At 37.8% G+C, this 60,948-nt stretch overlaps 7 protein-coding genes and 2 long non-coding RNA genes across 19 annotated transcripts; 4 read left to right on the top strand and 5 right to left on the bottom strand.

The window, feature by feature from the left end:
• Positions 1 to 3,889: 3,889 nt before the first annotated feature.
• LOC109177210 (transcription factor GTE6) lies at positions 3,890 to 10,485 on the bottom strand. Of its 3 annotated transcripts, none has more exons than XM_019326524.1 (9): positions 10,135 to 10,485; positions 9,588 to 9,755; positions 8,487 to 8,702; positions 8,032 to 8,109; positions 5,979 to 6,203; positions 5,717 to 5,809; positions 5,461 to 5,519; positions 4,459 to 4,609; positions 3,890 to 4,358 (listed from the first exon to the last, which is right to left on the bottom strand). In XM_019326524.1, the coding sequence occupies exons 2-9, from the start codon at positions 9,708 to 9,710 to the stop codon at positions 4,149 to 4,151; spliced, it is 1,155 nt and encodes a 384-aa protein (XP_019182069.1). In that variant the 5' UTR covers positions 9,711 to 9,755; positions 10,135 to 10,485; the 3' UTR covers positions 3,890 to 4,148. The 3 variants fall into 3 exon arrangements, with proteins under 3 accessions (XP_019182069.1, XP_019182067.1, XP_019182068.1); XM_019326522.1 differs by having other exon boundaries at positions 5,717 to 5,815; XM_019326523.1 differs by having other exon boundaries at positions 4,149 to 4,358; positions 5,717 to 5,815; positions 9,588 to 9,763.
• A 6,055-nt stretch (positions 10,486 to 16,540) lies between these two features.
• Positions 16,541 to 17,954, bottom strand: LOC109177287. The gene is made up of 2 exons (XM_019326597.1): positions 16,913 to 17,954; positions 16,541 to 16,824 (listed from the first exon to the last, which is right to left on the bottom strand). The coding sequence occupies exons 1-2, from the start codon at positions 17,952 to 17,954 to the stop codon at positions 16,541 to 16,543; spliced, it is 1,326 nt and encodes a 441-aa protein (XP_019182142.1).
• Positions 17,955 to 20,730: 2,776 nt separating this feature from the next.
• LOC109177212 lies at positions 20,731 to 22,217 on the top strand. Its single transcript, XR_002053542.1, has 3 exons — positions 20,731 to 20,930; positions 21,086 to 21,278; positions 22,069 to 22,217. It is a non-coding gene; the product is annotated as an uncharacterized LOC109177212 (long non-coding RNA).
• Positions 22,218 to 22,594: 377 nt separating this feature from the next.
• Positions 22,595 to 26,862, top strand: LOC109177432. Its single transcript, XM_019326815.1, has 3 exons — positions 22,595 to 22,669; positions 24,981 to 25,128; positions 25,618 to 26,862. The coding sequence occupies exons 2-3, from the start codon at positions 25,044 to 25,046 to the stop codon at positions 26,376 to 26,378; spliced, it is 846 nt and encodes a 281-aa protein (XP_019182360.1). The 5' UTR covers positions 22,595 to 22,669; positions 24,981 to 25,043; the 3' UTR covers positions 26,379 to 26,862.
• LOC109177288 (protein NETWORKED 2A-like) lies at positions 26,421 to 30,694 on the bottom strand. Its single transcript, XM_019326599.1, has 4 exons — positions 30,601 to 30,694; positions 28,465 to 30,087; positions 27,182 to 28,389; positions 26,421 to 26,636 (listed from the first exon to the last, which is right to left on the bottom strand). Exons 1-4 carry the CDS (start codon positions 30,692 to 30,694, stop codon positions 26,421 to 26,423), a joined length of 3,141 nt encoding a protein of 1,046 aa, XP_019182144.1.
• Positions 30,695 to 34,015: 3,321 nt separating this feature from the next.
• LOC109177431 (argininosuccinate lyase, chloroplastic-like) lies at positions 34,016 to 37,840 on the top strand. 2 transcript variants are annotated; one of them, XM_019326813.1, is made up of 7 exons: positions 34,016 to 34,389; positions 34,787 to 35,050; positions 35,284 to 35,400; positions 35,862 to 36,010; positions 36,396 to 36,687; positions 36,847 to 37,011; positions 37,324 to 37,840. In XM_019326813.1, the coding sequence occupies exons 1-7, from the start codon at positions 34,075 to 34,077 to the stop codon at positions 37,570 to 37,572; spliced, it is 1,551 nt and encodes a 516-aa protein (XP_019182358.1). In that variant the 5' UTR covers positions 34,016 to 34,074; the 3' UTR covers positions 37,573 to 37,840. The 2 variants fall into 2 exon arrangements, with proteins under 2 accessions (XP_019182358.1, XP_019182359.1); XM_019326814.1 differs by having other exon boundaries at positions 34,017 to 34,389; positions 34,810 to 35,050.
• A 5,004-nt stretch (positions 37,841 to 42,844) lies between these two features.
• LOC109177415 (mechanosensitive ion channel protein 3, chloroplastic-like) lies at positions 42,845 to 48,759 on the top strand. Of its 5 annotated transcripts, none has more exons than XM_019326793.1 (14): positions 42,845 to 43,119; positions 43,395 to 43,549; positions 43,643 to 43,702; positions 44,085 to 44,245; positions 44,501 to 44,624; positions 44,716 to 44,813; positions 44,938 to 45,051; positions 45,212 to 45,272; positions 45,395 to 45,544; positions 45,663 to 45,773; positions 46,337 to 46,504; positions 46,894 to 47,007; positions 47,230 to 47,286; positions 47,799 to 48,759. In XM_019326793.1, exons 2-14 carry the CDS (start codon positions 43,472 to 43,474, stop codon positions 48,576 to 48,578), a joined length of 2,076 nt encoding a protein of 691 aa, XP_019182338.1. In that variant the 5' UTR covers positions 42,845 to 43,119; positions 43,395 to 43,471; the 3' UTR covers positions 48,579 to 48,759. The 5 variants fall into 5 exon arrangements, with proteins under 5 accessions (XP_019182338.1, XP_019182339.1, XP_019182340.1 ...); XM_019326794.1 differs by having other exon boundaries at positions 43,463 to 43,549; XM_019326795.1 differs by having other exon boundaries at positions 42,845 to 43,110; positions 43,463 to 43,549.
• A 1,498-nt stretch (positions 48,760 to 50,257) lies between these two features.
• Positions 50,258 to 53,100, bottom strand: LOC109177416 (uncharacterized protein At5g64816). Of its 4 annotated transcripts, none has more exons than XM_019326800.1 (4): positions 52,947 to 53,100; positions 52,775 to 52,912; positions 52,583 to 52,657; positions 50,258 to 50,821 (listed from the first exon to the last, which is right to left on the bottom strand). In XM_019326800.1, the coding sequence occupies exon 4, from the start codon at positions 50,774 to 50,776 to the stop codon at positions 50,396 to 50,398; it is 381 nt and encodes a 126-aa protein (XP_019182345.1). In that variant the 5' UTR covers positions 50,777 to 50,821; positions 52,583 to 52,657; positions 52,775 to 52,912; positions 52,947 to 53,100; the 3' UTR covers positions 50,258 to 50,395. The 4 variants fall into 4 exon arrangements, with proteins under 4 accessions (XP_019182345.1, XP_019182342.1, XP_019182344.1 ...); XM_019326797.1 differs by adding an exon at positions 51,601 to 51,766 and having other exon boundaries at positions 52,775 to 53,090; XM_019326799.1 differs by lacking the exons at positions 52,775 to 52,912; positions 52,947 to 53,100 and adding an exon at positions 51,601 to 51,766 and having other exon boundaries at positions 50,258 to 50,808; positions 52,583 to 52,637.
• A 5,814-nt stretch (positions 53,101 to 58,914) lies between these two features.
• LOC109177417 lies at positions 58,915 to 60,609 on the bottom strand. The gene is made up of 3 exons (XR_002053579.1): positions 60,528 to 60,609; positions 60,412 to 60,413; positions 58,915 to 58,929 (listed from the first exon to the last, which is right to left on the bottom strand). It is a non-coding gene; the product is annotated as an uncharacterized LOC109177417 (long non-coding RNA).
• Positions 60,610 to 60,948: the final 339 nt, after the last annotated feature.

Consider the following 60,948-nt stretch of genomic DNA (forward strand, 5'->3'; position numbering starts at 1 on the left):
AAAATGAATCTGATATTACTAATTGACTGAAATTATAAAAGGAAATTAATATTAATAATTGACTACAAATAAAAAATGATCCATAATTGAAATGAAAAAATAAATTGACAGTTCATTGCATTTTAATTAAAAAATGGAACAGAAATTAAAAATTGGACGGAAATATTTCAATAATAATATTCTACATCATCAATAGTAAATGCATATTTTAAACAATAGTAAAAGTAAATTAAAAATACAAAGAAAATATTTCATTAAAAATATTCTACATCATCATTTAAAACTGGAACAGAAATTAGGTAAAAATATCAATGCATCTAATATTCTAATTGACTAATTGACTAAAAATAAAAAAGAATAATTGGCTGAAAATGAATTTGATATTACTAATTGACTGAAAATATAAAAGGATTACTAATTGACTGAAATTCTACCATTATATATTTTTACCCGAGTCACCCATCCTTTTGGACTAAAGGTGTTAGCTCTACACGAAGATAGACAAGATTGTGTTGTAACTACCAATGTTGTCTACAAAGAGGTTTCAATAGTATGTAAATACAATTTGTGATATTATGTTTTTTTAAATGGTAAAATTGCTATATATCTAGACAAAAAAAATATATTTTCCATACAAATAAATTAGGATATCAATTCATTTTTATAACTGAGTTGCTAGAGAACAAGCACATTTGACTAATTTATAAAAGTACTGAACAATGATAAATAAAATCTCCAAAGTTACAGCACCGCATGCGTACATCTACATATTAGCTACTAATTTGAGCAATTAATAACATAAAAACACATAAATGATCCAAACCATACTTTCAATTGCATTATATAATATTTGATGTTCTAATTTAAATAATTATATATCGATCCAAATATTCTTAATATATTACAACAAATCCATTCCGTGCATCGCACGGGCGCAAATACTAGTAGTCTAAAAAACAAGTTATTAATATATTGAGTATTTAATTAAGAAATAACAATTAGGCCATTAACCATTTACTATTAACTAATATAGTAAATTAGTAATCTATTAATTTCAATTTCCAAGCAATTGCAAATTAATATTATTATTACGGAGAAGATGACAAGCAAATAAGCAATTAAACATTATTAGATTACAAAATGGATATTTCACATTACTAAACATATTATAGAGAAGAAGACAAAGCACAAATGAACAATCAATAATATATGTTATTAATATTACAAAGTATAAAAACAAATAGTGAATACTAAAAATTATATTTTTTGTATTATGAGTTATGACTTATTACTAAAAAAGATTTGGCAATGTGTCAAGCGTACAACAAAGATACCATCTTCGGCAAACATATATGCATGGGCCAATTACCCAATCATATATGTTGTTAATCATTCTTTAGTTTGTAGTCTCTTGGCCACAGTTCTTGGGGTAAAATAATGAAGACACACAAGCCAATTCAATTTATACTAGCTTAGCTTCAATTCAGCCTCATGCACATGTATGTTCCCCATCTTCAACTCATTGCATCCAAATGCAAATGCAAATTAAACGACATAAACTGACTGAGAGATTGTTTAATTACTTGGGCGACTTTTCATCGACTCTTGAGTAGAAATTCTGGTAACTTAAGATTAGTTTAGCGTAAGCTTGAAACCTAATATTGAAAAAATATATATATAATATTTTTCCAGAGGATTAAAAGTTTCAAACCAAATTCCAATACCTTCAACAAGAAAATCCATTATTTATCATTTCTTGTCTCACAAGCTCTAGACATATGTCACATGTAAAATTTGAAAATCACAATGGGCTGATAAAATCGTTATTGGATCTTATTAGGGATGGCAACGGGGCGGAACAGGGTGGGGAGTATACTTCCCCCATTCTCGGTGGAGAATCAAAAATAGTCCTCATCCCGTCTCTACGGGAAATTAGGTGGGGACGGGGATTCCCTATCCCCGATCAACTCTTAGTCAAAATCTTAAATTAGTGTAATTTTTAATTTTAAAAATTAAAAACCTAAGTCTTAATTTAATATATATATATATATATATATATATATATATATATATATATATATATATATATGTATATATATATATATATATGTATATATATATATGTATATATATATATATATTTATTTATTTATTTATTTATTTATTTTTAATTATAATAACTATATGGGGACGGGACGGGACGGGGAAGAGTATTCCCGTCCTCGACGGGAATTACATACATTTTCCGTCGTCGTCCCCGTTCCTCAAAAAATTTTCCTATCCCCATTCCTGTCAGGGCGGGGATCGGTCGAAGATCTCAATCGGGGATGGAGCAAATTGTCATCTCTAGATTTTATTTTGAGATTGATTATTAGGTCAATCTTTTTAATTGGCCATGATAATTTATTGGATTGAAATAATTGAGTTGGTTTGATTAGTCCAAATAAGCTTGATTTTTTTGTTATTAAATTAATTAGTAAATCAAGGCACAATTGTGATATATGAGGCAATATAATTGTTATACCATGGATCAGGGTTCATATTGCATTGTGAACTCTAGTAAAAAAATTATGTGTCTGCAGTTGACACATTATGTAACTACAATTAACAAATTGTTTTTACATGTAAACAAATTGAAGACACATAATATGGTCATTACAGATATATAACATGATAATTACAACACAAATTGTTAACTGCAAGTATAGAATATGTTAACTGCAAACACATAGGATGTTGGTTAACATGTTGTGTCTGCAGTTAACATATTTTATACATGCAGTTAAAAATTCATGTGTCTGTAGTTATCATGTTATGTGTTTGTAATTACCATGTGGTGTCAGGTGTGCCTTCAATTTGTTTACAAGTATATAATAATATAAACACTTAACTGCAGTTATAGAATGTGTCAACTATAGGTATAGAATCTAAATGTTATTTTTGGACCCTAGTCCAAAATGCAAGGTAGACCCTAGTCCATGTTATAATTTGCCTATATGAAAGGCAAATTATGTTGTGCACGGAATTGAATTAGATTCATAATTTCTATACTATAGATTTATAATTATTAAACTCTATATTCACAATTACAAAACTCTATGTTCATATTCCCAATTGTTGAACTCTGTATTTACAAATCACAGAACTATATGTTCATAATTTGATAATTATACAGTTTAAAAATTATGAATCTATAGTACAGAAATTATGAATTTACATTATAGAAATTATTGAATCCAATTCCGTGTGCACCTTGCATGGTGCACACGGTTGCACAGCATAATACTCCTATATGAGAATGTTTGGCTTTTATTGAGTAGTTAGCTTTGGATTTGGCTAATTATAGTATGGACCATGGTCCATATTATAATGTAGATCACATATAAATGTTCATTTTTAGTATATTTAATGTTCCCTTTTTATTTTTTTGAAAAAAAAAAATGTTCCCTTTTTATAGTATACCTAAAAATAACATTTTAGTACGAGAAAAAAAAAACATTCAATGCACTAAAAATGAACATTTGATACTTTAATAATAAACCTTATATCAATAATTCATCTTGTAAAGTGAACCTTGACCCAAGTATAATAATTGGTAATAATAGAAGTTGAACATTTTATGCATTTCAAATATACTCCGTAATAAATAGTATAATACCAAATATTTATTAAATTAAATTTTAAATTAAATTAAATTAAATTTTTAATAAATTGTTTTACTGGAACACCATCACGTGCACTTAAAATTGAGATCGTAAATGCATTTTCAATTTTACTCTATAAAGCATCTTAAACAGTTAAAGATTTTGCATAGTTTTTTGTCACATCATATATATCATTGATAATATACTCATAATAGTAAGTGATTTTTTACATTTCTTTTTTCTTGTTTTTTCTCTCCCCTTTTATCTAATTGGCACGTGGTGAAATATAACTTCCACTAAGAATACTTGTCATTTTCTCTTAAAATTGCAGTAGAGTCGGTTAAAATTTTTGGCTTCACTAAAACTAGCCACAGGGAATCTGTTCAGAAGTTTATGCTTTGGCACTTCAGAAACATAACAAATTCCCTCCTCACTTAGGTCACCAGCCTGCCTTTTGTTTCCACCCAATAGTCTACATGAAGAGAATCCCTCAATCCAACAACCTTAAGAAGCTGGCTTCTTGTTTCGCCTTTTTGTACACTTGGCAAGAGCATCACAGATCTCCGCTTTACGCTTGGGAGGGGCGATATTGTTAGGGTTGGTGGCGGCATTCATATCAGTTGCATCATTTTTCTCGCCTTTGCTTGGACTCTTGCACTCAACTTCTAACGCATCCTTCACAAAGAACTTTAGCCTCCACAATGTTGATTCACTCTAGAGGCCGAAGAAAAAAATAATAACCCGTCTAAGTTTCCTTCAAGCCCAAGATAATTTACAAAGGAAAGGTGGTTTAGTTCTGAATTCTGATACTGACCTGTGTATCCATGTCAAGGTCTATGTTTAAAGATGAGGTTGAGATGCTCGGATCGTCTTGAGCTACTATCTCAAGTGCCTTGGTAAGGTCTTCAGGGGACAATTTAGAGAGAGCCACGCCAAGTTTCCTCTTGTCCAAATTTGACATTTTTCTACAAAAATTATCTCGGAGTACACATTAGTTGCCATAACGAATAAATGAAGTGATCTTGTCTGCACTATTAGCCACAGTTGTAATACAACATACTACACCCAAAAAAACACTTCCCAAGTAAATTTATTTGATTTGCGAGACCAAAGAACTTCTTTGTAAACATGATGGCACATGCATAATGATCATGGAACCAGGCTAATGTAAAGGGTTGAAGGAATAAATAGACCTAGCAAAAGATAGGTAAACACTAGACACTTGGCATTGTGACAAAACTGAAACCAGTACAAGGTTGCCTATAGCTAACTAACTTCAGGTAGGTGCATATTATTTGTAACCAAGGCCATCCAGTGTCTTGCATCGGCCTATGACTAGAGGCTGAAAGCAGAATAGAAAACATTGAAGTTTTTAACAAAGAGAATTGTGTAATTAAGAATACAAATGCAGGCCGATCATACGATCAAAGAAGAAAAAAGTAAAACAGAAAGTTGTGCATTGATTCTGAAAAAAAAGTCAAGCACATAATAGCTACAAATCTACAAACAGAAGTGCTTAACTTTATATTCATATTCGAGTGCCTACTACTATTTATTCAGTCATTTTTCTAGCTAATTGTTGTGAAAAAAACTAATAGTGTTCAAGTTTTTAGAGAAAACTTGGTGACTGAGTGTTAGGAAAGGTGAACCAAAATTCATTTGCAGCACCAGAAAAATGTCAAGTGAATGCTTAACAGTCTATCATATTAGAGCAACAGAAAAATGTTGGAGGACTGAGGAAGTTCAAGACAATTAAAGATCAAACCAAAGAACAATGGTAAGAAATTTCAAATAGCAATTAAGAGTAAAAACACACCTGCATCTTTTAACAACTATCCCTCTAAGTTCATCCAAGCGCATATCAACTTCGCATAGCTGTAAAGCATGTATCTCAAGTTATTCAAACTCCCAATCATATCTTAAATCACATTCCAAGAATTGCATGGAGGCACTATTAATAACAAATAGTAGTTTAAGAGGAGCAATCCAATGCCCAAAGCTACAATAAACTTGTACATAAATTGCTTTCCCTTCACTAAATCTATCTATGAAACTAAGAGTTTAGCTAATACCTCATTGTGTAAACCCCTAGCCATTTTTGCATGAGAAGCCTCCTGAGCAAGCTGCATTCTTAATTTAGCTTCTTTTTCCTCCTCTTCTCGTCTCTTTTCCTTGAAAGATTATAAGTAATAAGTGCAAAACATTTTGCAGGTTTATTTCCAGATGGAATTCCACATGTAATTCAGCCAAAGCCTAAAGCATTGTGGTTGCTACCAAAAGAGAGAAGGGGCTGGGGGGGGAGCATTGCTTAAGTATCTCTAACACTTCGGTTACCTCCTCAGAAACTTTTGGCAAAAATTGTAACCATTTCTCCTCAAACTTTTCCAGCAATGCTTTGGCCATTGCATGAACATCACTTTTTTCGTCATTGTATTTCATTGCATTTTGGAACACCAGTGTCACATCAGCATAAATTTCGCGGACATGCTTATACCCAGTACCATCCTTGACTTCCATTTGGTTTTTTATTGTACTGAAATCCATTGGCCTCTTAATAATCTGATAGAATCATAAGTAATTGCATTAATTCAAGCAAGCCACATTTGGAATATCATAGAGAATGTTAACGATCCAACCACAAATTTGGCAAAATAGATTATCTCCTACACAGCTCTCATTTTCTTTTCACATACTTCTATTTTTTTTTTTAATATTGGGTTTTGGGGAGCTGTGCAAAGACAGATGCATACATTGGCATCTGGTAATAATCAGATATGTGCACAGAGCCTCATCGTCTGCTTTGCAGAGAGGCACCCTAAACCTTGAAGTCACAGACTCATGGTCGAGCAACCAGAATATACAATCAATATTTTATTGACATAGCACACAATAAAGAGAGAAACTAAGAAGTGAGAACATTGTCTAAGTGAGAAGTGCAAACGAATGCTAGCCATCGATGTATGAGATCAAATAGCTAATAAATAAGGGGAAAGGGGGAAAAACGCAGTGGCATTTTCATAACTATTACAAATTTTTTTATGCGCGCTGAGAAAAGCTTGTGAGTGTATCTGTCAAAATCTGTGAAAGTAGATTTAAGTTGAGTGCACTGTTAGTTATTAGGAGATGCACTCTCAGGTTTTCCCTAGTGCACATACAAAGTTTGTAATAATTACAAAAATGTCATCACATTTTTCCCCTTTTCTCCTTATTTTCCAGCCGTTAGATCTCCCAACATCGATGGAAGCGATTTGTCCGCACTTCTCACCTGAGGCAATGTTCTTACTTGATCTTTAATATATATATATATATATATATATATATATATATATATATATATATATAGTTGCTTTTTTTACAATGTTCTACAATTACATTTAAGATATTTTCCCCTACTGGAAGGAAGTAGTGTCTTGCGAGCTCATTACAATTCAACTTGCCAAGAAAAATGGGGAAATAAATTTAGGAGTAATGAATTAAGCATTTAAGCATATGAGTGAATGAGAAAATACTACCAGTCTACTACAATTTAGAAAAAGAAAAGTTCCAAAACATTTTCTTAAGATAGATGACAAATGTATGAAATAATTTCTAATGCCCAATAAAACAAATTTTACAGGAAAAGTTGTGGAGTTGAATTTCTAAACGAAACCCCATTCCTCAAAGGAACAAGATGTATTTGGTTTCATGATTGTCTTGGTTGTAATTTGAGTTCTATAACATGTACTCCTGTTTTAGATGTATTTGGTTTCTTTATACTCTCTATTATGGATGCATGGCAAGAAAATATATTCCTTGGAGGGATCCTCAGCATTTTCCTTTTAATTCATTACTTTATTACTTTGAGGCTAGGTGAAGACAAACAAGCTATCATGTAACATATAGTATGTGAATATTAGATTTTACATTTTAAGTGCTGCTTTTAAGTATTGTTTTTTATATATCAAAATAATTAAGTCTTATTACGTTGACCGAAACAGATCTTTTTGAAGTTTAGAATAATACTAGATCTAAAAATCACTTAGAAGTGACATATTATTACTATTGTATATTAGAAACATTAGTATTTATATGTAAATACTACTTATCCTCTACAATCTACAAAGTAATCTACAATTTTAGTATGCAGGTTTGTGGATCAAAGAATGATGTGGATTTTAGAATTTCAAAAGATCCAAATATGGCAAATATTACATTTCAAAGCCTCATAGGTTGGAGTTAATCATTACATTTTTGGAATTGTTTCAAAATATTTAGGCTTGACTAGGTTTTAATCTATTTATTGTAAATTTTATTGGGTACAAATCCATGCACCCTGAAAGCATTTCATACCAATATATACATAATGAATACAGAAATATGTAAATGAAGATCAAAGATGTTTTCTTACCTCATAATAGTCATCCAACCCAAGCCCTTCAACATCGACTGGCTGCATAAAGGGCCATGCCCATTTGTGTTGTGTGATCTAAATCATTGAAAAGGACACATTATTTTAACTGAATTGTTGAGATTTGAGAACATCTAAAACATCATTGACACCTAAGAAGCACTTTGATCCAAGGATCTAAGTAAAGGGAAATTCAGAAACTGCAACTTCTAGCTTATTCTAATTTCTGAGCCCATACATTACAAAGGTATTGTCTTGGGTGCATAGTTTGTGACCTGCAACCAACAAACATTTTCCTGCTTCCAATAATTCATTTCATTGTTGAAATATTCTAGATATCCAAAGTAAAGAACACTAATAATTGGAAGGTTAAATCAACAGGCATATCTTTTTCCTTTGGATGCAAACTCCACGACAAAAAAGAAAAGAAGAGAATTGCAAGTATCGGCAACTACCTGGCGAAATATCGTGCCAAATTGGCGCATAAGCTCATGCATTCTCTTCGCTGCAGCAGCCTCCCTACGAGATGCTTCTTGCTGTAGCCTCTTAACACTAGGGATATGTTTATCCATATCTTTGTCCTTCCCAGTTGATGTGCTCTTCGAGGAATTTGGTAGCTTCGTGATTGTGTTCAAGTAAAATTTCTCGACATCCTTAACTCTTTGCTCAAGCTGAAATTTAAGACTTGTAGCAGTTATTCCAGTTAATATAGGATGAGAAGCGTATACAGAAGAGGCAAAATTTAGAAAACTGAAGCAAGCATGAATGGCCTTTGCCCTAACTGGCCAAAATGTGGTCCTAGTGATATTCCCCCATCCTCTTATGATGTTCCAATAGAAAGATATGTATTAAGTGCATAAATAAAAATAGAAAATAGAAAATAAATAAATAAATAAATAAGGACCTATAGTACTACTGTACTAGTATAAACTCATTCCCATTTGTTCTTGTAGTGTTCTTATGCTGTAAAGATAGGACCACCAATTTTGATATTTATTCTAAATTTTCATAATTGCTCTTACTTCAAGTGATTCCTTTATAATTAAATACTGAACCCTTTGGTCACAAAACATAGGTAAAAGTCCTGTTCAACATGCTGTTTGTGCTCCACTTTTAGTTACAAAGCTACATACTGGAAAGCTTATATTAAAAGATTGGTTTCCTTTAGTTCTTTTTATATGCCAGGCAATGGAACTGTTCAAGGACAGAGCTTTAGAATCTGAATTTTAAGCATGACTACTACTATTAGTAAGCAAAATTATTGTCAAGATTCAGAGTACATTCTTGGTATCAACAAGTACTTGTACTAATTCCTGTGATTTTACAAATATCATTTTTTGGCACGAAGATTATACTACATATCATAATTCATAAATAGCAGATTTGATTGCCTTCAATTGGGTTTAAGTTAATGAGCTCACTGCTAAGTTGCTAAGCATTGCAACTTCCCCTTCTCCAACCTCCCCACCTCTTCCCAACATGAAAGCTCATGTGTTCAAGCAAATAAAGAAAGGAAAGGAAGTATGCTTCCAATTGAAGAAAATAATAGCACTCACATTATCAACTTTAGTGGATAGTTCATTAATACTGCATCGAAAATCATCCATCTCAGGATTAGTTTCAACCTTTCTGGGCTCATGCTGCGAACTGTCCAAATTGGATGCATTCATAGCTACCATCTCATATGCAAACAATACGCTACAAAGTAGGGAAGCGAGCAATCACTGCAGCAAAGCCAATGGCAAATTACAAAGTTACAATTCAAGACAAAGGAATGTAGAAAACCAGATTCATAGCTGCAAGTGCATAATACAATATCATGATGGATAAATGCAAATAGGTCTGCTAAACATCAAACACAATCTCAATAAATAAATAACAATTTCCAATAGCAACATAATTCAATTGAGAATCCAAATTACCATGTTCCATTTCTGGATCAATAAGAACACCAAACCATCAATGGTGATCTCCTAAACCTATTTATTCATTTATAAAACGAGGAACTAGGGTTCATCAAATTGCTATGTATACACACATATGTAAGCAGTAAATTAATATTTCTATCAAATGGAAACAGGACAGAGGTGGAGCGGCGCATACCACCGGAATGCTTAGTTGGCAATGGGGTGGGCAAAAAGGTTGACCTGAAAAGTAGAGAGGCGGTGGTAGAGGGAGGCGGCGGGCAAATCACGGTGCAGAAAGCGGTGGAAACTGGAAACCGGGAAGGCCTGCTACTTTTCGCTGCGGCAGAACTCTTTCTCACTCCGCTCTAAAGTGGCTAATCCAATGTCAAAATTAACGGTTTGGGAATCATTGATTCATTGATGCCTTAGATGATGATGATGATGATGATGATGAAGATGATGATACACTGGAGTTTATGTAGCATAGAACCCAGAATCGGGAAAGCAGAGACAGGGAATAGGAAACGGCCCGACCTATGCTGACAAACAATTTGTTCCCAAGATTAAAATTAGGCTAAATGTTATTCATGTCGCATCATGATCTTTAATAAATGTTATTTTGTGTCATAAATCATTTTTTTTTCCGCTTAACATTTTTTGTAGGTTTTCCGATAAAGAGTATGACATGGCGCAAGTTTTAGGTTCTTTTGACTTATTTGTTAGTGACGTGGCTTTAATTAAATGATATGGGGTCCATGTAAGCTTAATTAAATAAATAAATAAATAATAATAATAATAATAATAATAATAATAGGGATGAAGTTGGCGTGGCTGTATTCCAGAGCTCTGAGGACGTCAGAATCGAGGTCGATTCTCCATAGCTTCTCGACGTCGTCGACGACGATGAGGTCGGAATCGAAGTAGATAATGCGGGTGACTGTGGCGAGGAGGAGATCGACGAGGTAGATGCCCGCGTAATTGAGAGTCTGGTCAAGCGCGCAGCGGATGGAGGCGAACGAGGGCAGGTTTAAAGCCGTAGAGCCGGAAATTAAGGTACGGGAAAGTGGTGACAATGGTGGCATTCACGTCCCGGAAGTGTCGGTGGACGGTGAGGAAGTGGAAGAACATGTTTTTCGAGCATCCGGCATGCTGTAGGACGGAGAGAACGCCGGCGATAGAAGTGTGGCTGTTGGAAACTAGTATCTTTAAGAAAGGATCGATCGGAGCTTTTCTGCATTTGGATCATTTTCACTTGGTTCTGGGCAAGAAATAGCAGGGGGTGTTTCTTCTCGGGGAGGTCTTCGGCATCCCCAGCCTAGGCGTCGTTGTCCCCTCATGCTCGGAGGTTCAAATATAATTTCTTGTGTAGAATTCAATTTTCACTTTTCACTTTTCCTTTGCATAGTGGGAGTGGCCTTCACACACACACACACACATATGGCTTTCTTGCATCCTAATCCTAATTATTATATTATAGATTCATGTTATATATATTGATTATGTTCTGTTTTGCATGCAAAGTTGGGTGAATAAATATGCATGTATTGTTGAGGATCACAAAGGAAAGAAGAGACGTAATGTATATTGAATGAATGACAAAATCAGTTTTCAGCTTTACAGGGCTACTCGTTATATCTGCTATACATTTAGTGAAAGCGGGAAAGGAAAATAAGCTAACCAACAGAGCTAACTAACTGGAAATTTCGCCTGCTCCGTGAAAGCTCCTGCGGCTAGTTAGAAGAGGAGGAGGAAGACGGTGGCTAGGAGATGGTGTTGAGATGCCATTGTGATGCAATCATCCATGGGTAACCAGTAGGAAATTCCACCATAGGAAATTCTCGTCTCCATAGGAAATTCCGCCACACAAAGCTATGACCAAGGTGCTAGAAGTAAAAAGAAAAAAAAAAGAAAAAAGAAAAAAAAAATCCATGTCAGCATTTTATTACCTGCAACTTGTAGGTAACCTACAAAAAGTGCTAGGCGAAAAAAAAAATTGGTTTATGGCTCGAAATAACACTTATTAAAATTTTAATTAGCATTTAGCAACTATGGCATTCAATTTGATTTAAATTTTAATTCAAATATGTAACCCACACAAATAAAGACGGTTATTCTGGAAGATCATAACTTCGAAAAGCAAGTCTTAACCCAAAGATCATTAGTCTAACAATATATCTTTGAGGCAATTTCACCTAGTCTACCCTAGTAGATTTTTATCTCGGATCTTAAAGTTAGGAAAAAATTCAAAAAATTAAGAAAAATTGGCAAAATCTTAGCTTTATGTGTTGTCAATTTTCAAACGAACATTTAACTACACACGGATTCAATATTTACAAGCTCATTTTTAGAACTTGATATGCACTCCCACGTGCGAGAGAGAATCTCTATATTATACAATTTAAATTATTTAAAAAGTTAAATTGCATTTATACTAGTGCAAACACATGTCTTGCCTATGTGCGGCAAAGACTACTTAAAAGCCTTCTCAAATTCCATTTTATCTAACTCAATGGGTAAATTTTAAGAATCAATTTCTTATTCACTCATTATCTATTTTGAGCTAGTGTATAATATATCGAATTAAACATATAATTTATGAGAACCTGAATCTACTTTGACCGGACCAAAAATGATAGTAGACTCAACTCAAAACATTGCCTCAAAATGACCACATAAAATGACCAATTTCTTTACGCCCAGGTGGGCGGCCAAACGGATGCCTTGCAAGACCCCCCACGCTTCTGCTTCCTCCACCTGGCAGCGTCCGATGTTATGAGTGAAACCACCGCACCAGTCACCCTCAGAGTTCCTTATGACACCACCGCACCCCGCCGCTCCGTTTCCTTTGAGGCAGCCGTCGGAGTTGAGCTTATACCATCCTTCCGGAGGTTTCTCCCAAGCTATCGCAGTCTCGACCGCCTGAATGACAGCCCGCCCTTGGAAGTTGCACTTCGCAAAAGCCTCACGCACTTCCAGTTCATATTTTCGCACCCAGGCGTACTTGCATGTCGCTGGCATCACTTCATTGCGAAAGACTTCGTCGTTCCTCCATCGCCAGAGCCACCAAAGCCGGATCCCAAAACGTTCAGGCCATCCCTCTTCGAAACCCCTTGTCGCCTCTCCCCGCAGATTCACGCTGAACCAATCCGCCCAGCTTAGATTTCGTAAACTGTCAGCTGCTCGTCTCGGCAAGTCCGATTCCCAGATGTGAGCCGCTATTCCGCACCCTCTAAACAAATGGGATAGATCTTCCACGTTACCTGCACAACGAACACACCTTGCATCAGTAGTAAGTTTACGTCGCGCCCGCTCAGCATTAGTAAGAATTCGTTCATGCTTCACGAGCCAGAGAAAAAAACAAATTCTCCCTGGTAGTCTCAGATTCCATATGTCACGCCATTCTCTGTCTTGTTGTCCCCTCGTGTTCACCGTGATGGCTTCATAGGCTGACTTCACAGTGAACTTTCCATGCGCGTCTGGTCCCCAACCTGCTACGTCCTCCAGGCTCTCCTCTGTGAGCATGAAACTAGCTAGTCTTTCTTTGATCTCCTGTGGCAGCGTGAGTTCCAGTTTCTCCCAAATCCACCCTCTAGTTCGGTCCCAATAATCTGCTACCGGTGCGTAGAGGTCTGGGAGGCTCAGCGGTGAAAGCATCAGGTTATACAACGGTTGCGGTGTTAGCCAAGGGTCCATCCAGAACTGCGTTGATTTCCCGTTGCGTACCACATGCGTCAGCCCTTTCTCCAGTTGGGGCCATGCAGCAGAAATTCCACGCCAAACATTTGATACCTTCCTCCGTCCCACGGAGGTAGACGTAGGATCGCCTTGCCGGCGATATTTGGTGTTCAACACTTTGGCCCAAAGGTTATCCGGTTCAGTCTGGAGCCTCCATCCCAATTTCATCAAAAAAGCTATGTTCGTCTCATGCATCTGCCTTATACCCAGCCCACCCGTCTCCTTAGAAGACGTCACAACTTGCCAGTTTGTGAGGCTTAAATTCTGATTGCCCGCGCTCGACGTTCCCCATATGAAACGCCTTGTTCTTTTCTCTAGCTCCAAGCACAAGCTTTTAGGAAGATAAACCGTCTGCATGGTGTAGACGGGGATCGCATTAAGGACCGATCTAGCAAGCACTAAACGCCCTGCCATAGACAGCATTTTTGCTTTCCATCTTTCTAGCCTTGCCGCAACTCTATCAAAGAGCCCAGAAAAAAGTATTGCATGTCACCCGTCCATGAAGTGACGGTACACCCAGATAGCGGCCTAGGTCCGTAGTTTGCACTACGCCTAACCTGGCCGCTATGTTCTTGGCAAGCAACGGGTCCGTGTTTCGTGAAAAAAAGACCTGCGATTTTTCCAGACTTATCTTTTGTCCAGAAGCCCTGCAGAAGCTGTCCAAACATGCCTTGATGACATCCACTTGCTCTAGAGAGGCCTCCGAGAAAAGCACCATATCATCTGCAAAACACAAGTGAGAAAGGTTAGGTCCAGTTCTATCTAGTTTAATACCGCGCCAATACCCGTTCTCCACTGCCTCGGCGATGAGCTGACTGAGACACTCTATGCACAGCACGAAAATGGTCGGGGACATTGCATCCCCCTGGCGAATACCCCTTTCAGGTACGAATGGGGCGAGGCGTTCACCATTCCAAGAAATAGAAAGTCTGGCGGTCCAGATGCATGTCATTATGATGCGGATCCAATCCTCTCGAAAACCGGCTCGGCCGAGGGTATCTTGAATAAAATCCCAGGACAACCAATCATAAGCTTTTTCAAGATCAAGTTTAATCGTCATAAAACCCGTAGCCCCTTTCTTTTCACGCATCGAGTGCATCACTTCCTGGTAAATAACCACATTATCCGTGATTTATCTTCCCGGGACAAAAGAGCTTTGGTACGGCCCCACGATCTTCGGTAGAATAGACTTTAGCCTGTTGGTGATAGTCTTTGTGAGAATTTTATACCCAACGTTGCATAGGCTAATGGGCCTAAACTGTTTAATAGTTTCCAGGACAGCTACTTTAGGAATAAGGACCACTAGAGTATCATTTAGTCCCTCTGGCAGATGGCCTGATTCCAGAGCATCCTTAACCACTTTGAACACGCTATCTCCTGTTACTGTCCACGTGTGCTGATAGAACGCCGCGGGGAAATCGTCCGGACCTGGTGCTTTATAAGGCTTCATGTTCCTGAGGGCGTTGTGCACTTCCTCTTTGGTGACTTGTCTATTGAACACCCGCCAGTCTAAGCTTGAAATCTGCGGGAAAGCGGATCCTAAGGCGTTAGCGCCACCTGCCTGACAATCATCCGAGAAAAGGGTCGAATAGAACTTCTGGATATGATCTTTGAGCAAATTTGTATCGGTGATCCAAACCCCCTGGTTGTCCATAAGCCGTGATATTGCATTCCTCGACTTACGAACTGTGGCAGCAGCATGGTAATAGGCAGTATTCCTGTCCCCCGAGGTAATCCAGTCCTCACGCGAGCGTTGGAACCACATCATCTCTTCTTGGAGCAGGGTGTCTTCTAAAAGGGCGCTTAGCTTGCGTTGGAGCTTCGCCAACCCTCCATGAAAAGTGTGCTCAAGTCTGCTTTGGATACCCCCCAGCCTGGCCTGCAGGATACGCTTACATCTGTTAATGTTACCAAAAACTGTCTTGTTCCACTCCGACAGGGACCCTGCCAAGTCTTGAATGTTGGTCTGGAAACTCTTCCCGTTGCTCCACGCCTGGGCCACCACCTGGTGCACATCCGGGTGCGTTAGCCATGCTGCCTGAAATAAAAAAACGAGAAGGTGTTAGACTTCTACGATCCCCTTCCACACGGATTAACACCGGTGCGTGGTCTGACGCAAAACGCGGCAAATGCGTGACACAAGCCTCCGGGAACCTCAGGCGCCAACTTGTGTTGCACAAAGCTCGGTCGAGACGTGCCCCTTTGATGTGGTCAGTGGGCCCATCTTTGACCCAGGTAAGCTTAGGACCCGAGTACCCCATATCAATAAGCCCCTCCTCGTGAATCCAGTTCACAAAGTCCGAACTACGTTGACTGGAAAAGGATGTGTAATTCATGGTTTCCTCTCTATTGGTCACGGCATTAAAATCGCCCGCCACCAGCCATAGCCCTGAAATGTTCCTGACCGCTTGCTTAAGCTCCTTCCAGAGCCGGCGTCGCAGATGGTGCGCCGGGCTACCATATACCGACGCAAAAAACCAAGGTGGTTGTCCCGCTTTCGCGACCTGTAAAAGGACAAACTGGGGATGGGTAAACATCACGTTAACATTAACCGAGTCGTTCCAGAACACCCATATGCCACCACTAAACCCGATGGCCTCCACCCGTAACCAGTTGGCGAAACCCAACTTGGTGCAGATGGAATTGGCTTGAGAGCCAGAAACCTTTGGCTCAAAAAGCCCCATGAAACAAGGTTTATGTACCTTGATCATGTCTTTTAGGGCACGGTGGACACGAATACCGCCCGCCCCTTGACAATTCCAGAGTAAGCAATCCATAAAAACCAAAACAAAAAGGAAAAGAGAACAGAGAACAACACCCAAAACAAAAAACGCAAGCAAAGGACAAAAACCAAAAACGACAAAACCTCAGCGGGCACTCGCGGCCCGCGTTTCCTCGTGATGCATCGAGAACCCCTCCAGGTCCATAACCACGTCCCCTTCGTCATCAAAACGGCCTGGCGGATCGCTGTGGTGTTCCTTCGTAGCTTGCCAGACCGATGATGGTAAGTCCCCCGCTGTGTTCGGAATAAACACACGCGAGCTTATCACCAGGCCGCCCTGTTCACCCCTGACGACTACGTGCTCATTTTCCTCCGCCGCGCGTCTCAAACCTATCCCACCACCTCGCCTGGTCTTGGGGAGATGATCACCTGAATTGATTTGAGCACCCCCCCGCTATCACTGGTTCGTTTGCGATTTGTTTTTCCCGGACAATCACATTAGGACGACGCTTAGTACCCTCGGACCGTACTGGCCTATCCGTGCTCCGGCCCCGACCCACATCACCGCTCTCATATTCTGCTACTAAACCATGCTGCTTCTCCCCATTATCCCCCACCGCCTCTCGCTGTACGTCATCCCCTTCCTCCTGCATGGACAAGGGGGCGAATCGAGATGCCTGAGCAGCCCCCATTCCGTTCAAAGCTCCCCCCTGACCGCGTCCACCCTCCATCCTTCGATTCTTCCCTGATCCTCTGAGCCCTGCACGCGTACCCCTTCCCGGCGCAATCATCCACTGTCCAAAAGGTGCATCCCCCACGACCGGTCTCTGGTTTCCTTCTGTTTGCTTAAGCGCTGCTGTTGCCTGCTCCTTATCCACCACCGCAGGGTCACCCTCCGCAGCTTTAGGGATCGACGGGCATTTGTCTGGTGTGTGGCCATAGACACCGCAAGTGAAGCAAACCATGTGGATTCCTTCATACGACACATGCCTGACACGGTTCTTATATTTAAACTTCGAGATCAGACGCTTCGTGATGTCAACCTCGATACAGATTCTCGCGAACATTCCCCGCGACACCATGCTAGTTGCTTGATCGATCCTGATGGTTCTTCCTAGCTTATTTCCCAGTTTACGCAGGAAAATCATGTTATAGTACTCGGCAGGAAGACATGGTATCCTCACCCAAACAAGCACCTTTTCCGTCGTATCCGAAAACGGATCAAAATCCAGCTCCCATGGTTTGACGATGAGATAGTGATCCATCACCATCCACGGCCCTTCGAACATGGCAAACTCCAGGTCCTCCATGGATCCAAAACGCACCAGGAAGTAATCATTATCGATCGCAATCAAATCCATCCGCCCTTTTGGCTTCCACATGGCTGTCAAACGCCTCAGTAAATAAGCATAGCCTACCTTCCGCCCCATAACCTTGACGATGAGCGACAGCCTCCATGGAGCTCGGATGGCCTCCACCTCCTCCTTTGTCAGCCGGATCGTAGGGCACAGAGGATCCTCCTCTTCTTCGTCAGAGCTTTCATCGCTGTTGTCATCCATAGCCTCCACTGCTGAGAGCGATGGCAGGGCTGCACAGCCAGATACGCTTTGTGCGTAAGTCTTCTTCGAAGGCTCCACCACCTGCACGGACGCGGATGGTGTTAACCGCGCCTATGTTTCCCCTGCATGCGATCTCCCGGCCGGCTCCACCCAACCAGGCCCCATCATCCCCTCCAAAGGTGTTTCCTGGACAATCTCGACGTTCGCATAGGTCCCCTGCCCTTCCGCCACGGCCAGGGATCGGGTCGGCGACATCTCATCGGTGTGTTTCGCCTTCTTTGTTCTCCGCTCAAGAAGATCGAGATCTTCCTCAGATCGCTCCGAGATAGAAATCTACTAGGGTAGACTAGGATTCACCAAATTGCCTCAAAGATATATTGTTAGACTAATGATCTTTGGGTTAAGACTTGCTTTTCGAAGTTATGATCTTCCAGAATAACCGTCTTTATTTGTGTGGGTTACATATTTGAATTAAAATTTAAATCAAATTGAATGCCATAGTTGCTAAATGCTAATTACTCCAAGTCTCCTATATATAGATGTGGTTGGCAGAAATGAAGAATGTTTTACACGTTCAAATTTTTATTTATAGCTTTTTCATTCTTGTAGTAAAAAATTTTGTGTTCCATTTGTTCAACAGTTGGACAATTAGGTCAATTTTAAGGGTTTATTAATAGTTGAAAATTTTAGTAAAAAAATATTAGATCAATTTTATAATTATTACAAATTTTTAAATTCGTAATATTTATGAAACTAACTTGCCATTTTCTTATTATTTTTTAGCAAATGCTTAATAATGCAAATTGACCATCGACTTTCATACTTATTTATAGAGTAAATACCCAAAATGGTCCCTCGACTATAGCTAAATTCACAAATTGGTCCTCGACTTTCAATTTCAACCAATTAAGTCCTTAACTTTGTAAGTTTTACACGATTTGGTCCTCCATCTATTTGACCATTTGTTGACTGTGATTTTTGAGGATATATATGTAATTTCATGGTCCACCGTCGGTTTTTTAAGGTTCCGGTTGCATTTCCAGACCGCACTGTTACATTTGAATCCACTGTCGAAAGCAATCTACCAAATCCGGTCGTCTTTCTTCATCCTCCCTTTGGATTCAATGTAGTTGAGTTCGTACTATAGCTAAGAAGACGCCGTGTTTCTGAACCAGTGCAACATCATCCTGGAGGCCTCCGCGTGCTCCGACGACAGCTGAAGGTTCTTCTGGAGATCGTCGATCACGGTCAACAAACGGTCAAATAGATAGAGGACCAAATCATGTCAAAATTGCAAAGTTAAAGACTTAATTGGTTGAAATTGAAAGTCGATGACCATTTTGTGAATTTAGCTATAGTCGAGGGACCATTTTGGGTATTTACTCTTATTTATAACTAAGCTCAACAATTACTTGTCCTATTTTATTCTCATATACCACTACACTAGTAGAGAGAAAAATGCTAATTGTACAATTGGATACCTATACTTGTACACTTAACATGCATTGATATGCATGTGGGAGGGAAAAAAAATAAATTAAAGAGTTATTTTTAAAATGGATAATTCTGAACAAAATAGAGTGAAAAAATAATGAGTGAATTCCATTTTTGGTCCTACTATTATAGTGGCGTTTTCAATTTCAGTCCACTTTATTTTTTTTTGTCACTTTACAACCACTGTTATTGAATGTGTTCCACTTTTAATCCACTGTTAATATTTTCGTCAAGAGGTCGTATAATCAAAGGGTATTTTGGTCTTTTTATGTTTGTCTCTTCTCTTTTAAAGTAGGCGCTTCGTCTTCCTCCTCCGATATTCGAAGATGGCTCTTCGAACAACGAGAATGGGAAGCCAAAGCTACATCATTTCGTTCGTTCCAACATGGGCCCGCGATGTTTCTTAGGTTTTAGGTTTAATGTTCTCATTTCTTTAGTCAAACATAGTCTTGGATGAGAAAAAATGTCAAAATACCCTTAGATTACACAGCCTCTTGATGGAAATACTAACGGTGGGACTAAAATGGAACACATTCAATAATAGTGGTTATAAAGTGGCAAAAAAAAAAAAATTAAAGTGGACCAAAATTGGAAACGTCCCTATAACAGTAGGATCAAAAATGGAATTCACTCAAAAATAATCTACTCTAAAAACGTATGATTATGAACAAAATAGACTAATAGAGTAAAATTTTATATACTCTCATTTTACTATTTACCTAACTTTCAAAGTATGATATAAGCTTATTTAGTTAAATTTGTATGATAATTTTAGGTAAAGTAGCATTATTACCACAATAGAAAATAAGATAAAGTGAAGGTAGTTTGATTATCTTTTTTTTTTTTTTTTTTTTTTTTTTAATTTTCAAATACGATAATTTCTCTATACTGCATCATTTTTGTAATAAATTTTAATGTAATACTTTCTCAATCTCATTTTATGTGTTGATTTTGGTTAATGAGACTTAATTGAAGTTATTTATAATTTTATTTTTCATAATATTAAGTTTAGAATTAGTATGTAAAATTTATATATTTAGAAACAACATTAAAAGTACTATTAAACACAAAAAAATAAATTTAAATATTATAAAAAATTCTAATAAAAATAAGAAAATAAGAAATAGTTACCTTGACCAATAAATAATAAGTAGGACAGAAATGACACAGAGCATATATTACTACAAGTATAGCTAAACACACAAAATAATGTTACATTTTTATATTATAATATTATCTTTCCTTGTGTAGTTATGTGCTGCCCGTAACGTCGTCTCTCTTTCCGTCTAGGGGTTTTCTTCTCTCTCTTCTCTAAAACCCTTTCTTCCATTTTTATTCACAGAAGTTTTCCTCAGTGGCATGCAATTCTTTCGTTCAGATTACGTATAAAACAAGTGGAGTTTGCAATGTCAGAGAAATCAAATTAAAGGACCACAAAAAGTGCTATGTCAGTGACGAAGAAATCTCCACTCTTCTTCAGAGGTGATCCTTTTTTTTTTTCCTACTTTTAAATGTGATTTGTAGAAAAACCACAAAAGAGCGATTGTTTGAATTCTAATTCTTTTGGTAGCTGATGAAATTCGTGAATTTTGAATTAATTTTCCTTTTGTGTGTGTGTTGGTTGGGGATTCTTGTAGATACACCCTTAAAACGGTGCTGGCATTGTTGGAAGAGGTTGATCAGGCGAAGGAAGTCAAGTATGATTGGAATGCGTTGGTGAAGAAGACCAAGACTGGGATTACTAATGCCAAGGAGTATCAAATGCTATGGCGTCATTTGGCTTACGGCCATGCATTTGTCTATGGATTGGTTGATGAAGCTCAACCTCTGGTCTGTAACTTCCTATATTTACTCCTATATTCCTTTTTCAAAAATGATTATTTTTAAAGCGTATTTCTGGTTTTTACACGTGAAATTTTAGTGGAGTTTAGCGAAATTCACTTTTTTTTTTTTATGATTGAAAAGCCTATGGCAAGGCAATGAGGAAAACTGCCAAGGGAGATATTATGGAACCTGTCTATAAAATGCTAACTTTATGTGTCAAAAGTGTTGTGGTGTTTTACATAACTGTTTTTAAAGCCCCTATTGGATTTTATTTTTTTTTTTGTTTTTTTTGCTGATATTTTGAATTTTTTTTTCCTTCTCTGGAGGGGTGGGGGTACAGAGTTACTTGATTAAGGTTTTGGTGGGATTACAGCCTTAAAGGCTTAAAATGTCTGGTATAACTTTGTGGAAAGCATGTATGTATAGGGGGTAATAGGGTGTCGTGAAAGTTATTAGATTTTTTTGTCTGGATTTCCTCCAACTTAATAACTGATATGCTTTTTTTTGTATCTGTATGTTGTGCATCCTTGACTGTGCCATTTACTGTGATTTGATTAATTATGCACTTTATAAACAAAACAATTTCACATTTTCTGGGATGTGCTACAGCATTGTGGACTAGAATGCACAGGGCATAAGTTGAATGCTAGCCTTTCGCCCTTTCCTTTCACGAGTCCTACTTTAAATGAGTAGTTGGAATATGTTCTAACACACTGATGTCTAGTGGTTGATTTGCTATGGCTGCTTTGCCTCTAAGTTTTTGTTGGCTTATAGTTTTGAAAATTTTGGATGGCAGGATGATGCCAGTGATTTAGAATGTGAATTGGAAGCTTACCCAGCAGTAACTAGTGAAGCATCAGCAGAAGCTTCAGCATTTGTGAAGGTGAAACAAATATGAATGCACCGAGTAATTTCATCCAGTAATTTTATACCCTTTGTGGAAAAGATGCATCAAACTTGTTTATGTTATTAAAGTTATTTTCAATATTATGAGCTTTTAAACCCACTATAGATGCCAAGCACCTTGTGCACATATGGCACCCGGGTTGGACTCCCATATGGGAGGTTGTAAGTTCGAGCCTCAGTGGAGGCGTTATTGGCTCTTTGTGCTTCAGTAGGTTGAGAAAGTAGTTATGAACAGATACTACATTGTAATAGAGACAGTAGAAGAGATATGCATTTACCATTTAGATTTCACAATTCATAACTGGTGGAAATGTGCCTTGTCTCTCTTAAATGAGAAATATTTTGGACATATGGTCTTTTTGAATCCTGAAATACTACTGAAGTTTTATGTCATTGTGGTAGTATGATGTAAAAAACGCGGTGAAGGAAATTGGGCAAGTATCTCGAAAGGAGAATTTAAGGGCGACAGAACAGCTTCACAGCTATCTAAGGTGCCCTTTTTTATTTGCACCCAAATACTCTTTGTAGCTTTAAGATTATTTGAGAACCTTCTGAAAAGCATTTCTTCTTTGCACTAATTTTCGTGTAAATAAGGAACTTTAGGGGCAAAAGAAGAAGAAAATGAAAAAGAGATACAAAAAAAAAAAAAAAAAAAAGAAGCAAATTGAAAGTTTGTTGTACACATTTAATTGGGATAGTGTGGTTAGTTTTACACTTTTTGATTGCAATAGGAACAGTTCATGTTATGTTCTCGGGCAAAAGCACGCGTCACAGGGCGATTAGGGTTATTGGGGGTTGTTTGTAGGTTGTCTATGTTGAGAGATAAATTTAAAGAACAAGGATAATAGGAACGTTTTGAGAGTTTTCCCACCTCTTGATTTTAACTTAACTTCTTTGTTCCTCTATTAGAATGAAAATCCCCTTTATATAAGAGGGCTACAAAAACTAACTAAAACATAAAAAGGAAAGGAAGACTAACTAAAACATAAATAGGAAAAGAAGACTAACTAAAACATAAATAGGAAAGGAGAATCATTAAAGCTCCTTACCATAATTATTTGCTATCTCTAAAGGAACTAAATCAATTCTAATAGTAAAGAACATATCATTACTCCCCTCTTGGACATCAAGCTTGAAATCAAGAAAAAGTGAGCATGGATTAGTCTGGCACCGGTGGGTCAATTGGCTCATCGTCCCCTTCGCCATTAAAGCCAAGCATGTATAGTTGTTGTTTGCAACGATGGCCCTTTACCCATGGTTCGTCACAATTATAGCATAGGCCTTTCTTTTGGCGCTCCATCATTTCTGTCAGGAAGAGTTTATGGAGCCCAGGAGGATGTGATTGTGGCTGTTGGTGCACTGTTATGGCGCAACTAGGTGGTGTTTGGGATGGGAAAGGTTGTCGGGGAGGTGCATGGTGAAGCAAGAGGCCTTTACGAGCATAATCTCGTGCTATGTTAATGGCCTCATCAAGAGAAACTAGCCGCATCCTTTCAACATCTATACATAGAACCTCAACCAAGCCTGCAGTGAATAAACTTACTTGTTGGGAGTATAGGACGTTGTCAGCTCTAGCGAGGAGGGTCTGGAAATCATCTATGAAGTCCTCAAGGTCCCTACTGTTCTGTTTGAGGTTCGCAAGTTCACCCAGGGGGTTGATGCTGCGAGGAGGGCCAAAGCGGAGAGTACAAGCCTCTTTGAATTGCACCCAAGAAAATAGCTGGCCATCCTGGAGGCGTTTTTTGAACTAGAGCTGCGCCACCTCAAACATATAGTAGGCTGCTGTGGAGACTTTCTCGTGGTCGCTGAGCGCTGAGGGGGGATTTGTCAAAGAACAATTCATAGCGATGTAACAACACGAGTGAGTTTTCTTTGCCTGAAAACTTCGGAAACTCGAGTCGGGTGACACGAGTCGATGGAGTGGGATCTGGCGGTGTTAGGACGGCAGTGTCTGGAGTGGCGTGGCTAGCGGTAGAGTGCTGACAGCAGTGGAGCTCGTTGCGGGCTGCTGGTTCGCAAAAAAGAGTTCACAACTGTCATGAGGTGTGCAACGGCTTCAGACAGAGTATTAACGGTTGTTGATAATTCTTCAAGTTTTTGCACGGTGGATGGTAGGTGTTCCAGTTTCTGCACGGTTAAGCGGATGTCTCGCATCTCCTCCTGGAGCTTTTTCATATCGCATATATTGACGCCCGTCAACGGAACCAAAATGTAATGTTCTTGGGCAAAAGCACGCGTCACCGGGCGATTAGGGTTATTGGGGGTTGTTTGTAGGTTGTCTAGGTTGAGAGATAAATTTAAAGAACAAGGATAATAGGAACGTTTTGAGAGTTTTCCCACCTCTTGATTTTAACTTAACTTCTTTCTTGCTTGTTCCTCTATTAGAATGAAAATCCCCTTTATATAAGAGGGCTACAAAGACTATAAAAAGGAAAGGAAGACTAACTAAAACATAAATAGGAAAGGAGAATCATTAAAGCTCCTTACCATAATTATTTGCTATCTCTAAAGGAACTAAATCAATTCTAATAGTAAAGAACATATCAGTTCATTGCTTCATTTTTAGCACTAGAAGAGAAGAACATATATATGATGTCCGTTGTTATCTACTGTGGAAAAGATATTTGGGTTTTGCCCAAGTTTCCCGGGTTCAAGTCCCGGCAACGGAATGATGTCATGAAGTGTGTGTATGACTTGTTTGACCTAAATGTGGTAAAAAGCAACAATAATAATTATTTCATATTACTAGTCTTTTCTATTTTTTTTTCCACTTTGTAATTTACCCTGGTACAATTTCTGCAGAGGTGGGCCGTTCTTAGGAAGCAACAATGTGCCTTGGTTGGGAACAATTCCGAACTCTCAGAAATGCATTTGGCTCTTCGGGCAATGTCACTGGCTCTTGATGTGCCTATGGGGGATAATTCAAAAGCAGCTTCTTCAATCCGTAGCGGTAATTCTCTTGGCATTTATTAATACGCTTGTAGTTGAGCAAGTAAATAGAGCTTTCTAGAAATAAGATTTCAAGTTTTGGACTTGAAAATGCAAGGAACCCCTGCATTTTCTTTTACTTAGGACTGGGTGGCGCAGGTCTCACCAGTGGGTGTTTACTGTCCAAGGTATTAAGATCTATGATTCTCTATGTTTTTTGGAGTTTGACCTAGAAAAGGTGGCATCAGATTTTATCAAAGGTTTCATAGTATTTAATGCATATTTGACCTGTTTGCTAGCAGCTCCCCCATGGCGGTCAATAGAATGTGATCTAAAAATGTTTTACATTTTCTTTTTTTCCGTGTGGTTATTGATTTTTTTTTTTTTTTCTTCTTTGGGAGCTGGGGGAGGGAGTAGATGGGTCATTATTCCCTTTAACTGCAGTAGTGTTTTTTCTGAATTGTCTTCTTCCCATCTCTACTAGCTTTGACTAATCCACTTTGGTATACAGAGGGCACAAATGCAAATGCTGCATCTGGCAATCCTGCTAATCCTCTTGCCTACGATACTTCCTCAGTTAACACAAAATCCCAGCATCAGGATCAACAAGATTTTGCATCAAATGCAGCACCAAAGTTGGCGACACTGGGACCTTCAAAATTGCTGGTATCAGAAAAACCATCTACAAAGCCAAATATCAGCACAAATTTAATGGTCAAAGCAGCTGCAGTTGCTGCTGGGGCCCGCATTGCTTCCCCTTCAGATGCTGCATCACTTTTTAGGGCTGCACAGTCTACAAATGCTGTCCATATCAGTACTGGTGGAGGTCCTTTGATTAAATCATCATTTTCTGGCAACACGAATGCGTTATCGAGTAATGTGCACCTCATTTGTACAAGTTTACCATCTAATTCAACATCCCTACTGAGCGCCTCACGAACTGAACCTAAGTCCGTGCAATGCCAATCTGTAAATCCTGCATCACCTGTGGTTCAATCTAATGCAGTTGGTATGGCCTCAGGACTAAATGCTTCAACCAAGGTTGTCTCAAATGGCAGACACTCTAATCCAGTTGCTGAGCTTGGCATAAAAAATGTGAAGGAAACTGTTGTTTCTAGTTTGGAAATTATAACAGAAAAAGTTGTTCCTCAACAAAACCAAGCTACTTGCCCACATATAGCTTCTGAAGGAGATCAATTATCTGCTTCTACAAGAAATGCACTGGTGGAGAATGCCCAAGGGGATCAAATTGCTGTTCCAGGGAACTCATAAAGAGAGAAGATTGGAATGACTTAAGGGAAGCAAATCAACTGCTCATCTAGGGTGCAGAAAGCTACAATTGCCATCCCCCTCAATAATGGCAACGACGCTGGAGCTGATTGCATAAATGAAATGAAAACAGTGTGACAGTATGAACAACAGGAGCTCAAGGAGCTGCGCGAAAAGCAAATCAGAAATGGTGACCTGGAGGATCTGGGAAGTATGATTGTTGATGTTGCTGATGAGAGACTCACCTAACCCTGATTTGGACTGAGAATATGAGCAAATAAAGTTGTAGTTTTGGATCTAAATTGTACATATTCTCAACACCACCCCCCCCCCCCCCCCCCCACCCCTACCGCCAACACACACACAAAAACACCTTATCTTATTACTCTAGGTTTGTAAATGAAGTATAGTAAGGTATCTACAGTGTTCAGATACAGAATCTTTGATGTGTTTTCTTGTTAATGGTAAAATGTATGAAGATGGCTCACATGCATCTGATTGGTTCTTTCTGCATGGCTTTAACTGCATATGTGAAGCTGTATAAATACAAAATTTTGAGAGTTGGATCACAGGCTTAGCTCTTCGGGGGCCTTTAACTGCAAAAGACTATAAATGTTGTAGTTACTGTAATAATATCATATCCCATCAAATGAGGAAAATATTTCCACAGGGGAAGAACCCTCGTCTAGTGTTTCTCATAAATTTTGCAGCTGGTCAGTCTACACCACAGTAACTATAAAGAGGAAATTATCAGACAGCTATTTGGGCATTGGTAGACTATACTGTCCCTGCAGTGATGGACTTACAAATGCAAAGAGTGATGATCTCTGCTTCTGCTTCTTCAACTTCACTCCAAACAAGAAAGATCTCAAGGGAATCCTAGAATTAGAGTTTGTGCTCTCTCTTTTTACCCCAAATTCATCCAGTTCTTGGAGAGTCGTCTTAATCTCTTCTTGCAGCTTTTCTACACGCTTAGCTCCAGCTTGTAATTCATTTTCTACCTTCTTGTTCTCACGTTTCATGTTAAGAATCTCACCTTGTAGTTTTGCAGCTTGACAGGCAATCAGCTCTTTCTCTTCTTCTTTAGGGACTTCCTGAGAATACCTTGTTATCTCTTCTTGGAGCTTGCAAAGAGACGATAACCTGTTGTGTAAGTCATCTTTCAGCACTACACTATGTTCCAACCATAATGTTAACTCAGTCTGTATCTCTTTCAAGTGATTGTATATAGGGCGGATCTCTGAGAGTTGTTCCAGTGGTTTATTGTCCAGTTGCTGTTTGCTTGGTTTTTTCTTCTGCAGTTCGTCTTGTAAGTCTCTGACTGAACTTTGAAACTTCCCTATCTGCTGGAAGGCGGTGCTAAACCGGAGCCAGAAATCCATGTTCTCTTCCACCAATTCATCAATGTCTGTGCGTATCTTTTCTTCAATGGTTGAAAAAGCATGATTTTCATCAACGCTGTTTGCCTTAAGATCAACACAATCTTCAATGCTGGACAGCTTCAAACTTACTCGAGATGTTGCTTCTTCTTTTGCAGGAGCATCTTCAGGGATTGTAACATCTAAGAATTCAGAGAGAGTCCTGCTATGTGCATGCTGACAATATTTGTTTTCATCCTTATCCTCAAGGTCAGCTTTACTTGTGTTTTCATCTGTAGCTTCAACACCAGCTTTAGTTGTGCTTTCATTCGACTTTATAGTTTCCACATGATCCCCATGAAGCGGCTTTAGTTTTTTCCGCAAAGATTGGATCTCTGCATCCTTTAAGGCTATAGAATTTTTCAGTACTTTCATCTGAACTACATATTGGAAGTGGTTAGCCCTCCTTTTTTTCTCTGCTTCATTAAGCTTCCTCTTCGATTCCTTGTAATTTCTTAGGACCGAGATGTACTCCTCTAGCAGAAGCTTGTCTCTGTCATCCAAACCATTTAGAAATAGCGCTCTCCAGTTTGGCTCAACATCTTCTGTGCCAGATTCATCTTGCTCCCCGCGTGTACTTAAATCTTGAGCTATTCCTGCAATAGAATATGAGTCAGTAGCAGTTAACGAGATTAAAAATTTTCCTTATTCCTTAGCTGGGTGCAGATTACCATGATCTGTATTGCCATCTTTTGTTTGTTTCTCTTCAACTGGTTCATCCCCTGAGATGCCCGAAGTGCTATGAGCAGTGGCTTTGGATTCATGCGTTTGACTCGTGGATGGAACTGCAACACTTCCATCTTCCTTAAACTTGTTTGTTGTCTCTTGGTCTCCTGAGACTGATGAACATCTATCAATATCTGTTACTTCTCTTTTATTTGGCTGCTCCTGTGTTCTGGAATCTGTTTTTTCACCAGAAGACGTATCTTTGACCCCTTCATCTGGCAACACGCTTTGTAGTTTCCCGGAGAGGTCATCAACTCTGCAACTCGCTTCAGTAATGCGCTTATAAATGTAGTTGCTTTGGTTGTTGACGGTTTGATTGAGATTCTCAACTCTCTGAAGCTGTTCTTCGAGTTCTCTGATCTTCTTGCTCATATTCTCTGAATCTTTGAGCAAAGTCTCCTTCTCCTCTTCCACGCTTTGAAGATGAGCATGAAGTTCATTGGCCTTGGCTTTCAATTTGTTAACATGAGCATTCTGAGTCACCACTAAACCTTCCAAATTTATGATCTTATCTACAAGTTCATCAACCTTTTCTGCAAGCCCAGACATAGTAAGATGAGTGCTTGTACTGAGTTGCATCTCTTCTTCAATCTTTTCGCTTAATGACTCCAAATCACCGCTTCCTTCTGCAGTAATCCCCATTTTCTGATTCTCTGATTTGCTCGACTCCTGATTTGGCTTCATGGGCGATTTCTCAGGCGGTATCTGTTCCCTATCCAGCTGAGATACCTCAAATTGTTCCACAAGAGACTGAAATCTGAGCTGTGCATTTTGCACCTTGCGATTCTCAATCTTTGCGTCTTCATCTGTCTGCGTCTGTTGCTTTTGTAATTCCGCCAGTGTCTGTTGGCAAGAATTGAGCGCGGTGGATGCCATCAGAGTTTGCGCCTCGTCATCCTCAATAAAAGTGCCTATCCCAAACTCATCCTGTAAGCTGCTAACTCTTGCCTGCAACTCTGTGACTTGGTTCTCAATATCCCAGTACTTTGCAAGCCCATTTTCGTATGAACTTTTCACAAACTCCCTCTCGGTTTGCAGTGCCAGAATGTGCTTCTGAAGCGCATCAATCTCCTGAAGCGCCTCGTCTTTGCTCAGCCCTGATGCTGGACTGGCGCCAGCTTGATCATCCGCGCCATTGAACTTGAGAAGCCCCTTCTTAGACATTAGCCTTGATGTCGTCTTCGCCTTCTTCGTAACCATTGAAACGACATCAGGAATGCTCATCTTCGGGGGAGCTGGCAAATTTTTCGGGGCACTATTCCCTTTCTCTGGGCTTCCATTGCCTCCTCCTGCTGCTGCTGCTGCAAGGTAACTTTCGCCTTCTTCATAATCATCCATGTCTACCTGAACTCTATCTGGGTAAATAGTGGCAATGGTTCTATTAGCACTCTGAAGCTCTTTTGAGATGTGATCATATCTCTCTGCTAGAGCTTTGTAACTCTTGGAGAAATCTTCCACAAAGTTCAAAAGCTCAGGCCTGCTTTTGTAGTACATTTCCGCCCTTCTTGCAAAGGAGTCACCGTCATTTTCCAGTATTTTGAATATGTAAAGAACCTTCTCCTCTATATCTGCAACCACAAGGTAACATCACTTTGTGTATGTCTCATATGCACTGGAAGATGATAGGTGTATTGTGCTGTGTGCGTGTGCGTGTGCATATAAATATGTTGCTTGAAACCTTGGATGTTTTTCCATCACAATTAATAAAAGTGTCCTTTTCGCTCCTGTGGACATAGGCGCATTGAAGAACCACGTAAATCTTTGTCTTCTTTACTTTCTGCCATTATTTTCGATTCTTGTTATCTCAACAATCACAAACACTCTTTTGGTTAATTGTTTTTTTTTTTCTTCTTCCCTTTCTTTTCTTAAGTGGTTTTGAACAACAACCCATCACAAAAGAAGGGCTTTGATGTAGGTTTACAGGAAACAATTCTCTCCTATGTGATGATTGTAATTGCATCTGAGTGTTTAGTTCAATGAATGTTTATAGCTAGCTAATTCCTGGGAATTTTACATAACGTAAGAAGTTGAGGGGAATGAGATCAATAATGGGGATTGGAATAAACACAACATACAATTACCTTGTAAATTCTGCTGCAGCCATTTTGACTGTTTCGTCCTAACATGGCTTGCAGCCCACCATGAATATGCATTTCTTGCTGCTCTGTGTAACATTTTCTCCTTCTCCTTGTCCCTTCAAACTTTCTGTAAAAGATCATTACCTACCTATCTGAACCTGGATATGATACATCTTGCCTTTTCTCTTTTATATCTAAAACATAAGAATTGATGAGAACATTCATTCATCCATTGCAGAGATTTGTTTAGGGTAATGTGATTGATATTTGTCAGATTTTGGAGTTAAGGATACTTGGTCAAGGTTGGGAGGTTACATCTTTAGATCAGAGAAGCACAAATGTAGGAACCTGTTTCATGTCTGGTTGGCCAATTGGCAAAATCTTGAATCTGCCATGTAATTAAGTTGCAGAACAGATATTGAGGCTAGCTTGCATGTTCTGTTTTCAACAGCATTTTTAGCCTATATATTCTTTCATTTTATTTTATTTTATTTTTTTGAAAATCATTCTTTCATTTTATTTGATTTGATTTGGTCTCTAAGTAGTGTTAACATGCATGTGGGTGTGTAAATAAATAATAATAAACCTAATAAGATTTTTTTTTTTTTTTAATAATAACTAATTTAGTCTAAATATATTTTTGAATTATACAAGAATGAGTTAATTTAACAATAAAAAATAAAATAAAGGTACATTAGAAAGACAATATTACAATGAATGGCATAAAGTCATGATATTTTAATTTATAAGTAATTAATATTAATAAATATAAAGTTATTATATTATTATTAATTATATAACATATTTTATATAAATAACATTTTTATTACGTTAGTATATTGTAAATATAAAGCAATGCATTTATTTAATTTTTAAGATATACGGAGTATTTATTATTTTTTATATCAAAAATTTAAATATTAAAAAATAAATTATTTTCTAACTTCATAAGTTATATGAGTTAATACCCAAAATTGTCGTCGACTACAATGGTTTTTCTCAATTTTGTCCTAAACGACTTTGGTGTCATAAAATAGTCCTAGACTTTTGTGTAATCGCTCAATATTGTCCTCCGCTTATTTTTCCGTCAAAAGGATGCTAAGTTTAGGGGTAATTTAGTAATTTTACATTTAAGTTTTCTCCGTCTCCTTTACTTCACCGGTGTTCTCTCCGTCTTCGAAGACCACCTCGCAAATCTGACCTGCACTCCCTCCACTCTTCCTCAAAACCAACCAGATCATCAATTTGGACTTTACACTCCCTTCAAATATTTGTGGCGCAAATCTAACCTGCACTCCCTTCACTACCACCTCGCAAATCTGACCTTCACCCCCTCCCTCCGTTTATTTTTCAGTCAAAAGAACGTTCTACACTCTTCCTCTGAGGAAAATCATATCAATATAGTCATCGCATTCATCGATCCTACCTGCATCTCGCCCACTATGCGAAGGATTGGACGAAGCTTTGCCCTAATCGCATCCAGCGGTGGCCTCCCTCTCACAAATTGCCCCACCAAGGTACACTCATTTTCAATCGTTGCTAGATAACCCCCCCCCCCCCCCCCCCCCACTCCTCCTCTGTTATTCTTACTATCGGTTTTCATTGGTAGCAATTTTCTAAGATTACTTTCGAATCTCCAGTCTGCACACTTGCTCGGCGTGTATCTGCCCAATCTCCATTTTGTGGCGTAATTTCTAGGAATAGAGCACAATCTGCAATCAAATCCCTAATCAAATAATCAATTTGGACTTCTGGAAGAATTCTGGACATTTTTCTTGATTTCCCCTTTTCCGGTGACCGGACAGCCTCCGGCGGTGGCTCCAACGGACGAGCTCCACCCCTGCCCGGTTGAGTTTCCCCACCAGCCTCCAACCTACTCTCGTGAACCGCCGAGTGTATATGCGAACAAATCTCCTTGTGAGTATAATATGATTATATGAATATATATATATATATATATTGATAATAATCCGTATTTGCATATGAATGTTTAAGTGTATAGCTAAGTGATTAATGTTAAGAAATGGTCGCAATTTGAGGTATTGAGACGGAGAGAACACCGATGAAGTAAAGGAGACAGAGAGAAGACCTAAATGGAAAATTACTAAACTATCCCTGAACTTAACCTCTTTTTGACAGAAAAATAAACGGAGGACAATATTGAGTGATAACACAAAAGTTTGGGACTATTTTATGACACCAAAGTCGTTTAGGACGAAATTGAGAAAAATCACTATAGTCGAGGACAATTTCGAGTATTAACTCTAAATTATATGTATATGTGATATGCCTGGACTCGTACATAACCGTATCGTATGCTTGCTCGGCATAGGGAGGGTCACTGAGGGCAATCATTTTTTACCATCAACCGACCTGGAACAACTCGGACCGACCTCCAATAAAATGTCGACCAGGAATAAGATAACTGCCTTAATTTCCGAAACTTGGATCCTTTTCGAATCTAAAATAGGTTGGGAATGAGGCATATAACCTGACCTCCTCCATTTCAAGATTCAGTCAACAATCACACTAGCCTAACTCGACAGCCGTAAAAGTAGGGGCTTCAACAATCTTTGGGCACGTGGTGAAACTCAATCAAACAATACAATCAATGTTCTTAGTATGTTTTTCAGGTGACAAGAAAAACCACAACCACTATTTACTTAGTAATTTTTCTACCAATCAAATAATAAAATTAATATTCTCAATAATATATATTTTAAATAAAATTTAAATTGCATTTCGCTTCAGTTAATTTGCACCAACTAAATGTGCTATAAAAGTTGAAAGAAAAAGACACACACATAACCAAAAAAAAAAAAAAAAGTTAAATAAACCCCTAAACTTTACATGAAAAAGTCAATCAGTCCCTAAACTTGTAAAAAGTATAATTACACCCTTTAACATGTTATATTGAAAAAATGAAATCTAAAAATCGATAAATGACATGCTATTACATGTCATTAGAATTCCTACATTAATTTTAACATCTCTGGCGACAGTTCGGCGATCGCCTTCTCTGAGATGAGAAGGCAACAAGTTGGTCGCCTTCCATGGAGAAGGTGGATTGTTCGCCTTCTTTGGTAGACGACGACCAACGACAGTTCGATCGTCGCCGGCCACCGGATTATCGTTGGAGATGATAAAATTGATGTCGGAATCCTAATGACATATAATATCATGTTATTTATTGATTTTTGGACTTTATTACTTCAATATAACATGTTTAAGTGTGTAATTGTAATTTTTAAAAATTTAAGTACCAAATTGATTTTTTAGATGAAATTCATGGGCTTATTTGACTCTCTTTTTTTAAAATAAAAATAAATTCGTGCCAAAAAAAAAAAGAAAAAAAAAAAAGGGGATAGATCCGACCCGAAGGTGAACCCGAACACAAATACAGAGACAGAGAGTATGAGATTCTCGCTCAATCGCACTCTCTCCGGTCAGGATTGTTTGAGCTGAGTGGCGGCGTCGATGGAGTCATTGTTAGTGCGCTCAACCTGTTCGACATTTTCCCCTACTCTATCTCCACACAACCACGCCCTTACGGCGAAACCCTTCTTCGCCCGAGCTGCGCGCTTTCCGTTTCTCGCGCACGCCTCGCAGCACGTCAACGCGCCGCCACCTTCCATGGCAAAAGAGAAGGAAGCGAAGCTGTGGGGCGGACGCTTCGAGGAGAGCGTGACGGACGCCGTGGAGAAGTTCACCGAATCCATATCGTTCGACAAAGCTCTCTACAAGCATGATATCATGGGCAGCCGAGCCCACGCCTCTATGCTTGCCGCCCAGGTCTGTATACATATTTTTAACCCCTAAATTATGCTAAACTGTAATCCCTAATGATCAAATCAACCACATTATTAACTGATATATGGATGTAATAAGTAGCGAGGATTTTGTGCTAAGAATTTTGTGCCACTTGAAAGTTTCAAGTCATGGTGGAATTAAAATTTCCTGTTGTTCTTGTTCATATGTTCAATCCAATGCATTTTAATTTTTAATTTTTAAATTTCAGTACAGTTCCAATGATGAAAAAAAAAAATCAGCAGTAAGAATGTGGGTTCCAAATCCCTATTTTGCACAAACATAAGGAGGACCGAATTTAGTTCATGACTTATATTTCCTTAACAAGTGAAATGTGAAAGAGTAGTATTCAAATGTGCACAATTGTTTTGGTGTACCGTAGGGATTGATTAGCGAACATGACAGGGATACAATTCTACAAGGTCTAGATGAGATAGAAAGGCAAATTGAAGCAGGCAAGTTCTTGTGGAGGACTGACAGAGAGGATGTGCACATGAACATTGAAGCAGCTCTTACTGATTTAGTGGGTGAATCTGCAAAGAAGCTTCATACTGCTAGGAGTCGAAATGATCAAGTTGCAACTGACTTCCGTTTATGGTGCCGTGATGCTATTGACAGAATTATTTCACGCATCAAGAATCTTCAGGTCATATGCTTTTTTACTATGGTGTTAGGTTATAGTTATTCTAAAGATTTTCTCGGGATTTTTCCCCTACTGACCATATGAAAAGAATTTTCATAGGATTTCATATCAGAGAAATGAGTAATCTTGTCAGCAAATAGGCTGGAATTTTGCATAACCCTAGTGTGAGACTGAAGATGCCTAATCTAATGTTGTGAATTGGACCTCACTCATGATTGAACTTGCTATATATACAGGTTGCTTTGATTAAACTTGCTATAAAAAATGAGGGTCTGATCGTTCCTGGATATACCCATTTGCAAAGAGCACAACCAGTTCTGCTGCAACATCTTCTCTTAGCATATGTTGAGCAGGTATGAAATGAGATTTATTAATAGGTTAGTAGTGACAGTAGTCAGTTGCTTCTGACTGAAGAATAAAGAATTTCTGCTGAGGTTTATCTAATTCTCATGTTTATTATACAAGTTTCGCTTTTATTTGTTCATGCCATATTTAACATATCTTTAATTTAGAAATTTGAAATTTACCTCTATAAAGGAGGATATTTGGTCTTATATTAGCAATTCTTTACTGCTAGTTATATTTTTTATACAGTGTACAAAGTATTTTTATCCTTTATTGAATGACATGCACCTTATATATAACGACTTTAATACTTGAGGTGGGCCTATTTGCACGTTTTCACTACTTTCAATTATTTTTTCTTTCTTTTTGTACTGTTAGTGTATTGTCATCATCTATGCTTCTCTAATGGACTTGGCTGCTAAAGTTCTTCAACTCATTTTTAAATCAATGAAGCAATGATTTCTTGTAGCTTGAACGTGATGCTGGCCGCTTAGCAGATTGTAGAGAGAGGCTGAACTTCTGTCCTCTAGGAGCATGTGCTTTAGCTGGTACTGGTCTTCCCATTGATCGATTTATGACTTCTGATGCATTGGGGTTCACTGCACCCATGAGGAACAGGTATCCTGCTGTATCTTCTTAGAACAATATCATTATCTTTCTGAAGATTTTTCCTTTTCCACCTAGACAACAGTGAACTCTGATGCATTCTTAATTTGGGCATTTCTCCGTGAAGTTTTTACTTGCCATGCAATCGTTTTGAGTGATAACTAGGTACCTTTATTTTGTTGTGATTAATTTAGGCATATTTTAAAGGTAATGGAATGGTTGTCAGAAAAAAATGCAAAAGGAAAAAGAACTTAATTTTGGTTATCTGACAGTATGCTCCCTTTTGGTGTCTCTTTGCTCACTCTTTGACATCTAACTAAAAGATTGCATTGAACTCCAATATTTATTATTTAAGGATCTAAATCTACACTGATGTTTGCACCATTTTGTGCAATAGTATTGATGCTGTTTCAGACCGTGATTTTGTTATGGAACTTCTGTCAGCGAATTCCATCACGGCCATTCATCTCTCTCGACTTGGTGAAGAATGGATATTGTGGGCTTCAGAGGAATTTGGCTTTGTCACACCTAGTGACGCAGTTTCCACGGGAAGCAGTATTATGCCTCAGAAGAAGAACCCAGATCCTATGGAACTTGTTCGCGGCAAGTCTGCCAGAGTTGTAGGTGACCTGGTCTCACTTCTTGTTTTGTGCAAGGGACTCCCACAGGCATATAATCGGGATTTACAGGTAATATAAGTTTTTTCTAGATTAGAAATTAACCTCATACCGAAAAATTTGTCTTTTCATAATCTCCCACGGCCCAAAAGAACAAGAAACCAAGCAAATCAATTTAAATTATCATGTGTTTCAATAAGAAATTAATCTCTTTCTGCCCTTCTAAAATAGGAGGATAAGGAACCGGTATTTGATAGTGTGAAGACCATAGCAGGAATGCTTGAAGTGTCAACAGAGTTTGCCCAGAACATTACTTTTAATCAGGAACGAATACAAAAGGCTTTACCAGCTGGTCATCTTGATGCCACTACCTTAGCAGATTACCTTGTGAAAAAGGCGAGTGCTACTAAACATTCTTCAGTTAATTTTCAAGCTATATGTTCGGACCGGTTTGGATGTTTCTCACAGAATCACAAGGCATTTGTATGGATATTTTTTATTTGTCATTGTATAATCAGCTGCTATAAACTTCCTTCTAGGATCCAGTATAACTTAGGGGAAGAAGCCCTTATTTCTCTTCATCATATGAAAACCTTGGTCCATGAGATCCCTTTCTTCTATAAAGTTGCTCATTCACTGCCTTCCCGTTTCTTTTATTTTCCTTGCGACTTAATGATGATTAACAGGCAGAATTCTCTAATTCTGCAGGGAATCCCGTTCAGAACATCACACGACATAGTTGGGAGGGCTGTTGCGTTGTGTGTGTCAAGAAATTCCCAGCTTCTAGATCTTAGTCTCGACGAGTTGAATAGCATTAGCCCAGTGTTTGACAAGGAAGTCTATGAGTTTCTAGGAGTCGAGAATTCGATTAAGAAGTTCAGTTCTTATGGCTCTACTGGCTCAGAATGCGTTGCTAATCAACTCGATTACTGGATCGCAAAGCTCGAAATTCAATAAGATACAGATCTGTAAAGAATGCACCTGTGGCTAAACTTTGGGGTGAAAGACTTCCTCTATCCTTGCCTTGCTACAATTAGAGGACCACAAAACAACACGGGAAAAGGGATGACATTTCCTACAACTTTTGATCTTTGAGTCAGTTTATATTGTCATTAGCTTCTAAAATGCATGAAAAATTACACTACCAATATTATGTACCAGTAGTAATTTAACCTTATTTCCTTTCTATTGATAAAACTCATTTGCTGAGATTGGTATGTTGAAATTGCTGTTGTGAGACTGTGAGAGTGGGATTAATCTTGGAAATGAATGGGTTAAAGAGGTATCTTTGGTTAAAATTTTCACATTAGAATTCCAATATGAATAGTGCTAGGCTCCTTTCCACTTTCAGGGTTAATGACAGAAATAGGCAAACAACAAAGAAATTTGACAAAAATAGAAGCTTTTGAAAGTTGGACAAAAAAATGCAAAATTCATTTACCAAATGCGTTTCTTGTTAGAAAATATAATTTTTAATTTTTTTTTTCTTGTAGCCTAATATAATTTTTAATTTTTTTTTTCTTGTAGTCTATGACTCTACGTATGTATACCCATCAGACACGCAGTGTTTCATATACACTACGAGACACGCAAATCCCACTTGCGTGTTTCTTTGACGGCGAACTGTTCAAGTGAGACGCAAGTAAGACTTGTGTCTCTCCCTATCGTACTGAGAGATGCAACTAGGAAGTGTTGCTGGACCGATTACTCTACTCGTCTTCTCTATCATCACGATGTACACTTCGTGTTTTTTTTTTTTTTTTTTTTTTTTTTTTTTTTTTTTTTTTTAATAATTTCAAAAGGCAAGGAGAGACGCAAGTGGGCCCTGCCGTGTTGAGAGACACAAGTCTCACTTACATCTCTGTCGCCGGTCAAGGAGATGCAAGTAGGATTTGTGTGTCTGGTCTGTATACATGGTCATCCCAAATGAGTTTTAGAAAAAAATTTTAAACATTTTTTTTGTTCTCAAAAATACGTAATGCGTCTCATATATTATACGAGAGGCGCAAGTGCCACTTGCGTCATACCAAGATCAAACACAAGTGGCAATTGCGTTTCTCGTATTGTACTAGAAACACAATTGCCACTTGCTGTGTCTTCCATTGGCGCCGGTCACGAGAAATGCAAGTGGCACTTGCGTCTCTAGCTAATTCGTTTACTTTTTTTCAGATTCATAAGGCCATCTCCAACGAAGGCACCAAAACACCATTTTGGTGTAAAAGTTTTGGTCAAACCTTCTTCGAAGAAGACATCAAATTCTACACCATAAGGGTGTAAATGTTTTTTGTTTTTTGTTTTTTTTTTTTTGTTTTTTTTTTTTGGTGATTTTGACTCGTCAAAGACGGAAGAAAAATAGGAGAAAAACTACCACGCTCTAACCGAGCTAGCCCCAAAAGCATTCGCAACAAGAAGCAGGTTCAAGCTTGTAGGAGGCGAGTGCAAAAGGATAGTGCCCCAATCCCCAACTTACCCAACGTTAGCGAGGTGATCAGGGCATTTATTTCTCTCTCTCAAGGTATGTTGGAAGATTATCCTTTCAAACCAGTCGACAAGAAGTTTGCAGTCCTTGATGAGCGTCTGAGCGTTCCCATGGATTTCCTCATGACTTCTCATGACCGAAATGACTGCCTCCAAATCAAGTTCAAAGATCACCCTAGAAAGCCCCATGTCCTTTACCAACTGTAGACCCTCCCTTAGACCCAACAGCTCTTCGGCAAAGTTACTTGATGACCCAATTTTTGTAGTGAACCCAAAGAGCCAGTCCTCGCAGTGATTCCAAGCCAACCCGCCTACACTAGCTAGACCCGTGGCATTCTTGACAGCCCATCTGTGTTTAATTTAATCCACCCTTCCTCTGGCTGGCAGTCAAGGAAAAACATCTCGCGAACGTGGAGCATTTCAGGAGGGGGCTGATGAAGAATTACCACTACATGGCTTGCGGAGAAGAGGAAGAATCCATCATGCATATTCTGGCCCACTACGATCTGGCTAAAGCTTGTTGGAGGAAAACTCATCATCCAACCTCCTTTCACTATGGGCGTCTGGCGACAGCTTGGGGATGGATCAAGCAGAACTGCAGATCGGACGAAGTGATCAACAACGTTCTATGGGCTACCACATTCGCCTACACTTGTTGGGAGATCTGGAAGGCTAGGAACAAGAAGATTTTTTATAACAGCTCTTGCACGCCGGAGGTCATTTTGCGACGGGTTGCGGAGCTTGCGAAACACACAGTTATGGTAGGTTATAACAAAAAGGATGTAAATGTATAGTGTTATATTAAAATTTAGTGCAAAATTGACTGTTTTGAGTTAGAGATGGTCAAGACACTTTTTCCAAATATGAAAAAGATTTTAAGTCATTGGACATACCTACATGCATATTGATTAACAATGAATTAATATATATATATATATATATATATATATATATATATATATATATATATATAGAGAGAGAGAGAGAGAGAGAGAGATAGAGAGAGAGAGAGAGTGGTGATCACATGTGGTCATGTTGTTAGGTGTGGTCATATGGTCAATTATAAGCCATTAGATTAGATATATCCAATGAATCATATTAATCAAGATTCTTCCAGTATTTTCGCGCACATTCTCTTACCAAGCGAACCGCAAGGGTAAACTCGTCACAAAGCACCAGAATAGGGAAAATCACATTGTTGTGTGTTTTATTACACTGTTGGTGTATTCTGAAACCCGCCGTTATAAATGGCCACTGTAATTACCATAACACGGGAATACACCATTGGTGTGTTTCACTGTGGTGTGTTTTATTACACTATTGGTGCATGTTGTCAACACTATTGGTGTATTCTGGAACCCGCCCGCTATAAATGGCCACTGTAATTACCATAACACCCTCATTTACCAAAACACGCAAAAATCCTTAGAATTATCACTGTCGTTAGATTAAACTGATTCAACGACACAGATACGACCACACCGCCACACCTAATGACATGACCACATATGAGCGCTTCTCTCTCTCTCTCTCTATATATATATATATATATATATATATATATATATATATATATATATATATATATATATATAGTGAAAGGTTCCCGTGCGGTTGTGCGGTTGATTAATGTGCGTGAGATTTGTACTCAATGTGCGTGAATGTTGTGCTTAATGTGCCTAAGATTTGTACTTAATATGCGTGAATGTGTAAAATGCAGCAGAAAATATGGATGTCAGTTTCTTCCCCATCCCCAGTAGTCGTTGCCCCTCCCTGATAATGATGATGCGGAGGCGGGCTATGGTGGTTAAGAATTATGGGAATAATACAACAGAAATTCACACTTAGCTGGTGTGCAAATTTTGCTGTGCGTGCGTCATCTATATAAACATTCAACTGCACTGAAGGTAGCTGATAATCCAGAATCCATGACCAAATTGAAGGAAGAAGTAACAAGAAGCTTGGGCGTTAATGTGCGTGAGTTTTCTGTTCTGCTTCCTTCTAAACTCGTAATTCTGAACTACTCACGCACATTAAGCACAAATCTCACGCATATTAAGCATAATACTCAGGCACATTAAGTACAAAACTCACGCATATTAACATTACGTATATTAAGTACAAATCTCAGGCACATTAACACTCACGCACATTAAGTATAAACCTCACGCACATTAATCCACCGCACAACCGCACGAGAAGCCACAAATGCACCTGATCCCTTCCCTATATATATGTGTGTGTGTGTGTGTGAGAGATTTATCAATAAATAAGTGTAAGTATTCATAAACCAATTTATTAATTAATATTTCAAACTAAATTAATTAATAATAGAAAATTCTTTTTTTTTTAGTGCTATTAATTCCATTGCAATGTACTATATGTTTATACATAATTTCTCAATCTATTAAAGCACAAATAGTCATACTCTCAGTCTCCCACTAAAGTTTGAAGCACAAAGAGTCAATACCCTATTGGAGTTTGAACACATTTCATTTGGAAGAGCCACATAAATATCATTGAGCTACAAGCTACTTGGCTCATATCATTAATCAAATTGAAAATTCAAGGCAGAAGGGTCAACTAGGCACATGTACTAACATTGATTGTTCATCTAGCACCATGTATTAAAATATGGTCCATCTAGGCTATTATACTCCCAATTATTTTTCATCTAACATTTTTAGCAAGTTTCTAACAAGTAACCCATCTAATTTGCTTACATGAAAAAATAAAATAAAAACAAAATGCTGACATGTTATTTTTTTCATCTAACTTAATGTTTTTGTCACTTTTTAGGCAGAAATTTTCATTTTTTTTTTTTACGTATTTTCAAATTATGTTGATCTCTGATATGGCTTGAAAGATTCTAACTCCTCCTCTGTTGCGAGTGTTGAGTGTGAAAACACGTAGGTATTCTAAGCGGAATGCATCCATGCTGTTGTTATCATAAACTTGCCCTGCAAAATTTATGTTTTTGTTGTGGAGGGGTACCCCATCGCCTTCAGAAACATGGCCGCTTCCCCCGGGGACATAGGGCAGTCTCATTTCTTCGCTGTCTATCTCTTTCTCTTTCCAATTTTGCACATTATACCTAATAACGCAAAGTTCCTTAGTTTCTACTTCAGTCATACTGTGGCTGCAGCCAGTGCATGCATGTCTTTTTCGTATCTACACTTAAAAGAAATCGCTTAATTAAGTTACACCTCAAACATTAAATAAAAAATCGTGTTAGTTATTATAACTCAAATGAAGAGCAATATACAGATCATCGTTGTCCCTTAATCAATTAACCAACTTTTTTCCAAACTCCTCAATCTCAGGTGTGTACCGAAGAGCCTCATAAGCGCACCATCCAAAACCAATACTAATGCCAATAAATGGGTTCAAAAACCATAAAAGCGATAACATACTTATTTCACAGCCGACGGGAAAAATAGATTCACTATTTTTGGAAAAATTCGTAGAACAAATCAACATAATCTAAAAATACATAAAAAAAAATTGAAATTTTCTGTAAAAAAAGTGACAAAAACAGCAAGCTAGATGTGTTACTTGTTAGAAATTTATTTAAAATACTAAATAAAAAATAATTAAAAATATAATAACTTAGATAGATCATATTTTAATTCACGATGATAAACAATCAGTGTTAATACATAAGTCTATTTGACTCTTGTGCCAAAATTCAACGACTTAAATTCAACAATTCGATTTTAAAAGGATGTTTGGAAACCCCTGGCTCGCAGCGACTCGGTTGGGGTAAAAGATAGGTTGGCGAGCAGCACAAGTCTCAATTCGCCACGTTTTGTTTTTAATAATTCTCTTGTCTGAATACAATCGTGACACGTAAGAATTAACCCTGTGAGAAATTATCCAAAACAGTTGGTGTAATCCACTTGACGACGCAACTGTAGCGTAGTTTCCGATCACTTCCGGCGGCCACCCCCGGTTTCCTATTCCCAACCCCACATAAAACTATTCCGGTTTCCGCTGAAAAAATCTTTCCATTTCAAGGTGTTTTAGGTGAAAAGTTTGCCCAATTTGCTTGGGTTTTGTAAAGATTCAATTTTGTTTGGGGGTTAGGGCTTTGAGTTTTTGAGGTTGTCTGGAGATTGGGAGAAAACGGATTTCTGCATTGATAATTTCAAATTTGATGTGAGGGATCCGAGTACTGCATAATACTTTGTGCGTCTGTTATTATTATTATTTTTTATTATATTTTAATAATCTTGAGTTGTTGGTGAAGTTCATTAATTTATGCTTCCTTTTTTCTCTTTTTCTATTTTTGGGTAATCTAGGTCTTGACTATAAGGTGCTCTCCCTTATGTGCATAAAGATTGTTTTTTTACTGGAATTTCTTCCTTAGTTTTCAACAATGGCGGCTGCTAGCTCATTGCTGTTGCCCCGTGAAATGGGGATTCATGGGAAATATGGCTACAATTGCCCATCTAAGGTACATGGTCTGCTCTGCCAATCCATGGCCTGAATTACTTGTACTTCAGTATTCAGTAGCCATGATAATAGATTTGGTTATTTATCTTTTCAGGGCATGTTTGATAAGAGCCAGATACATTCATCTACTTCGTTTCTTTCATCTCATTTTTCGGTACAATTCTCAGTTTTGGCTTGAAAATCTAGTTACTGTTTTAATTTTGGCTTTTTTTCCGTCTTTTACAAGCCTTGTCTTCAAACAGTTCTATAAATTATTAGCTTTGGACTTAAATCTTTTGATTGTTCATCTTAATTGAGAATGCATATGTTTGTTTGATGGTAAAAATTTTGAAGTTCTCCAGCCTACTGTTTGGTAAGAGACTAAGAGCACTGCTAAACTTTCTTTCTTGTTCAGCCTTTTGTCTTTAACTAGCATTTACTGTAATTATTCTTGTTAGTTATTTTGATATTCATTTTTATATAATATATATACTCTGGTGTTCACATATCTGCGTTTTGTTGTGCCAAATTCATACTCCTTTGTTTTGCATTTTCAGCGGCAGGACTTTTGGAGTGTCCACCTACTGAACTGTGTACGGCCTTTATGTCTCAGTCCTGTATATAGTAGACATAATATTTTCCTTTGCCAGTCCATATTAAAGCCTACTGGAGGCTTTGATGTTTCTGTTCTCAAAACAGCCGCTTCGATATTGACAAGGTATCTCTTACATTGTCTATCTTGAACTTATGAAAGCATCTGATGCAGTGTTGCAAAAATCGCGCCTAGGCGGTCCCAGGCGCCTAGCGATTTTTTCAACATTGATCTGATGTAAGATTCCCTCTTGTGAAAGCCTATCCCATATTTTATTCTTAAGAGGATTCCTTTGTGCTACTTAAAAGTCACAAATATACTCTCTCATACTTCACATGGTCAATATCAGGAAGTCATGCTGTTTTGATTGTTATTTCACAGTTCATTTAATGCCCTGCACGGAAGCCCGCTTGTGCATAAGTTGGTTCCAGCTGTTGGCGTAATTGCATTTGCTGCTTGGGGTCTCAGCCCACTCATACGTTTTGGCTGGATTCTTTTCCTTCATGTACGTGCTTCCCTCAATGGCCTTTCTTGCTATAGCCTGTTTATATTGTTTGGTTTATAACTATCTTTCTTTGTCTGAAATTTTTTTGCAGAAGAGTGATACTAATTGGAAAAACAGTAACACACATTATGTTGTGACATCTTATCTTCAACCTTTGTTGCTATGGGCTGGAGCTACACTTATATGCAGGTTATAATTGCATTTTTAAAAATTTAATTTAAATTTTTAAAAACTTTTCCTGTATACTTGAAGGCTATATGGATTCAATTTGTGTACTTTTCTAGCTGTTCTAATTAATATGGAAATTCTGCAGAACGCTGGACCCAGTAATTTTACCTTCAGTCCGAGTACAAGCTGTCAAGCAAAGGCTTTTAACTTTTATACAGTCATTATCTACAGTACTCTCATTCGCCTATTGTTTATCAAGGTACCTTTTTTCACGAATTTGTCATGGAAAATTCGCCGAAATTTCTTATCAGGCTTCTTTAGTTGTGATTTTTGGATGACTAATGATTTTTCCACAACTTATATTTTCTGGGTGATTAGTTAGAAAAGTGCTTCATGATGTTTAAACATTGTTTTGGCAGCTTGATTCAGCAAACACACAAATTTTTTGGAGAGACAAAAGACTCAAGTGATGCAAGAAATGTACGTGTCACCCTCCAACATTATTTTTTCTCCTCTTTACTGGATTTTTGGTATTATTTTCTGTTTCCTTCGGGTATAGTTGAAAGAATTTTCACCCTCCAACATTATTCTTGCTTTTGTAGATGGGATTTGAATTTGCGGGAAAAGCTGTGTATACAGCTGTATGGATTGCGGCTGTGTCATTGTTCATGGAGCTGCTTGGTTTTTCCACGCAAAAGTGGCTAACTGCTGGGGGTCTTGGTACTGTATTGCTCACTCTTGCTGGTCGTGAGGTAATGAATTTGTCTCTTACTGCCGTTTCTTCATCTCTCATACCATAATCTACTTTCTCGTTCTTATGTGTAATTTCTTCCGTAACTGTATTTCCAATACTTAAATTTTTTTTTCCAGATATTTACAAATTTTCTTTCGAGCGTAATGATCCATGCGACAAGGCCTTTTGTTCTGAATAATTGGATTCAAACAAAGATAGGCGGTTATGAAGTCTCTGGTTCAGTCGAGGTATGCTTTTACTTATCTGCTATAAATCATATACCGGGATGGGAAACACCGTCAAATATGGCTTGCTAGCTATCTATAGTCAACGGTGGGCTGCTTAGTACCCATGGTTGTAGTAGGCTCTAGGCGCTAGTCAGGCGGTAGAGTAGCGCCTAGACGGTCTAGGCGGCTAACTAAAAAAAAAAAAGGTGCACGTGTGTGGGTGTATATATGTCATATTATATATATATATATATATATATATATATATATATATATATATATATATATATATATATAATGAAAAAAGATTAGCAAGGCCGAGCCGACTGGGTTAACTCGGCTAACTTGACCGAAATGGACGAGTTAACTTGGTCGAGTTAGGCGCTAGACGGCTGCTTAGTCGGCCGAGTTAGGCACCTAGGGGGAAATCGTCACGGTCTAGGGGCGCCTAGCGCGCCTAGACCGATTTTTGCAACAGTAATAGTACCTATTGTTTGTATGAAGCCTAATTTAGAAAGATTGCATGATACTTTTGCTATTTTTAAGAATCAGTTGATTAATGATCAATGTTTCTGTTGTCATAGCATGTCGGCTGGTGGTCGCCCACGGTCATAAGAGGTGATGATCGTGAAGCAATTCATATTCCAAATCATAAATTCACGGTAAACGTGGTTAGGAATCTTACCCAGAAGACTCATTGGCGTATCAAGACTCACCTTGCTATCAGTCACCTCGATGTGAATAAGATCAATGTAAGGAGTAAATTGCAGTCATGAATACATATATATTTGCCGTTTGGTTGCAAGGAGGGAATTAGGGGGGGGAAAGAATAGGGTGAGAATAAAGTAGGAATTCAAATTCCATTGTTTGGTAGGCAATAATAGAATTACTGGGAATTTCAATTATAGTGTTTGGTATATATGGGAATTGAAGTGGAATAAGTAGTATGAAAACCAAAATGCCTATCTAATTGCAATTCCTAGGGAAAGATGTAAGATTAGTAGGGAGGGCAATTTGTTCCTCACACTCCAAACTTTCTTCTCATGTATTATGGAATTGCAATTCCTCTCTACCAAACATGCCAGTGTGTTTGAGAAATTGTTTCCCAATTTCTGACGACGGTAACTTTTTTCGTGAACAGAATATTGTTGCTGACATGCGGAAAGTTTTAGCCAAAAATCCTCAAGTGGAACAACAAAAATTACATAGACGAGTTTTCCTCGATAATATCGATCGAGAGAATCAGGCTCTTTTGGTAAGTTGTTTTAATGTGCCGAAAAGTGCTTTTATTTACAAAGTGATTAGTTTTCTATTATGTAAGAGAAACCGATGATGGCCATTGATGCCACCGGCACACTAAAATGTGTGTAAATATACGGAAAAATGTTTATTGCCTTCCGCACTTTCGATATTTTATTATTATTGCATCCCGGTGTTAATGATCCTAATTCTTTCATTGAACACATTTTCATAACAGATCATGGTGTCTTGCTTTGTAAAGACTTCACATTTCGAAGAGTACCTTCGAGTCAAGGTGAGAGCTGTTCACTATAACATGATTATATGATCATAGATAGTTCATGCACTTACATGGTGGGCATAATAATGGGAAAATTAGATAATGATCGTATCTTTATCATTTGGAATGTATTATTGATGGGCCGAGGGCGAGGGATGCATTTTGGGCCGAGGGTTGTGAGGTTGGGCCAAAGTGCGGAGGCCCATAAAAGAAAAGGCGGAGCGTGGTAGTATGCATTATGGATGACTAACGAACTATGATAGCACTTTTAAGTGCGGTGAGGTTCACGCCAAAGACCTTGTGGTCGAGCGGCATAGTTGTGGCTCCTCAAATGAGAAAGTATGTATGAACAGATACTACATTGTAATAGAGTTCAAATCAGTGTTGCAAAAATCGCGCCTAGGCGCCGATTAGCAGTCGGCCTCCCAAGCGCCCGCCTAGGCGGTCCCCAGGCGCCTAGCGTTTTTTTCAACATTGGTTCAAATATTTAGTAAGATTTATTTTTGGCGTTCATTACCTTTGAACAGGAAGTCATATTGCTGGATCTTCTTAGAGTTATCAGTCATCATCGTGCTCGCCTTGCCACGCCTATCCGCACAGTGCAGAAGATATACAAGGAGGCCGATGTGGATGAAGTGCCGCTTGCTGATTCTGTTATGACTGTTAACCGTGCTAACCACCCGTTCCTCCTGATTGAGCCGTCTTATAAAATTAATAATAGCAGTGAGGATAAGACCAAAGCGGCTACGCCTCCAAGACCTAACCAAGAAAAAGACGGGAAATCTGAGGTGCAGACGACGGCTTCCAAGGCGGTTGATGCTTCCCCGCCAATTGTCGATGGCAACAGAATAGATACTCGCGGCTCTTCAGGGTCTAGTACTGACACCGAACCAGGAGTAGCAACCTCGGAATTGGATGGCAAAATGCCAAACACTGGCTCGGTTCAAAGTAAAAACGAGAGGCAGCAAGTTGACAAGGTAGTTCCTGGGGAGGTAGATGCACCTTCGGCTGTTTCACAGGCAAAACAAGACGGTGAAAGACCCACCACCCCGGCACCATCTCAGGCAGTGGCGAGGCCAACGCTAGAGGAAAACATACTTCTTGGCGTTGCACTCGAAGGATCAAAGCGCACGCTCCCGATTGAAGAAGAAATGACTCCATCCCCATCCCCATCCCCCGCAGCTGCTGCAGAGTCGAAGGAGTTGGCCGCCTGCCGGAATGGGAACAGCGCGACGACCACCACCGGCGGCAAAGATAAGAAGGATGACGCCGGAGTTCAAAGCTCCCCAAGCGATTTGAAAGAATGATAGGAGTGATTTGAATGTGCGCAATAATGCAGTAAGGCCATATTTTTTTAGCGCCGGCATTATTGTGCACTTGTAGAGTCGTACATGTTACCAAAGTTCCACTGTTGTTGTACTGTAAAAGAAGAATCTGCCACCATTGAAGTATTTAAATTGGTCAATACAAATTGTGGTTCTTATTTCAGTTCTTGTTTTCCGGTTCGTATTGTTGAGATAAATTTTTTGTAGTTATAAAGGACTAAATGTGCAGTCAAGGATACGCCGGAGGTGGTGGTTGCAAACATTGCTGGCCAAGCACTCCCAAAATGTGACGTGGCACGACCACTAAGAGCATCCACATTAGTTGAAATTTTTTTTTAGTTTTTACGGATTCAAGTAGGAGAGAGAAGTAGGAAGGAAGAGAATGAATCACGCGCCCAGCTCGACACAAAAGTTTTACAGACACGCGTCTCAAGAATGCTTCCTTCTCCATTTTTTTCAGCAGTAAGGTCCATAAAAAACACAATTTGCAGGAGTAAAAGCTCACCAAAAAATCATCTCCCACATTAGTTAAAAACCCATTTGATGATTTTTATTCTGCAAAAATCATGAAAAAAACATTGGTGTGGATACTCTAACGTTCCTCTCCAACCAAGAGTAGGACTTGCCAATAATTTTATATGTTTAATTAATATATGTATATATTGTAAAATAAATAAAAGAAAATGATTTCTATTGAAAAACAATAAAATAAAAAGGTATTTGAAGTGACTATTTTAATTTATGATACAAATATCAATGGATCGTTTATTATTTAGGTCTGATCAAATGTAAATTCGGACTCTTTGAAGTGAGGATGACAAAACCTCAACTTTTTATCAAAATTTAACTTGCATCTAACTACTACCACCACGAGTCGAGCTGAAGTAGAGCGGCTGATGGGAATCGCCGAAAAACTACTCAGGAACAAGGACTACTCCGGCTACAAAGACTTCTCGTTGTTGGCCCAAGAGACGGAGCCGGAGCATATCAAGAAGCAATACCGCCACCTGGCGCTCCTCCTCCACCCGAACAAGAACACGTACATGTTCACTGATGCCGCCTTCGGGCTCGTCACAGATGCCACTAAGAAGGCGTTGTACAATAACAAGATGTCGCTTTATACGAAGATCGATTAGGTGCCTATGAAGAAACCGCCGATCTCAAGATCAAGACCAGAAACTCCCGGTTAGGAGAAGAAATGTATCGAGTTTTTGCAAATGTGTGAAGAAATGTTTTTGAAACATAGAAACATAATCATATAGAGTTTTAATAAAGCATTTTTGGGCATAATGCATATGGCATTGGAATGCCAAAGGGAAAAATGATATGCATCCGCAAGCCACATAATAAAAATGATATGTATCCAGCAGGGTTGCGGGGCTAGTTCAGTTGATTTAACCCAAATTTTGATCAATCCGAGGAGATGAAGACCTTGTGTGCACTGAATGCATAAAAAGGGGTGAGAACCTGAAAAATGACGCGTCATTTTGCATTTACCTCCTCCAAAGGCTCTGGGAGCTTAGGATGCGTAGGATTAGTCTGGCATAAGCTTGGATAACTAATGTAATAATAAATAAATAAATAAATAAATAAATGATATGCATCCTCAAGCCATATTGTAATTTGTAAATGGCGAATGCACTAAGCTATTATAATAAAGCTAGGAGGGAAAAAGCACTTGGAGTATAACATCAAAAATACATGATCCACAGTTTCAATGGCTGGGTATCCTTCATTAGAGGTCTTCAACACAGTTCTTGAAGAAATGCGGGAGCAGAAAAAGAAAAAATGGTTGCGGATCAAGACAAAGAAGAAGTTGAGAGGCGAAGGCACTCACTTTGACACCTCTTCAGGCAAATGTCATTCCAGTTAGGCACTTGATGCTGGTTAACACACACCGTCCGTGCACATGCGTCAGCGCAAGCATCGAGCTCGGAAACACCACAAACAGTGACACAGGTATCGGGCATTGGGTCTTTAGAAAATGCACCAACCTTCTTCAACATCCTCTTCGAAGTACAAACCCTCTCGCACACAAATATATCATCTGAGTTCTTTTCGCGTCCTCTGGCCCTCTTTAGCCTCTGCTCATCATCTCGTCTCTTCTTCATCCTGAAAGCTTGACCTGCCAGTACAGCTGGAACAGCTGCCCCCAGTAAAGACCACCATAATTCCACCATCACTGCTGCTTGAAAACTAAATTCTTGGACCTCTTTGTTTATAGTCTAGGAAAAAGACAAAGGAAAATAATCAAGTTAGCAATCAGTTTCTAGTGAGCACAAGGAAACACTATTTTTCCACTTATTAATTGCACAACCTAATATTTTCAAGTAACTTTTAGGCAATTCAAAATTCACGTGGTAAGTTGGTATGCAATACACAAAAATTACAGTGATCTAGCATTTTAGCCATGAAAGCCATATTAATTAGCTGTTCAAATGATTGCATTTCCAACACCCAATTCAAGGGTGTCCCAAATTCACAGTTAGCACTTTAGCATTTGCCTTAAAAACTAAAGAGCATGTTCTGACCTGCTGAAAGAATATTCATACAGGTAGAATAAGGAAAAGGGTTTTAACCAGAAGGCACTATGCAGCTGACGGTTTTATAAGAATTTAAGAATAATATATTTCGTTGCTGAATAAAATCTAACTCAAACAAGAGGCATCTTGTCACAAGGAATTGATGTGCAGTAGACATAGACAAAGAACAATTCATAAAAAAGAACAGGGTGAAGTGGTCAAGTGGATACAACTAGAGCCAAGCGAATATGTTGTCTGGTGACCCTTTGAGAAAATAGGGGCAGGAGAGCAAGGCAATGGGAAATTTAGTAGATAATTACACAATCATTCCTTAAATTATGGTCCTTTATGGACTCTCTTGTAGCATCTAAAGATGAGATGAAGCTATAGGTTAACCATAGCATATGTGATATGTGTTTTAATGAAAACTACAATTTGCAACTAGAGGATAATTATCAATTATGGAATATCTTGCTAAATACCTTGCCCTTCCAAGTCAATGAAACCATTATGGAGGAGTTTTCTTAATGTAGCCCAGAGTTGAGTTGTCCACTTAATAGCTTCCAGCAGCCCTCCTCATATTTGAACCTATAGCCATCCTCCACTTAATACCAAGCTCTGGTCCCCCTCAATTCTTCCAAGAACTCACTGATATCAACCAAACCTAGGTAACATTAATGCTAAACCCAAATCTTTAACTTATGTCATCTACAGGTGCTCCGTGACAAAAATCCCCACACTCCCGCTGCCTAAGGTTCAAACATTGGTCTCTTCTCCTAAATACTGTCTGCTGCTTATACTCTTTTTACTATTATTATTATTATTATTATTATTATTATTATTATTATTATTAACGAGAAGCTTTCACATCTGCCAAGTTCCAATCTGCATAAAGTTGTTTAAGTCCAGAAGTTATAGAATTTAGCAATACAACACTGCCAATCTGCATAATTGAATAACACATTCAAATTTCAATAAGGAAAAAAAAAACCAAAGTGATAACAAATTCTTAGTTTCCAAATTCCCAATAGAGTTCATCAAGACATCAACTACAATCCATGCCCAAGTCATCAACATGTTTCCAAATTCAAACAACCAGAGTTAATCAAGACCTGCTTAATTGCATCCAAAAGATAAACTAACAAGAGAAAGCGATTGTGGTGCACACTAACATTACTACATTAGTGTGTACTTAATAAACTGAATAAACTAACAGTGAATAAACTAAAAACTTAAAACTTAAAACATAGTGTTTATTTGGAGCCTGGAGACAAATAGAACTTAAAACTTAAAACTTAATATAACACAGTAAGTCACTAACACACTCAAAACTTAATAGAACTTAAAACTTACAACACAGTAAGTCACTAACACACTTAAAACTTAAAAGCAGTAATTCATATGAATTTGTTTTAATATAAAATTTAAAGTGAACAAATAGAATTATAGAAAATTAGGAATTACCTTGAATAGATTGTTAAATTTTGGAGCCTGGAGACTTGGATTTATGGAATCTGGATTCTGGAGTATGAAGAAACACTGCAAAATTTTTAAAAATAAATATCACTGTGATTTTCTTTATATAAATCAAACTATCAAAGACTTCAAAGTCAACAAATAATCAAATAGAAATTATAAAATTAGTATGTAACTTACCCTAGATAGTTGGAACTTGGAAGAAGGGAAGAACCAAGAATTTGAGAATCTGAGATGGGTGAGGGCGTGATTCGTGAGGCTGAGGCGCTGAGCGACGACCGGCGACTCGGCGCGAGGCAGTGAGCCAGTGAGGCCAGAATACGAGAGGGCTGGCGCCTGGCGGAGGGGCGGGCTGCGACTCCTCTCTCGCCGGAGAGGGCTGCGCGGCTGGCCAGATTTTAGGGACTACTGGACTAGGGTTCGATAAATCGCGATGGGATGAGAGATTGAGATGAGAGCCAGAAGACAATGAAAAATTTGTTAGATGAGAGGTTACAAGTTTGTAAGTTGATTTTGGGCGGTAATTAGTATTTTCGGACAAAAACAACACTATGTACAAACACGGCAGGTAGCAACGTAACGTTTTTTTTTTTTTTTTTAAATCTAATTAAATTGCTAAATTAAAGTCGGTCAAACATCTAAAAGCTAATCAAAAAAATTATTTACCCCAATCTTAGTTTTTCATTTGAAAACGGGAAATTGGAAAATAAGAGAGAACAGAACTTTTGGTACACTACTCGTGTTTGTGTTCGATAATCGTTCGTTTATTAAGATAAATAAACATTAACAAACAAAATTTAGAGTTCAACATAAACGAACAGAGTCTAAACATTCATAAGCTCGTTTGCTAAGAGATCGTGAACAACCTCGTTTGTGTACATTTAATAATGTTCGCGAACAAGCTCGTTTGTGTTCGTTTAATATTTGTTTATATTATCTTTGTAGTTGTGTTACTTGTTTGATTTTTTTTCGTGAACATATATTATTTCTTGTTCACAAACGAATTGTGATAATAAACATGTTCATATGTTTGGTTATTAAGCATTCACGAATGTGTTTATGAACGTGAACGAACATGTTTGCAAATATTCTTGAACATGCTTGTTAACAAACATGTTCATGAACGTGTTCGTTAATGTTAACGAAAATGTTCGTGAACGTATTCACAAACATTAATAAACACTAATGAACGCTTAACAAATGAATACGAACAGGATTTTCAAAACTCTTAACAAACGAACACTCCAAAAATCTTAACAAACAAACATGAACAACCTCCGTTCGTTTATGTTCGGTTCGTTAACCGCCTACCTTTTCCCCTTTGAAGAGAGAAACATATTGGATATATCATATATATATCATGTGTTTATCCATTTTTTTTAATGCAAAACACCCATAAAATTTATTGCATGAATTTAAGAATACACAAATTAAAGGTAATATTCTTAACTAGTACGTACGCTCAAACTGAGAGAAAGTTGCCTTAGGGTCCGTTTGGAAAGCAGGAAAATGACTTCTGGAAAATGTTTTCTGGAAAATGAGTCATTTTCCGGAAAACATTTTCCTTTCCGGTGTTTGGTTGCATTCTGGAAAACTGTTTTTGTGTGTTTGGTTCATTTTCTAGAAAATGAGTAGAATTGTATAATTAAACATTTTAATTATTTTATTTAGAATATTACAACATGTATAATATATAATAATATAATAATATAATAATATAATAATATAATAATAATTTTAAATATAATAATAAAAAAATAACGAATAGTATATCAAAAATATTATGGTGGTGGTGGTGGTGGTGGTGTAGTGGTAGTGGTGTTATTTGTTATATAATAATAATAATAATAATAATAATAATAATAATAATAATAATAATAATAATAATAATAATAATAATAACTGGTGGTGGTATGACGGTGGTGGCAATGGTGGCGGTGGTTGCGGTGGTATGGTGGTGGTGGTTGCGGTGGTATAGTCGTGGTGATGGCGGCGGCGGTGGTGTGATGGTGGTGGTGTGGTGGTGGTTGCGGTGGTATGGTGGTGGTGGCGGCGGCGGTGGTATGGTGGTGGTGGCGGCGGCGGTGGTATGGTGGTGGTGCGACGGCGGTGGTTGCGGTGGTATGGTGGTGGCGGCGGCGACGGTGGTGTGGTGGTGGCGACGGTGGTATGGTGGTGGCGGCGACGGTGGTTGCGGTGGTATGGAGGCGGCGACGGTGGTAGTGGTGGTGGTGGTGGTGGCAGCGGTGGTTGCGGTGGTATGGTGGCGGTGGTTGCGGTGGTATGGTGGCGGTGCTGGTGGTGGTGATGGTAGTGAGGTGGTGGTGGTATGGTGTTGATGATGTTGGTGGTGGTGTGATGTTGGTGTAAAAGTTGGAAAATGACTTCCCCCAAAAAAAAGGGGATGTCATTTTCCTCCAAAACAAGCCTATTTTCCAAAGTCAACGGAAAATGATTTCCGTTGACTTGATTTTCCAGGCACATCCAAACACTGGAAACTTGGAAAATGAATTCAAGAACTCATTTTCCAGGTTTCCAAACACACCCTTAGTGAATCACCTAAAAGCTAAGATCAGAGACACACAACCTTCTAAAATAGTACCAACATAGGATGAGTTAGCTAAAGAGTTAATTCCATCAGATGTTCATTGTCTTTGGACAATTTTAGTCATACTGATGACTTTTTTTATTTTTAGTAAGGGTATGTTTGTCCGTTCATATTTTTCTTTTCTTATTTTTGTAGTTTCAATCGGTTTAATTGGTTTATGACTTTACTAAAAATAAGTTGAAAAATATTGTTACTAAAAATCAGAGATTACCTAACGTTCTAAACCAATTAAACCGGTTAAAACCGAAAAAATAACAAAAGAAAAATATGAAAAGACAAAAATGCCCTTACTAAAAATAAGAAAAGTCATGAGAAAGACTAAAAGTGCCCAAAAAATAACGGGGCGTTTGGTTGGAGAGGGGGAATTACATGGGAAAGGAATTGCAATTCCATGTGAGTTAAATTACTGGAAATAAAGTGGGAATTTAAATTTCAGTGTTTGGTTTACAGGAATAGAATTACTGGGAATTTCAATTTCAATGTTTGGTATACATGGGAATTGAAAGGGAATAAGTAGTATAAAGTCAAAAATGTCCATTGTTATTGTTAGGCATTAATTTTAGGTTAAAAAAGGAATGGATAATTTTGACTCATCACTATCTTTTTTCTTCCTAAAATCCCAAGAATTAAAATACCGGGGAGGGGGGGACAAATTCCATGAAATGAGGGAATTGCATTTTCATGGAATTGCAATTCCTTTCAACTAAACAAAGGAATTTTGTGGCCTTTGAAATTAGGTGGGAATTAAGTAGGAAGGGAATTTAAATTCCCTTCAACCAAATGCCATATAATAATCTGGAATATTAAATGGCAAAAATAATAATATAGGAGTAAATTTGAAACAATCATTAAAGACAATAGATCTCTGATGGAATTAACTCGTTAGCTAAACTACCATTAATATAGTGCTAGCCGAACGAGACATTGAGGCAAAGATTCTTTTTTTTTTTTTTTTTTTTTTTTTTTTTTTTTTTTTAGTTCTAAACAATTTTGAAGTATTGTTTGTCTACTCGGCACGTCTCTTGTCTATAATAGTCTAATAATATCTTATAAGGGGTAATTAGTTGTGAGTGTGGGATGGTGGAGAGGAGTGATACGATATATGTTGAGATAAGGCAATTAATTAGGTAAAGCTCGATCATTGTGTAATGTGTATTACTGACCAAATTAAAGCATATCCTTCTTATTGGAAATGTTCACTAAAATAAAGTCTCCATCTCATGCATGCATCTACAAGAAGTGATCCTTGGAGAGTTGCGTGCACTGGTTGTCATATATACTTTTTGATTGATTTTCTTGCAGTGTTTGTTTTACATGCATGCCTATATCATCATAGAGAAAAATTCATTTTTGGTCATATAACTATTAGGGTCTTATTAATTGCAATTTTATAATGACTTTTTTTTTTTGAATGTTACTGACTCTGTTACAATGTAGTATCTGTTCATAATTACTTTCTCAACCTACTGAAGCACAAAGAGCTAATAACGCCTCAGTGACACCACAGTGCTTCCACTGAAGCTCGAACTCACAACTAACCTTCTATATGGGAGTCCACTCAGGTGTCATATGAGCACAAAGTGCTTGGCGTTAATTTAGTGGCTTAATTATTCAATTTTTATCAATTTTAGTAATTCCGATCCGGCCAAATCGTCGACCATAACTCACCGAAAAATATTAATTAGCCAAATTATGTTTAATCACCAGGACAATTTGCTCTTTCCATCTTTTTCTTATTCCCTATTCCTCCCTCCATCTTCTTCTTCTTCACTTTTGGTCGTATGACTATTAATTGACAATGGGATCTTGTTAATTGCAATTTACGATTGGTCGGAGTGTTCAAAATTGATAAAAAGAATTTTTTGACAATTTTAAAAGTCGTGAATTGCAATTAACAAGACCCCAATAGTTATAAGACCAAAAGTGAAATTTACTCTATTATCATATATTGGGGAAACATTTTGTTATGCAAATTGAATGTCATCAATGTACATTCTCGTTCAAGTTTATAAATTTTTGAGAGGTCGCCAAAGGGTTTATGCATGACTCTTTTTCTGATGTTGTAAGCATGATTATACACAATTTTGTCTTTCCATTCTCTTGTGTGTGTGTATATATATATATATATAGAGAGAGAGAGAGAGAAAATTTTAATTTTGGTCCATTGACTATTGGAGTTGTTTTAATTGCAACACTTGACTTTCAAAAATGTTAATTTAGTACTTTGACTATACAATTTTTATCAATTTTGGTCACGCCGATCAAATTACCGGCCAAATCTCACCGAAAAATTTTAATATGACAAATAATGAGGGTATTTTAGTCTTTTTACTCGTGTTCTTTCTTCTCTAATGAACTTCCCTCCATTTCCGACGAGATTCCTTCTACGATCGGAAGTGGGATTGTTCAGAAAGGTAGAAGCTTGAGAAGGGTAGTATTGAGTAAGAAAGGCTGCCGGGGATTATTACTGATTGGAACACCTAAATCTCCTCCATTATCAGACGGGGGAGACTGCTTCAACCTTGCCCTATCTCTTCTATGCATGTTCATGTGGCCGCCCAGAGCTTGAGCGGACCGGAACTCTCTTCTGCAGAAGTTGCAGGTTTAAGATCTTCTTCTTCTTCTTCATCGAAATCTCAAACATATTTGCCCAGAAAAGAAGCACCACAGATGTGCGCCGCCTATGTTTCTGAGATTTATGAGTATATGCGCCAAATGGAGGTGAATCTTAAGCTTTTTATCCATTCCTTTGAACTTTATTCTAAATGCTTTGATTCTGTACGATAAGAAATGGATTAATGTTGCTTGAAATATTGCCCAATTTGCTTATGGGATGAATGATTTGATGTTATAGGGTCAAAATAGATATTAATCAATTGGTTTTTTCTTTCAAGTGTTTCCTCTATTGTTTCCTCTTCTTACCCACAATTTTGAATCCTTATAAATTCAAGGGAAATCAAAGTCTGAGCGGCACTGGGCTGCGTTTTCTTGATCGGCGAAGAAAAAGTCATCGCCGGAAATTGGGAATATCATGGGAGAAGAAAACAGAGGAGTAAAATTACTAAAATACCCTCATAAATTGACTTATTAAATTTTTCCGGTGAGATTTGGCCGGCAATTTGACCGGCTTGACCAAAATTGATAGAAATGGCATAGTCAAGGTACTAAATTATCATTTTTGAAAGTCAAGTGTTGCAATTAACACAACCCCAATAGTCAGTGGACCAAAATTGAAATTTTCTCTCTCTCTCTCTATATATATATATATATATATACACACATATATATTAGTTACATTCATGTGCGAACTGGTCTTTTCATGTGAACCTGCGAATTGAAGGGATGCACCGCAACGATTACATGAACGCACCACAATTACTACATGCACTGTAACTATATGAATGCATCGTAATTACTGCTCAAATGCACTTATGCACCGCACGCATCTGCGCATCCTCATGCATGTTTGAGAGTAGTTGATGTGCATTCGTGTAATAACTGCAGTGCATTCTTCATAAATTCGTATGAAAAGACTGATTTGCATCCGAACACAATTATATATTTATATACACCCACACACACCGCGTACCCCCACATACACCTTCATTTTGTTGTAACACTTTTGTGTGTGCGCACACTTTAATAAGTTTTCATTAGATTAGTATCAGTGTGTGGTCTTAGTTAATTAGTTGAGAAAACTTGTGGTTTGACAAAAAGTAGAATAAAACTTTACTGGATTTTACTTAGGAAAAAAATAGTCATCTCATCTTGACATCTTCTAAAGGATCGGAGGATGAAACCAACCATTCTGGCAAATTATATTATGAATCATGGTACATATTGAAAGATGAAATAATGATAAAATTTAGAATAAATATCCAAAATGGTTCATCGACTATAGCTAAATTCACAAATTAGTCTTCGACTTTCAATTTCAACCAATTAAGTCATTAACTTTGTAATTTTAACACAATATGGTCCTTTGTCTATTTGACAGTTTGTTGACTGTGATTTTTTAGGATATATATGTAATTTCATGGTCTATCGTCGGTTTTTTAAGGTTCTGGTTGCATTTTCAGACCGCACTGTTACATTTGAATCCACTACCGAAAGCAATCTACCAAATCCGGTCGTATTTCTTCATCCTCCCTTTGAATTCAATGTAGTTGAGTTTGTACCAGAGCGAAGAAGACGACGTGTTTCCGAACCAGTGCAACGTCATCCTGGAGGCCTCCACGTGCTCCGACGATAGCTGAAGGTTCTTCTGGAGATCGTCGATCACGGTCAACAAATGGTCAAATAGATGGAGGACCAAATCGTGTCAAAATTACAAAGTTAAGGACTTAATTGGTTGAAATTGAAAGTCGTGGACCAATTTGTAAATTTAGCTATAGTCGAGGGATCATTTTGGGTATTTACTCTAAAATTTATTTTTTATATACTGAAGTTTTATTTTAATTATATTATATGTTCATTGTTGGTAGTATACTAAAATGAAGTTGTGTACACTAAAAATGAGCATTCAAAAAATATACATGCTCAGTTTTTGTAAAATAGTTAGTTTATTAGTCAATTTTGGCTTATTTGATTACTATTAATTGTTTGACTTAGTTAAAAAAAATCAATATAAGTGTTTGATTAATTAGTTTTTTGTAACTCCAAAATGCTAAAATTTAAAAAGCTGCTCAAAATAACTTTTTTTAATTAGCTTTTTGAGAAAAGAAATTATACCAACCAACTATTAACTAGCAGCTAATTTACCAAACACCTTCCTACAATCAGCTAATGTTATCAACTAGTTATACCCTCTAATTAACACAATCAGCTAACAACAACCATTTACCAAGCAGGGTCATAATATATTAAAAATGAACATGCATGTTAGTGGTCCACCTTCCAATATGAATCATGGTCTATCCTATAATGGCCCTGTTAGGTAAAATAGTTAGCTTATCGGTCAATTTTGACTTATTTGAATACTATTAGCTGTTTGACTTGCTTAAAAAAAATCAATATAAATATTTGGTTAATCAGCTTTTTTTTTTTTAACTCCAAAATCCTAAAATTAAAAAAGCTGCTCAAAGCAACTTTTTCAATTAATTTTTTAAGAAAAAAATTATACCAAACAGCTATCAACTAACAACTAATTTACCAAATACTTTCTACAATCAGCTAATATTATAAACTAGTTATACTCTATAACCCAAACAACTAACATCCATTTACCAAACTAGGGTCAATGATTTAAAAATTCTTAGGAAGGATTGCTTGAATTGGTTGGGTTCACCAAAAAGAAGAAACATTGATCTTTATTTAGATTTGTACAAGAGATAATTCCACCGGAGGTCCCTTATCTTTGGTGGCAATTCTAAATTTAATCTCAGACTATCATTTTTGCCATTTTACATCCAAGACTATCGTTTTGTGGACACTTTTAATCCTTCTCATGATTTTTTATATTTTTAGTAAGGACATTTTTATCTCTTCATATTTTTCTTTTGTTATTTTTTTCGGTTTCAACCAGTTTAATTAATTTTAGGACTTTACTAAAAATTGGTTGAAAAATATGATTACTAAAAATCAGAGGTTACCTAAAGTTTTAAACCAATTAAACTGGTTGAAACTGGAAATATAACAAAAGAAAAATATGAAGAGACAAAAATGCACTTACTAAAAATAGAAAAAATCATAAGAATGACTAAAAGTGTCTAAAAAACAATAGTCTGTGACTAAATTTGGAATTGCC

This window comes from Ipomoea nil, unplaced genomic scaffold (genome assembly GCF_001879475.1).
Source record: "Ipomoea nil cultivar Tokyo-kokei standard unplaced genomic scaffold, Asagao_1.1 scaffold0804, whole genome shotgun sequence".
In the NCBI taxonomy this organism is placed as follows: domain Eukaryota; kingdom Viridiplantae; phylum Streptophyta; class Magnoliopsida; order Solanales; family Convolvulaceae; genus Ipomoea; species Ipomoea nil.

Excerpts from the sequence above, each read along its gene's own strand:
- LOC109177210 (XM_019326522.1), bottom strand. The coding sequence starts at position 9,710 with ATGGTAGCTATGAATGCATCCAATTTGGACAGTTCGCAGCATGAGCCC. Across the intron at positions 5,520-5,716 it reads CTAGGGGTTTACACAATGAG|CTATGCGAAGTTGATATGCG; the intron begins GTATTAGCTAAA and ends CATGCTTTACAG. Across the intron at positions 4,610-5,460 it reads ATAGTTGTTAAAAGATGCAG|AAAAATGTCAAATTTGGACA; the intron begins GTGTGTTTTTAC and ends TAATTTTTGTAG.
- LOC109177288 (XM_019326599.1), bottom strand. The coding sequence starts at position 30,694 with ATGTTACACAGAGCAGCAAGAAATGCATATTCATGGTGGGCTGCAAGC. Across the intron at positions 28,390-28,464 it reads AGATGGCAATACAGATCATG|GAATAGCTCAAGATTTAAGT; the intron begins GTAATCTGCACC and ends ATTCTATTGCAG. Across the intron at positions 26,637-27,181 it reads GATCATCACTCTTTGCATTT|TCCAAATCAGGGTTAGGTGA; the intron begins GTAAGTCCATCA and ends TCATATTCTCAG.
- LOC109177287 (XM_019326597.1), bottom strand. The coding sequence starts at position 17,954 with ATGGATGACAACAGCGATGAAAGCTCTGACGAAGAAGAGGAGGATCCT. Across the intron at positions 16,825-16,912 it reads TAGGCCAGTACGGTCCGAGG|GTGATCATCTCCCCAAGACC; the intron begins GTACTAAGCGTC and ends AAATCAATTCAG.
- LOC109177416 (XM_019326797.1), bottom strand. The coding sequence starts at position 51,627 with ATGGTTTCATTGACTTGGAAGGGCAAG. Across the intron at positions 50,822-51,600 it reads CATTGACTTGGAAGGGCAAG|ACTATAAACAAAGAGGTCCA; the intron begins GTATTTAGCAAG and ends TCTTTTTCCTAG.
- LOC109177415 (XM_019326793.1), top strand. The coding sequence starts at position 43,472 with ATGGCGGCTGCTAGCTCATTGCTGTTGCCCCGTGAAATGGGGATTCAT. Across the intron at positions 43,550-43,642 it reads GCTACAATTGCCCATCTAAG|GGCATGTTTGATAAGAGCCA; the intron begins GTACATGGTCTG and ends TTATCTTTTCAG. Across the intron at positions 45,774-46,336 it reads AAGTCTCTGGTTCAGTCGAG|CATGTCGGCTGGTGGTCGCC; the intron begins GTATGCTTTTAC and ends CTGTTGTCATAG.
- LOC109177431 (XM_019326813.1), top strand. The coding sequence starts at position 34,075 with ATGGAGTCATTGTTAGTGCGCTCAACCTGTTCGACATTTTCCCCTACT. Across the intron at positions 35,051-35,283 it reads CACGCATCAAGAATCTTCAG|GTTGCTTTGATTAAACTTGC; the intron begins GTCATATGCTTT and ends CTATATATACAG. Across the intron at positions 35,401-35,861 it reads TCTTAGCATATGTTGAGCAG|CTTGAACGTGATGCTGGCCG; the intron begins GTATGAAATGAG and ends GATTTCTTGTAG.
- LOC109177432 (XM_019326815.1), top strand. The coding sequence starts at position 25,044 with ATGCATTTGGCTCTTCGGGCAATGTCACTGGCTCTTGATGTGCCTATG. Across the intron at positions 25,129-25,617 it reads AGCTTCTTCAATCCGTAGCG|AGGGCACAAATGCAAATGCT; the intron begins GTAATTCTCTTG and ends TTTGGTATACAG.